The following is a 72,089-nucleotide window of genomic DNA, read 5'->3' on the forward strand; positions in this document are numbered from 1 at the left end:
ACAAAAACACACTACACTCCAAAATTGCACAAACATCCAGGACTAGGTTTAAAAGTTGACACGAAACCAGTCCCTGCAACCTCGGTACATGCATCACTCAGAAACTCCCCTGTTGTCCCAGGCTCCAAACTAGTTTGGATGCCTGAACTAACTGTGTAATTCTCAGGCTTTGTGCAAGGAGGAACAAGAAGATGAATGGTTAATTGACAATGCCTACTCCTTGCACATGACTGGAAGGTTAGAATACCTTAGGGATTCCATGCCTATATGCAATGGTAGAAATGTTACATTCGGCAACAATGCGAATGGAATCATCCGAGGTTACGGTGTACTCACTATGGGGAACTTCTCAATTCAGAAGGTGCTTATGTAGAAAGCCTTAAAGACAATCTCATGAGTGTTGGCCAACTATGTAAGGCAGGCCATCGAGTTGAGTTTGATGATCAATTATGTTATGTTATGACGAGTAATAGGAGCACCTACTTGATCAAGTCATGATCCGAGGGTACCATGTATCCTCTGGATGTTTCTCTCATCATTGGAAAACCACAGTTGTGCTTTCTCTCCAAAGCTGTATCCGAAGTTAGCTGGTTATGGCACCACAAGCTCGCTCATCTCAATTTCAAGTATATCAACACTTTGGTTACTGGAGAGCTGGTCAGAGGATTACCTATTCTCAAGTTCAGCAATGACACACTATGTACTGCTCGTGAATGTGGTAAGCAGTCCAAAGCAAGTCACCCCATGGTGATTGACTCTTCAATATCTGAACCACTTGAGCTTCTACACATTGATCTCTGTGGTCCTTCAACCGTAGCCAGTCTTCATCACAAAAAATACATACTGGTTATAGTTGATGACTTCACTCGCTTCACATGGGTATTCTTCCTTAGACTCAAATCCGAAACACCGTAGATTCTCATCAACTTCATCAAAGAGATAGAACTCCAGATCAAGCTTCTTGTAAGAAGCATCCGTAGTGATAACGAAACTGGATTCTTTAACCATCCAATCAATAGCTTCCTAGTGTCTAAAGGTATCACTCACAATTTTTCAGCTCCTTATACACCTCAACAAAATGGTGTAGTAGAGAGAAGGAATCGTACACTAGTCGAACCAGCCAGATCCATTCTCAACTTCGCACACCTTCCTCTTTACTTCTGGGCTGAAGCCATAACAACTGCATGCTTTGTTCAAAACCGAAGCATCGTGTGCAAACACCTCAATAAAACACCATAGTTTCTTTCACATCTTTGGGTGTAGATGTTTTATGATCAACAACAAAGATCAGCTTAACAAATTCGCACCGAAGTCCGATGAAGGCATTTTTCTTGGCTACTCAACGAACAAGGTTGCTTATCGGGTTCTTATCAAATGCACGAGGCTAATCATTGAAAGCTTTGATGTAAAATTAGATGATTCTTACGTCCGCAACGCCCCTTCATCCAATGAAACCACTGCCATCATGGAAAATGACATTCCTGCCTCTTCAGGTCCTCTAAACCTGGTTGAAGTCAATTATGATGACCTTTTTGATCCTGTTGAAATGGCTAAACTATCTGAAGTTCTTGTGTCACCAACTGCTCAACAACAACATACTGATGTTTCTGGTCCATCTCTATCCGAAGTCGCATCTCTCAATACTTTCACCTCTCCGGTTGACGGGGAAAGCTTTACTCCGGATCGAGCAACAACCATCGAGGTTCCAGTACTTGATGATGCTCAAGCTCCTCTCCTTAGAAGATCACTACCATCAAATGTATCTTTGGATTTGGATGATGAAATCATAGAGAGCATTGACACTCTAACCGATTCAAGGATCATCACTCTCCCATCAGCAGTCCAGGGGGAACCCTCTCAGGTTCCAAAGGAACTCCCATCAGCAATCTAGGGGAACCGCTCCAAGCTGTTCAAGAAAATTTCATTCTTGCTCCAACAAGCTAAGATAACTCTGCAGGATGTTCTCAAATCCAGGGGAACTGCCATCCCCATCCGAAGAAATCTCTGATATTGAAGACATTCCTTCTACCATAGCCGCTGACCATTTGATGCCTCGTCTACACGTATGGACGAAGGACCACCTACTAGGTCAAATTATTTGCAATCCATCCAAATGTATCCAGACTCGATCTGCCAAGGGCTTATCTGATCATTGTCAGTACGCAACATTTATGTCCGCAGTCGAGCCTGGATCGATGAAAGAAGCATTATTGGAACCTGATTGGATTTCTGCAATGCAAGAAGAACTGGAAGAATTCAAGAGAAAAAAGGTTTGGCAACTTGTTCCCATAATGCAAGGCCATACTATTGTTGGAACAAGATGGGTGTTCAAGAACAAGTTAGATGAATTTGGTGCGGTTATCAGAAATAAGGCAAGACTGGTTGCAAAGGGGTACAGTCAACTGGAAGGTGTTGACTACGATGAAACATATGCTCCGCTCGCAAGAATGGAAGCCATTCGAATCTTTTTAGCATATGCTGCCCAAAAAAACATCAAAGTACACCAAATGGATGTTAAGATTGCTTTTCTCAATGGGGAATTGAAAGAAAAGGTTTATCTGCAACAACCTCCGGGTTTTGAAAGTATTGAATTCCCTGAACATTGCTACAAGCTTCAAAAGGCAGTCTACGGTCTGAAGTAAGCTCCAAGAGCTTGGTATGAGACTCTTTCTGAATTTCTAGTCTCTTCAGGCTACACAAGAGGAGTGATTGATCCCACGTTGTTTAGAAAAGGAAACGGTGACTACCTTATGCTTGTACAAATATACGTGGATGATATCATCTTTGGATCGACTGATCAAGGAATGATGGATGATTTTGCTAAGCTCATGAAAAACAAATTTCAAATGAGCATGAATAGAGAGATTAATTTCTTTCTACGTCTTCAAGTCAAACAAATTCAGCAAGGGATATTCATTCATCAAGAGAAGTACACCACTGAACTGTTGAAGAAATACTCTATGGACAACTGCTCCTCGGCTAAGGTCCCTATGGCCTTCGGATATAAGATCTCTGCTGATCCCTCTGGTGAATATGTGGATCATAAGACTTATAAAGGCATCATTGGCTCTCTTATGTACCTCACCGCAAGCCGTCCGGACATTGTCTTTGCTACTGGTGTATGTGCAAGGTATTAGGCTGACCCAAAAGTGTTACATATGACCGCAGCCAAACAAATTCTCCGGTACCTTAAAGGAAGCAAGTCTCTTGGTCTATGGTACCCCGCAGGCAATGATTTCAGTCTGCAAGCTTTTACCGATGCGACTCATGTCGGATGCAAACTTGATCGAAAAAGTACATTTGGTGGATGTCAATTTTTGGGAGGTAGACTCGGTAGCTGGTCCTCATGTAACACCCATAAAATTAGAGCCAAATTAAAACATTTTAATTCATTCAAAAACCATTAAGTTCATACATTTGTTTTCAAAATAGTTTAAACATCAGAGTATTCCCCAGAACCATATCACATAAATCATAAAACATGAGGAGCGGTACGATCACAGCTTCGCCTTGCCACGTTCTCCTGAAGTACCTGAAACAAAACACTGAACTGTAAGCCCGAAAGCGTAGTGAGTTACCCCCAAATACCAACCACATGCAAACATACTCATAACATATCGCAAATAGAACAGCCATTCACATCGGGTCTATAGTGTGATTGGTTCGCCCGCAATGGGCCTTCAATCTACCTGGTCCACTCTCTGAGTCTACAGTATGACTGGTCCGCCCACACCGGGCCTTCATTCGGCCTGGTCAACTCTCCGAGCCTTGACACGTCTGGTCCCTCCTCTTGGGGCCTTCAGCCTATCCGGACTGCTCGCTGGGCCTTCGGAATATCCGGTCCGCCCTGGGTATGTTGGCCTACAGCACAAAGCAGGACCCGCCTCAACCTAACGCCCGTCAAACAATCATATGCGCAATAAACAATTAATCGCATAACATTCCTTAACCAGACAAACAGTCTAACAGATCACATAGCATATCAGTAACATAGCAACCATCCTAAACCAGAATGTATCTAGCATATCAGTAACATAATAACCACCCTAAACGAGGATGTATCTAGCATATCAATAACATAGCAACCATCCTAAACCAGGATGAAATCTAGCATATCAGTAACATAACAACCACCTTAAACCAGGATGTATCTAGAATATCAATAACATAGCAACCATCCTAAACCAAGATGAAATCTAGCATATCAGTAACATAGCAACCATCCTAAAACAGGATGTATCTAGCATATCAATAACATAGCAACATCCTAACCAGGATTCCGACCTAACCGGTCACTAGCATAACATTACACTATATACCGGGTACCGACCTTAACCAGGTCACTAACATAACACCATCCTAAATACCAGGATGCATATCTAGCAAAGCAATAACATAACAAACAATACCCGGATTTGCATCCGATAAAGGGCCGACCTTGGTGTCGTAGACCCTGTTGATATAGTGAGGAGAACTCACCTGCAATTTCCGACTGGAAAGATAAGACCAAGCTGCTCCGACCACCGACACGATCTTTAACACAGAGCACTACCAAACAACCAACTCCATAAATACCCAAAATTACCAAAATACCCTTGGAAGTCAAACTGGTTAACTCTTGGTCAAAGTCAAAGTCCTCAGTCAAAGTCAACCTTCCTGGTTGATTCTACTCGCCGAGTCACCCTGACGGCTCGTCGAATTCCTATGTTCAGAAACTCCCATAATACGACCCATCTCGACGAGTTGCCCCAGGACTCATCGAGTCCAACGATCTCTGAGTCGCATCCTGTCCAACTCACTTAATCCAAGGCTTTAACCAAAATAGGTTGGAGTCTGCGACCAGACTCGCCGAGTCCAAGGCAATCTTCAACAGACTCGCCGAGTTGTTCTTCCAACTCATCGAGTCCATGCACATGATCATACAACTCGTCGAGTACACCCATGTGACTCGCCGAGTCTCTCCAGTTCTCAATCCATTCAGAAGCTTTTCGAGCCATGCAGGGGCTCCAATCCATAGATCCACCCTTCTACAATCTAACCCTCACATAAAGTTTCAAACTTTACGTGAAACCAAGGAGATTTAGGCCCAAAACATACTAGAGCTTGGGTTTTAGAGAAAGGGGCTTCACCAACAACTCAAAGACTGAAGTTTTATGACATTCTAGGCCATCATGAGTCTAAATCTAGAGTAGCAACCCCATATCTAACTCCAAATCCGAGATAGGTCTAAAAACATGTTAAAGAACTCCCAAAACAATCACCAAGGATGAACCATAAAGGAAATAGCTTAAGATAAGGGCTCCTTACCTCAAGCTCCTTCCAACAATTTCCTCTTCCAAGTCCTAATCTCCTCAACAATGAAGCCTCACACGAAATTAGGGTTTTGTGGAACTCTCAGGGGGATTAGAAGGCTGGGGGGAAGGACATAAAGTCCTTTAAATAGGGTGCAACCCTCGAGATTAGGGTTTGCTCTCTTCAGCACCAACTCGTCGAGTCCACCGCTGACTCGGTGAGTTGGCCACTTAAACCCGCGATCAATCCCGCTCTGACTCGACGAGTAGCATACCTACTCGTCGAGTAGCTTCCTTGATTTACACTTAGCACCCTCCAACATCTTGCTTCCGAACTTGGGATGTTACAATTCTCCCCCACTTAAATTAGGCTTCGTCCTCGAAGCCTGCGGCAACACAAACTTCCGGATGGTACACCCACAATGCATTCACTGGCATCAAAACAACCTAGAATCCTTCAAACAATGTTATCGAAACCCTAAAATCCATCTATTCCCTTGCAGGGTCCTGATAATTGCTTCAAGTCGGCCATCGGCTTCCTTCTCTGATAACAACACTCATCGACTAAATGTCACCAGAAGGCATTACCTTACTTTTGACTTACGCATTCATTCGCCACCTGCGAAAACTGGATACCATTCTAAACCACCGGGCCTTGATCCAGTATTAGCTCACTATCTTTCACCTAACTGGCGCTACCTTTTTCAACTTGCACCGATGGAAAATCATCCCGTTTCCTCCCTGGATCAAATCCCTTACCGTGTTGACATGATGAAACCTTTCACAGCTTCCTCGCAACCTTCCCTAACACTCAGCTATAAAGTTCCTACACATCGAAACTGGCTCAAACAGCCTCGGGCTGGAAAACCATGCATACCTATGATGGCCCAACCATCCCTAGGATGGAACACCACTACATTCAGAGCTCATGACTCAACCATACTCGGAACCAAGGACCCTGTCCTTGCGTCACCCTCGAACCCTTCGGTTCGATACAACATAGTGCAACCCACTCACACTTCTTCATCACGATCTCTAGGTCCTTGATCCCTGACTGTAATATCCTTATACAGTCCTCAGCACCGGTCCAGGCTACTCCCGAGTCTTTTAACCTGCTTTCTCACCTTTCTCTGTCCAAAATCTCCACTCTAGAACTACTATCCTCATCCTATTCGAAGGAGATTGAAAACATGCCTGCGCATCATCCAACATTGCCATAACCTCAACGGGCATCAAACCCGTATGTGATTCCATATATCTGATACAATCCCAGTGCTTACTACCAGCAACTGAAGCACTTTCGATCATCCATTTACTCTGCTGCCTTCCTTTCAGAGGACCCACACTCCTTCCGGAGCTACATACCTTTCCTCTCTAGGAAGTCCACACAACAACCCTTACCGCACCTAAAAGTGCCACTGAGCCAAACTCTACTCTACACTATCCATGTAGAGCAACCGCTATTCTTGAACTCCCATATATTCCGAATCCGATCACATAACTAACTAGGCCCACACATGGCCTTCGACCAACTCCATCATCATGATCAATACTTGGGGCCAGACCATATCGATTACCATTGCATGGCAACATATTCCTTCATTCTCCTCATACCGATCCACTAACACATACATAGTCTTCAGCATGACTGGACCGCCTTTCCAGGCCTTCAGTCTATCTGGACCACTCCCAGAACCTACAGCATGTCTGGACCACCCTCCCGGACCTTTCAGCCTGTCTGGACCGTTCCCCGAGCCTTTGGCCCAACTGGTATGCTTCTTGGCCCCTAGTCTATCCGGACCGCTCAAAATTGATGTACGTCGCCCTGAACCATTCTTCCCGGGAATCTCTCCATTGCAGTCTGTTCTAGCCCTCTAGGGGTTCCGAACTCCCATTCCGTTCCCGGAATCCTTTCCGTGGCCTAAACCCAGGCCTCACATCGACCAACTACCTTCCCTGAAACCATGGTCTGTTCCTTGCCCCACTTGTCTATCGCTTGCTCCCATCATGCAACACTCTCGGCTAACAACACCGCTGGATTCGACATTTTAATTAAAACACCCATTCGGATCCATTCTCGGTCCCCAACTGGAGTATTACCCGATCCGAGAAGATGAAACCTCGGAGACACTCGGAACGGATGAGATGACCAAGATTCTTTGAACTCCGTCTGACCCCTAATAATAACTTCCGATCAACCAAGATACACCGGAGTCCTCAGCCTACTCTCGTAGCATGCTCAAAATGTGGAACAGACCTATTGAGTACTAAAGCATAGCAGTCTACTCAATACCCGAACATAGATCTACAAACGTAAACAGAGTCTTCAGCATGACTGGACCGCCCTACCAGGCCTTCAGTCAATCGTCCACCTTCTCAGAAATCCGAGGTCTGTTCCCTGGCCCGCGTGTCTATCATACACGCTAAATAACCCGCACTCCCATGCTGAATGCATTGCTAAGCCCTGACATCTAACAAAACCCTCAACCTATCAATCCAAAACCCTCAGAGTCGAGCACACCCTCGACCGAAAACTCGAACTAAACTCAATTCTCGACTAGGACCCTAACTTGGTTACCTAACTTCTACAATCAAGCATCCAGAAGTCGTGTTCTTATACTTGGGAGTTTTGCCGACCCCCAAACAACACAACCCTCAACTAAGCAACCAATAGGGCCTCTGTTCTCCCTGTCGGGTTGTGAAACTTATCCCCGTTTCAAAACCTTCACACTTTAGAATCTCAGGGTAACACTCCCCCACTTAGATTCAAATAAGCCTTCATAATACATGAATATTGGAGGATTTTCAATCCTCCTCACTTCCCAACGATTTATCCGATGACAACCAACTCTTTCCCACTTGTGTTCATTAGCTAGCTAGACCTAACTCATCACACATTTCTAAGAATCAGATGATCACTTCCAGAATCCCAGTGAAATCGACAGCCACCAATGCATTAATGACTCCACACTCACTTCCTGAAGGCCACCATATAGATTCTCCAACTAATACCTCGGCAACGAGATACTTCTCTTGGCGCTTTTAATTTGTCAACCACTAATGGTTGCTAACAACTGAATCCGGACAATGATGAATAACCCTTTTATGGGACTCCATCTGCAGTCCTCCCACATAAAACCCCTTTTTCCAAAGGTGTTCCAAACAAGCTTCCCACTTTTGGGCTTTAGAAATCATTCTCATTAGGGTTCACACCCTGACTCACTCACTGGCTCAACCGCCCACAGCTGAACGGCAGCAGCTGAAACAACCTCTGCCCTAAACCGGGCCACAAACCAATCCCAAGACATAGTCTACAGTCCCAAAAGTGCAATAGATCGCACAATCAATCCTTTCCATCTGATACAAGAGATCCAAGGAAAACCGGACCTCACAACACTTATGTCACGCCGACCGTCATGAGCTTACCGGCGCTGAAATAATGTTGCCTATTCCTGTAACCAACTGACCCCGAGCTGGAATACACCTGATCCTGGGGTCACAAGCCTGCTCACTCCTTCGAGCTCGGAAACTGAGAGGGTGCAATCCTTGCCCTACCAAACGATGGTCCAATTCATTAATCAACCATTTCACTTCCAGCTGCAAAAGCCCAGCTGAACATAATCATCACTCCTTTCTGAAGTTCCCACGACCCATAACCCGGCCTCGAGCAAACCCCCGAGCCTCAAATCTATAAACTCACAAGCTAGACTCTCCCGCTCAACCCGCGGGAATATAACAAGTACAGGTCATCTTCCTGCTCCCAGATAACTGTATCCTTCTGCTCATCAGATTATGTACTGGTAACATGTCCCGGTCCTGGAAAGCTCGTCCAGCTCCTCTCCCCGTCGTCGTTACAGCTGCCAAAGCTGTCGTGACCACCGTCTCAGCAATGTATGCATGACGCTTGACAAAATACCCAACCATGACGGTCTGGAAAGACCCAATCATCTTCGGAATTTATCCCCGAACAATCTCGATCGTCTCCTCCTGGAGGATCTCCCTGACACGATCCCCTGACAATGCTGGCCTATCCTGGCTGCTAGCTCCTGATCCTAACCTAGATCTGGTCACAAGACGTCTTGTTACCACCATTCTGCAAATACACCAAAAGGTCTCTAATAACCTATATAATGACAGGGAAACAACTCCAAAACCCAAACTTAGGGGTTGTGACTTCCTTGCCACGTGTATGGGTCCTGTGCTTTCAGTAGTACGGGCCCATACTACCTTCCACACCTACCCATATTTGTCTCAAGTATCATCACAACTCCCTAACAATATACATAAATGTAACGAGTGATTAAATCCTCAATCCTAGAGGAATGCTAGACATCTCATATCTGGCCTCCCGGCCTCTCACTACCCGCCCAATCCATGAAACTTCCACCGACCCTGCAACATTAGTTTATACTAGCCACACATAACGTTGGACCCGATAGCCTTTCGAATATCCAATTCTACCCTAAGGTCGAATCAAACATTCTCAGACTATAAGATCTTGATTATGCACAGCCATGATGCATACACTAAACAAATACAGTAAGGATGCAATTTCATATAAGGAAAACCCTAGGCTAATAGGCATCATGAAATCAGGCAATTCTATCATGCAATTCCTGAAGATCCCTAACCTAGTACTAGCATGCTGTTCTATCATATCACATAATCAAATAACTTGTGTGGTATTTTGGGGTCTACTTACTAGCTCTGGCTGATCGTACCCTCTGCATCGTCCTTTACTTATTTTGAAACCTTTTGAAAACCATTTTGTAAATCCCTCCTTGATTTGAGACTGGATTCACATGAATGTTCCTCCAATTCACTCAAACCAAGGCTCAGATACCAACTTGTAACACCCGTAAAATTCGAGCTAAAATAAAACATTTTAATTCATTCAAAAACCATTAAGTTCATACATTGATTTTCAAAATAGTTTAAACATCAGAGTATTCCCCAGAACCATATCACATAAATCATAAAACATGAGGAGCGGTACGATCATGCCTTCGCCTTGCCACGTTCTCCTGAAGTACCTGAAACAAAACACTGAACTGTAAGCCTGGAAGCTTAGTGAGTTACCCCCAAATACCAACCACACGCAAACATACTCTTAACATATCGCAAATAGAACAGCCATGCACATCGGGCCTATAGTGTGATTGGTCCGCCCACACTGGGCCTTCAATCCACCTGGTCCACTCTTTGAGTCTACAGTATGACTGGTCTGCCCACACCGAGCCTTCAGTCGGCCTGGTCCACTCTCCGAGCCTTGGCACGTCTGGTCCCCCCTCTTGGGGCCTTCAGCCTATCCGGACCGCTCGCTGGGCCTTCGAAATATCTGATCCGCACTGGGTATGTTGGCCTATAACACAAAGCAGGACCCGCCTCAACCCAACCCCCGTCAAACAATCATATGCATAATAAACAATTAATCGCATAACAATCCTTAACCAGACAAACAGTCTAACAGATCACATAGCATATCAGTAACATAGCAACCATCCTAAACCAAGATGTATCTAGCATATCAGTAACATAACAACCACCCTAAACCAGGATGTATCTAGCATATCAATAACATAGCAACGATCCTAAACCAGGATGAAATCTAGCATATTAGTAACATAACAACCACCCTAAACCAGGATGTATCTAGCATATCAATAACATAGCAACCATCCTAAACCAGGATGAAATTTAGCATATCAGTAACATAGCAACCATCCTAAACCAGGATGTATCTAGCATATCAATAACATATGTAACGCCTGTGTTTCCGGGCTTGCCATTTTTAGCAATGTAATAGTCTAGGTTAACCTCTGTAACCCATTTTGAAATAATAAGATTGTATTATTTGAGTATTATATGTTTTGTGCTTAATTGCTTAATTATGTGGTTTGATTAATTAAGAATAAAAATAAGCGTCAAAATTTAAGTGTAAAATAAACTTGATATCTTTGGATAATGTTGTAGTAGTTGAAACGAGGTTTCCGAATATATATATAGAACGCCCAAATCTGACTTCGTATGAGAAAGTTATGATTTATCGAAGTTTCGGCTTAGCGGTGTGCAGCCCGAAATACTCGATTTGAGATCGAGCGGTTTTTAGTCGAAACAATCTAAACGAGGATGGAAGGTCTCGTTGTTGGTATCAAAGCGATAAAAATTTAGGCGAGAACGGACATCAAAAGAAGAAGTTATGAATTTATAACGAAGTTTTTCTGTCGCGGCCTATTAAAAATAAATAATAAAAATAAAGTCGAAACAACTTTCGTATGAAGAACGTCGAAAACGGAGTTCGTATGAAGAAGATATGAATTTCCGAAGTTTATTTAATATTTTGTATTTAAATGTAATTGGAAATTCGGAAGCATTATCCGTGGATGAGTCACCGGTCTGATCCGAGGTACGCCCCGCGTACTCGAGTACGCCCCGCGTACTCCGAAGCGTCGACATTCGCAGCAAATGGCTTCGGATGACGAACGCCATGACGCCTTCAGACAAGTACGCGCCGCGTACTGGCATACGCCCCGCGTACTCCGAGGCTCCAGCCTCCTATAAATAGGATCCGAAGGCAGCCGAGTCTCTTGTTCATTTTCTCTCTTCTCTCTCCCGTTTTGCATCGTTTTGCGTGCCAGAAATACCCCGAAGCCCCGATATCATACTCAAGCCCCGAGGCAAGTCCCGAGATCCCGAAGATCCCGAGAAGTGCAGTTCCCGAGCCGAAGCTCTACCCGCGAGAAGTTGATTTTGTGAAGATCTTCCAGATCTGCTGAGGATTACTACTTCTGCAAGTTGTAGTGCTGTCTGATCATCTTCTGATCAAGTGAGTGTATACTACCTTTCATAAACACAATAATAATACAAGTTTGGTTCGAGTGTATTAAATATATTGTTGTTTATAAGTGTGAGTGTGTAGTTACTTTCTTCTAACGCATAATTATGAAGTATTTTATACGAAATACGTGTTATGTGTATAATATTGTTGTTTATGTGTGTGAATGTGTATTCACTCTCTTCTGTCTCATAGATATGATTTATTCTCTATGAGATATGTGTTATGTGTGTGTGTGCCTCATCTGTTATGTGGATTATGTGTTGATTAAAGCATGATATACAGGTTTTCAAAATTATGTATAAAAAAATGTACATTTTATCTACTAATATGTTGGGTAGAACATGGGTAGATAGTTGATGTGTAATAAACAAATGAGAGGCCTCGTTGTTGTTTGATTTAGTCATCTAGCGGAGTTTAGATGACGACCACGGGCTATTCTAGACAGTCTTGTGGAAACATTAGCAGGTTCACCACCTGTAGGTGTTAATGAACTTGGGTGTTCATTTGTTGTACTCCATCCCCCTCATGGTTGCCTTATTTGACTTATATTGCTGAGGTACCCCCGAAGCATGTGTTGTCGCCCCGATGAAATATTCTTAGACTAGGTCCCTTGTGTTAGTTGTTTTAGGGACATAAAGTGAGAATAATGGGAATGGGTAATTGGGTTATTGTTGGTTGGTGAAAATTAAATATGATTATTTATTGTGGGTTGAAAACCCTATATGCTCACCAGGCTCCCCAGCCTGACCCACTCAGTTTTATTTGTATTACAGGAAGTGGCGCGAGGGCATGAGATGGATGAACCATCAGTTGTTTTGTTTGCAAGTCTGTATATGTATATATTTGTTGAATAACTTGTACTCGTTTATGCTTATTGGTCTGTCTGTATCGGAACATGACACCCCGAGTTTTGATTATATAATGAAAAATACATTTCTTTTATGAAATACTTTGATAAGCATTGTTTTATCACGTTTTGTTTTTGGGAACAAATTCCGCAACTCTTTAAAATCAAAAGGATTTACTCTGAAAATATTTTAAAAGCATAAATGAAAAACGGTCTTTTCTGGCCGAGATTTTGGGGATGTCACAGTTGGTATCAGAGCATTAGTTTAAGCGAACTAGGAATTTGTAGGATTTCTAGACTTAAACTTAGAATGCTAAGTGAAGTTTTGAGATGTGTGTCTGTTGTGTTTTAGACACGAGCACTGGTTTATTTTAGGAAAGTTGCCTAAAATGCTTTTATGTGCTAAATGTTATATGTTGCCATATATTATATTATTTGTTCGGATCTATGGTCTGTTTCCGACCGGATCTAGAAACCTTATGTGTGTAGGATTCTAAGCGTGCGTCTACGGTATTAGAACTAGCATGTAAACGTTTCCATGTGATAAGGAAGATTTGAATATCTATCATGATTGAGGATCTAATTTCACCTTATTCGGTGTGTAGATCAAAATGGTGAGAACCAGAAGTGGAGTTGGAAATGCTGATGAAAACAGGAATCAACCACCAGTGATTGAACAAGTACCTGTCGTAGCAGCAGCACCTGAGCCAATAACCATGGCTGGTGTGCAAATGATGATTCAGACGATGTTGGATCGTCAGATGGATGAAACTAGATGGTTGATTCAACAAAATCGTGAAGAACTATCAATTCGTGTGGAGGAGCCTGAATTAAGTGAAGGGCACTCGGAAGGGGGAAACTTCAGTGGGTCTGTTGGTCAAGCCAACCCACCGATAGTTAGGCAAGATAACCATGATGGAAGGAATGATGGAATGGGATGCAAGTACAAGGACTTTCTAACTTGCAAACCATCGACCTTCAATGGAAAGGAGGATCCGATTGGGGTTATGGATTGGATCTCCGAAATGGAGTTAGCCTTCATGACGTGTGGCTGCAGAGGTAAGTTGCAAACTATCTATGCCGTGCGTCAGTTCCGAGGTGGAGCCGTTCGTTGGTGGAACACTCTAGGGAAGACGTTGAGCCCTAATGAGCCACTGCAATTGTCATGGGCAGAGTTCTTGGTGCAGTTCAAGTGCAAGTTCTGTTCGGCTCAAAATTTGTTGGAATTGGAGAACAAGTTTCAGACATTGACGAAAGGTAGCATGTCAGTTGATGAATACACCAATAACTTCACCGATAAGATGGAGTTTGCTTTGCGCATCATTCCAGACGAGTTGACAAAGGTGGACCGGTATGCGAAGGGACTCCCATGGGAGTACGATGTGCCAGTACGTCAGGCACTTACTCTAGAGGCAGCTATCTGGGCTGCCGAGTCTGTTGAGAACATGATAAAGGGAAGAACCACCGTCAAGGTTGAGGTTGGTGAGAAAAGAAAGTTTGAGGGAACATCTGGTTCCGGTAATAAGGGCAAGTTTTCGAAATCTGATTCGAAAAAGTTTGGAGGTAAAAGAGGCGAAGCGAAGTGGTGTGATAAGTGTAAGAAAAAGCACTTTGGGAAATGTAGCGAGGATGTAACCTGCTACAAGTGTGGAAAGGTTGGACATTTTGCCAATGAATGTCCGAACAACAAAAGGATGTGTTTTGGTTGCAATGAAGAGGGGCATATTTTGAAAGACTGTCCGGAGAAAAAGGAGGCAGCTAGGCCCAACATTCCACCAAAGCCGAAGGCGAGATCCTTCCAGATGACACTTGAGGCTGCTAAAGATGAAGCTGATGTCACTTCAAGTACCTTTCTCATAAATGAATTACCTGCTCAAATTTTGTTTGATTCTGGAGCCAACTACTCCTTTATTTCGCATGAGTTTGGTAGAAAGCTAGCTTTGCCTGTTGATAGACTAGATGATGCTTTATTAGTCGAAGTAGCTAGTGGCAAGTTTGTACCTGTTAGCCATCGTATGAAAAACATCTTAATCGAACTTAATGGGAATAAGTTTCATGAGGAATTATTGCCTATCGAGCTAAATGGTTTCGACATCGTGTTGGGAATGGATTGGCTTAGCGCCAATGATGCCGAAATTTTATGCAAGAAGAAGATAGTTAAAGTAAACCCGCCTGGGAAAGATTCGTTTATGGTGTATGGGGACAAACGCAGAGTAAATTCTGGAATCATTTCTCTAATGAAAGCCAGAAAGTGTTTGACCAAGGGATGTACGTCATATTTCGCATTCGTGATCGATGGTAAGAAGGAAAAGAAGGTGATGCAGAGTATTCTAGTGGTGTGTGATTATCCGGAAGTGTTTCCCGAAGATCTTCCTGGATTGCCACCTGATAGACAAGTGGAGTTCAAAATAGACTTGTTACCAGGAACCACGCCAATAGCAAAAGCACCTTATCGATTAGCACCGACAAAGATGAAGGAGCTGATGATGCAACTTCAGGAGTTATTGGACAAAGGTTTCATTATACCTAGTTCATCGCCCTGGGGAGCTCCGGTGTTATTTGTGAAGAAGAAAGATGGGAGTATGAGAATGTGCATCGATTACAGAGAGCTGAACAAGGCAACAATAAAGAATAGATATCCGTTGCCGAGGATTGATGACCTATTTGATCAATTGCAAGGTTTGAGCTATTTCTCGAAGATCGATCTAAGGTCAGGATATCATCAGCTAAAGGTGAGAGAGCAAGATATCGAGAAGACTGCATTCAGAACTAGATATGGACACTACGAGTTCTTGGTTATGTCGTTTGGACTAACTAATGCTCCGGCAGCATTCATGGATTTGATGAATAGGGTTTGTAATCCTTTCCTTGATAAATCCGTGATAGTATTCATAGACGACATTCTGATTTACTCGAAAAGCCAAGAGGAGCATGGCAGACACTTGCGAGAAGTGTTAGAAGTCTTGAAGAAGGAGAAGCTGTATACAAAATTCTCTAAGTGTGATTTTTGGATTCGTGAAGTCCAATTCTTGGGTCACATGGTCAACCAAGAAGGGATAATGGTTGATCCAGCGAAGATCGAAGCTGTGATGAAGTGGGAACAACCGAAAAGTCCCACGGAGATCCGAAGCTTTTTAGGATTAGCCGGATATTACCGCAGGTTTATCCAAGGCTTTTCTTCGATTGCTACTCCATTGACAGCTTTGACCCACAAAGGAGCTACTTATGCTTGGAGTGATAAGCATAAAGAAGCATTCGAGAAGTTAAAGAAGAAGCTATGCGAGGCACCGATACTTTCTCTACCCGATGGAGTTGAAGACTTCGCTGTGTATAGCGATGCGTATGGGGTTGGATTGGGTTGTGCTTTGACCCAAAGAGAAAAGGTGATAGCATATGCGTCTCGACAGCTGAAAGAGCATGAAAAGAATTACCCGACTCATGATTTGGAGTTGGCAGCGGTAGTTTTCGCTCTGAAATTATGGAGGCATTAACTCTATGGCACGAAGTGCAAACTTTTTACTGATCATAAGAGTCTCCAATATCTCTTTAATCAGAAGGAATTGAATATGAGGCAACGACGCTGGCTAGAATTACTTAAAGACTACGACTGTGAGATACTTTACCACCCTGGTAAAGCTAATGTTGTTGCTGATGCTCTCAGTCGGAAAGTCAATCTTGAAAGGAGAAGGCCAAGAGCGTTGAGAATTGAAGTTGTCTCGACCATTGTGGAAAGTGTAAAGAAAGCTCAAAGCGAAGCTTCTGAGAAGAATGACCGGAAGGAGGAACGTTTGGGCAAAACGTTGGTCTTCGGTGTAAACGGTCATGGACTGAAGGTATTCCCAGATCGTATTTGGGTACCTAAGTCAGGAGGAATTAGGGAGCTTCTGATGGAAGAAGCTCACAAAACCATGTACTCAATTCATCCTGGTAGCACTAAAATGTATAGGGACCTGAAACCCTACTACTGGTGGCCGACGATGAAGCTTGATGTTGCAAAGTATGTGGCGGAGTGTGTGACTTGTGCCAGAGTCAAGACACAACATCAGAAACCTTACGGGAGTTTAGAACCATTGCCTGTGCCTATGGGTAACTGGGAAGACATTGCTATGGACTTTCTCACTAAACTGCCAAGAACAAAGAATGGTCAAGACATGATTTGGGTGGTCGTTGATCGATTCACTAAGAGTGCGCATTTCATAGCGGCCAAGGAGAAATGGTCTATGGAAAAGCTTACGAATTCTTACGTAAGGGAAATTGTGAGGCTTCATGGTGTTCCGTTAACGATTGTGTCGGATCGTGATAGTCGTTTCACCTCAAGGTTTTGGAAAAGTCTACAAGAGGAAATGGGTACCAAGTTATGTTTAAGCACAGCTTACCATCCGCAGACTGATGGTCAGAGTGAAAGAACGATACAAACACTTGAAGATATGCTGAGAGCATGTACTTGGAATTCCTAGGTAATTGGGATGAACAATTACCTTTGGTAGAATTTTCCTATAATAATAGTTTTCACTCGAGCATAAAGATGGCACCTTATCAAGATTTGTATGGACAGAAGTATCATACGCCGTCTTGTTGGCTTGAGGCTGGGGAAAAGCAGTTTATGGGACCAGAGATGGTTCATCAAACTGCTGAAAAGTTGAAAATAATTAGGGAAAGAATGTTAGCAGCTCAAGATCGTCAAAAGAGCTATGCTGACAAAAAGCGAAGACCGATGACTTTTGAGATTGGAGATTCGGTTTTGCTTAAAGTCTCGCCGTGGAAGGGACTTATAAGATTTGGTAAAAGGGGAAAGTAGAGTCCAAGGTTTATTGGACCGTTTAAAGTTCTTCAGAGAGTTGGGAACCAAGCTTACAAGCTCGAATTACCCGAAGAACTGAATGGAATTCACAACACTTTTCATGTGTGTTATTTGAGGAAGTTCACGAGAGAAGTTCCCGACATAATTCCAATTTCTGAATTGAGAATTGATGAGAACAAAAGGTTGACTGAAGAACCAGAGGCAATTGTTGACCGAAAGACTAAGAAGTTGCGACGCAAAATGGTTGGGTTAGTGCTTGTCCAATGGAAACACATGAATGGGCCGAATCTCACCTGGGAGACGGTGAGTGACATGTTGAGTCGCTATCCGCATTTGTTTGTTGATGTGTGATTCCGGGGACGGAATGATTCTAAGGTGGAGAGAATTGTAACGCCTGTGTTTCCGGGCTTGCCATTTTTAGCAATGTAATAGTCTAGGTTAACCTCTGTAACCCGTTTTGAAATAATAAGATTGTATTATTTGAGTATTATATGTTTTGTGCTTAATTGCTTAATTATGTGGTTTGATTAATTAAGAAGAAAAATAAGCATCAAAATTTAAGTGTAAAATAAACTTGATATCTTTGGATAATGTTGTAGTAGTTGAAACGAGGTTTCCGAATATATATATAGAACGCCCAAATCTGACTTCGTATGAGAAAGTTATGATTTATCGAAGTTTCGGCTTAGCGGTGTGCAGCCCGAAATACTCGATTTGAGATCGAGCGGTTTGTAGTCGAAACAATCTAAACGAGGATCGAAGGTCTCATTGTTGGTATCAAACCGATAAATAGTTAGGCGAGAACGGACGTCAAACGAAGAAGTTATGAATTCATAACGAAGTTTTTCTGTCGCGGCCTATTAAAAATAAATAATAAAAATAAATTCGAAATTAGCCGAAGGGGTCTAAAAGTAAGTTGTAGAACGTAGTCTCACCTTCGCGTGGATATAAAGAACGTCAAAAACGGAGTTCGTATGAAGAAGATATGAATTTCCGAAGTTTATTTAATATTTTGTATTTAAATTTAATTGGAAATTCGGAAGCATTATCCGAGGACGAGTCACCGGTCTGATCCGAGGTACGCCCCGCGTACTCCGAAGTGTCGACATTCGCAGCAAGTGGCTTTGGATGACGAACGCCATGACGCATTCGGACCAGTACGCCCCGCGTACTCCGAGGCTCCAGCCTCCTATAAATAGGATCCGAAGGCAGCCGAGCCTTTTGTTCATTTTCTCTCTTCTGTCTCCCGTTTTGCATCGTTTTGCGTGCCAGAAATACCCCAAAGCCCCGATATCATACTCAATCCCCGAGGCAAGTCCCGAGATCCCGAAGATCCCAAGAAGTGCGGTTCCCGAGCCGAAGCTCTGCCCGCGAGAAGTCAATTTTTGTGAAGATCTTCCAGATCTGCTGCGGATTACTACTTCTGCAAGTCGTAGTACTGTCCGATCATCTTCTGATCAAGTGAGTGTATACTACCTTTCATAAACACGATAATATTACAAGTTTGGTTCGAGTGTATATTGTATATTGTTGTTTATAAGTGTGAGTGTGTAGTTACTTTCTTCTAACGCATAATTATGAAGTATTTTATACGAAATACGTGTTATGTGTATAATATTGTTGTTTATGTGTGTGAATGTGTATTCACTCTCTTCTATCTCATAGATATGATTTATTCTCTATGAGATATGTGTTATGTGTGTGTGTGCCTCATCTGTTATGTGGATTATGTGTTGATTAAAGCATGATATACAGGTTTTCAAAACTATGTATAAAAAATGTACATTTTATCTACTAATATGTTGGGTAGAACATGGGTAGATAGTTGGTGTCTAATAAACACATGAGAGGCCTCGTTGTTGTTTGATTTAGTCATCTAGTGGAGTTTAGATGACGACCACGGGCTATTCTAGACAGTCTTGTGGAAACATTAGCAGGTTCGCCACCTGTAGGTGTTAATGAACTTGGGTGTTCATTTGCTGTACTCCATCCCCCTCATGGTTGCCTTATTTGACTTATATTGCTGAGGTACCCCCGAAGCATGTGTTGCCGCCCCGATGAAATATTCTTAGACTAGGTCCCTTGTGTTAGTTGTTTTAGGGACATAAAGTGAGAATAACGGGAATGGGTAATTGGATTATTATTGGTTGGTGAAAATTAAATATGATTATTTATTGTGGGTTGAAAACCCTATATGCTCACCAGGCTCCCAAGCCTGACCCACTCAGTTTTATTTGTATTACAGGAAGTGGCGCGAGGGCATGAGATGGATGAACCATCAGTTGTTTTGTTTGCAAGTCTGTATATGTATATATTTGTTGAATGACTTGTAATCGTTTATGCTTATTGGTCTGTATCGGAACATGACACCCCGAGTTTTGATTATATAATGAAAAATACATTTCTTTTATGAAATGCTTTGGTAAACATTGTTTTATCACGTTTTGTTTTTGGGAACAAATTCCGCAACTCTTTAAAATCAAAAGGATTTACTCTGAAAATATTTTAAAAGCATAAATGAAAAACGGTCTTTTCTGGCCGAGATTTTGGGGATGTCACAACATAGTAACATCCTAACCAGGATTCCGACCTAACCAGTCACTAGCATAACATTACCCTATATACCGGGTACCGACCTTAACCAAGTCACTAACATAACACCATCCTAAATACCAGGATGCATATCTAGCAAAGCAATAACATAACAAACAATTACCGGATTTCCATCTGATAAAGGGCCGGCCTTAGTGTCGTAGACCCTATCGATATAGTGAGGAGAATTCACCACATAACACTACCAAACAACCAATTCCATAAATACCCAAAATTACCAAAATACCCTTGGAAGTCAAAGTACTCAGTCAAATTCAACCTTCCTGGTTGATTCTACTCGCCGAGTCACCCTGACGGCTCGTCGAGTTCCTATACTCAGAAACTCCCATAATACGACTCAACTCGCCAAGTCGCCCCAAGACTCGTCGAGTCCAACGATCTATGAGTCCCATCCTATCTGACTCACTGAGTCACCGACCGACTCACTTAATCCATGGCTTTAACCAAAAGAGGTTGGGGTCTGCGACCAGACTTGCCGAGTCCAAGGCAATCTTCAACAGACTCGCCGAGTTGTTCTTCCAACTCGTCGAGTCCATGCACAAGATCATACAACTCATCGAGTACACCCATGTGACTCGCATAGTCTCTCCATTTCTTAATCCATTTAGAAGCTTTTCGAGCCATGTAGGGGCTCCAATCCATAGATCCACCTTTCTACAATCTAACCCTCACATAAAGTTGCAAAATTTACATGAAACCAAGGAGATATATGGAACACTCGTGTTTCTAGCCTAGGCATTTATATTGTAGAGATAGTCTAGGTTAACCTTTGTAACTCATTTTGAAGAAATGAAAAGCAATTATGTGAATATTATGTGAATTTTGTGTTTTATGCTTAATTATTAGGATTTAATTAATTAAGTATAAAAATAAGCGTCAAAATTAAAGTGTGAGATAAGCCCGATATCTTTACAAAAAGTTGTAGTGGTCGAAACAAGGATTTTGGGGATATAAAGAATACCAGAATCCGAGTTATAACGAAGAAGTTATGACCTGTCGAAGTATCGCGATAAACCGGCACGGTGCCGAATGTCGTAAAAAGTGAGTTTTTGATAAACTACTTTTTAGCCTTAGTAATCTAAATGAAAGTCGTAGTATTCGTTAAACCGAGAAGTTCGATAAAAAGAACGCCCAAATCTAACTTCGTATGAGGAAGTTATGATTTTTCGAAGTTTCAGCTTAGCAGTAGACAACTAAAAATCTCGAATTTTAGATCGAGCGATTTTAAGCCAACACAACCTAAACGATAATCAAAGGTCTCGTCATTAGAAGCACAATAGTAAAAAGTCTGATGAAAACGGACGTAGGATGAAGAAGTTATGAATTTTTAACGGATTTCCTGTCCCGGTTTGTTAAAAATAATAATATAAACAAATTAAATTCAAAATTAGCCGACGAAGTGTAAACGAAAGTTGTAGAGCATAACTTTACCTACACATGCATAAAAAGAACATCATAAATGGAGCTCGTATGCAAAACTTATGGATTTTAGAAATTTTTGCGCAAAAACCGATACATCTCGCATACGTGGACTTCGGCTACGTTACCCTCGCTCAAAACGCGCCACGTGTTCAAAAATGATGCTGAGTCATTCGAGCACCTAGCCTTATGTCATTCGAGCACCTAGCCTTATCCTAAGTGGTCCAGTAGCGATGCGACAAATACCTTCTTGCACGAGACCGAGCCCTCGCAAGCTGCCACGAACCAACCCTACTTCGGACCTAGACCTCGGTCCAATCACAGACTGACAGCGAGCCCCTCGCAGGTGTGAGCCATGTGCGAGCCCTCCCTGCGAGCCTTCGGATCTGCGACACGTGGCTTCTTCTTAGCCCTTGGATTAGAAGCGTCGCCCCTATAAATAGAAGGGTGCGAGACCTCCCGGGTAACTTCGGAAAATTGCCACTTTTCACCGTAAATCTCATATTTCTTTCATATTAACATCCCCCAAAGCCCCGGTATCAATTATAATCCCCGAAATACTCCACGAAGTGCCCAAGAAGCCCAGAAAATTTATCTTTTCAGTTTCGAAGCCCGACCTTTGCAGAGCCCGATTTCTTAATAAATTCCCAGTTTTATTAGAAACGATCGTTTTAAGCAACGAATTGCTGCCCGATTATCATCAAATCATGTGAGTGTATAGTCACCTTTATCTGACACCTAGATATAAAGTATTTTATATGAAATACGTACTACGTGTAATTATATTAATTGTTTAACTGAGGTGACTGTTGAATTGATGTTTTATACAAGTTTTAAAATGTATGTGTATTTTTATCTACAAATATGTTGGGTAAAACATGGGTAAATAGTGATGTGTGATAAAATAAAAATGATGAGAGGCCCCTTGATGCTAGCTTCCAATTTCTCAAGCTCCTTCCAACAATTTCTTCTTCCAAGTGCCAATCTCCTCAACAATGAAGCCTCACACTAAATTAGGGTTTTTGGAACTCTCAGAGGGATTAGGAGGTTGGGGGAAGGACATAAAGTCCTTTAAATAGGGTGCAACCCTCGAGATTAGGGTTTTGTCTCTTCAGCACCAACTCGTCGAGTCCACCGCTGACTCGGCGAGTTGGCCACTTAAACCCGCGATCAATCCCACTCTGACTCGATGAGTAGCATACCTACTCTTCGAGTAGCTTCCTTGATTTACACTTAGCACCCTCCAACTTCTTGCTTCCGAAATTGGGATGTTACACCTCAAGAAAACAAAGTTGTGTTTCTTTGTCAACCATAGAAGCTGAATATGTGGCCGCAGCCAGCTGTTGTTCTCAAGTTCTATGGATGAAGACACAACTGCTATACTACGGATACAGAATGTTGTAGATACCAATCTACTGTGATTCTGAAAGTGCCATAGCGATTTCTCATAATCCTATTCAGCACTCCAAGACGAAACATATTGAACTACGGTATCACTTCATCAAAGACCACATTCTGAAAGGTAACATCAAACTCATCGGTTTCCTTACTCATGAAGAGATTGCTGATGTATTTACAAAAGCACTTGAATCTACCAAACTCAATGCGTTTCTACAAATGTTATGGATGATGAATCTGGATCCGCAATTCTTAGTGAATTGATAGGTACCGCAGACCTTCTTGGTCTCCATTGCGGTCCTAACTGAAAGACATTTATAACAGATGGTTTTGGTATATTCTGTGTACCGCAGTCTATGTACCGCAACCACATGTTATATCTATCTTTCATGGATCTTTCTTGCTTGTTATTACTAACTTTTTATACAAGTGCCTTTCTCAGTTTCTCCCACTACAGTCATCCGCAATGACAAAGAAGCCATCCGCAATGATGAGTCCATCCGCAGTCACATAAATTGATTTTCAGACTGTTCTTTCTTTTTCAAAATCAAAAAATAGTGTGCTATTTAATGATCCTTCATTAAATAAAACATTAAATAAAAACATTCCTTTGAAGATATTGTCTCATTCTTTTTCTCTAAACCTCTTGTCAGACCTATTTTAGATATGATGACAAAATAAAGATTTTTCAAATCAAATCCTTTAATATGTCTTTTCCTATTACCCCAAACCATCTCATCCGTTACAACTTCCCCTTTATCCAACGGATTTTTCTCACCCCCTCCACATGTTCTCAAGACGTGATACAACATCTGACATTTCATTAAATGCAGAGTCCTTTTCTGGTTAATCCCAAATTTAATCTTTATCCCTCTTTTGTCAATATGTGGCTAAGATTAAAGATGTTAATTCAAAGATAAACCCAAACATTTTTTACCCAATTTCACTTAGATCAAAAAGATTAAACATTTCCCGCTCCAATAAACCACTATAAAACCCTTTTCTTCTCCATAGAGAAACGTTTACGCTCTCAAAACCTTAATCTTTTTCTGCATTCTTCAAGCTCTCTCAAACTCAACAATGGTGAAATCCAGTGTGTCAAAGAAACAATCAAAAGCCTCTGGATCAGTGAACCCAACTGGTCCAAACTCTCCCACAATTGCCTCAAGCAATTTCAGGGCCATATTCGAAGAACAACCCTCATACAATGCTCCCACCAAACTCATAATCAAGTTCTTGAAAAACCATCCTCTGTTTGGACCGTTTGATGCGTTTACAGACGTTGTTCCAATTTCCACTCTCTACAAATGTGCCTTTTTTGCATATCGCCCAATCGATAACCCCCAAGAAGTTCACCTCAACCTTATTAATGATTCTTTGGTCATTCTGTCCAAAGAAAAATTCCTCAATGCCATTAACCTTCTTGTTCATCCCTTCATTAAGTTTTTCACTCCATCAATGGAGGACATCACTTCAGCACTCTATCAGATGGAGTATCAGAAAAAGATCAACGGGATTGGCGAATTCAAGAAGAACCAATTGCCTGCGGTCTGGCAGATTGTATGCCACTTCATCATCCGCAGTCTATCCAGCAGAACCGGAGGCACTTACAACATGGACCTTACACTACTGGAGCTGGTTTGGAGCATCTTCACAGGCCACGACATAATTTACGGACATATACTTTGGGATGATTTTCTACAATACATTCCCAAAGAGAGCCCCAGGTAGAACCCAACTGAGCTCACTTTTGCTAGGTTCTGGTCTCTCTGCATTTCAGACTTACATGTGGACGCTGGAATAGACATGGGCGGTGATATCAACTTCTTTGTCACCAAGGATCTAAAAAGGTGCAATCCTTCCTCTGATCAAACAATATTTGGTCCAATCCGCAAACTCCCTTCCCATATTCTTTCTACTCTTGGTCTTGAGACTGCTGATGTCTTAGACCACCTTGAGGCTACGGAAGGTGTTGATCCATACGTTTCTACCCCGTCTCCTCCATCCGCAGTCATTACCCCTGAAGGTACCGCAGTCCCTTCCTCTACAACTCTCTCCAATATCTCTCACTCCCAAAGATGAAAACAGAAAGTTTCTACCCTTCATGGCACCCGCAACACAATGAAATCTGGAACTCCTAAAAAGGATGCTTCCAAACCTTCCAAACCCTCAAAGAAAAGAAAAACACCACCCGCAATCACAACTGTTGAACCAAGTCATCATGACTCCAACAGTGATTCTGAAGAGGATAACCAATCCATATCCATCCTCAAGAAACGAAAAACTGATCCTACCAGCCAAATGCACGACCGGACCGATACTTCAGCCTCTCCACAGGCTCCGGTAGTCCTTGGGATGCCTGCACATCCATTCGAAACCACCATCTTCTTCCTTTCAGACTCAGAAAGTGAGTCTGAATCACAAAAAAAGGATACTCCCCAGTTCACTCTCAAAGGGATGATACTGGTTCTTGCCCTAAAGTCTCCAGGGCTTCCCGACTGCATATCTTTTCAGCCAAGGAGTTGAACTCCATCCTTTTGAATGTTACCCAAACACTTCAAACACATTCCCAACTGCAGGGCACTTCTTCCGCCCATGCCAGAACTGAGCCGATGCCAAACTTGACCACAGGTCAAGGAGACTGAGGAAGCTCAGGAAATCCTACTCTGCGTTCATTAGAAACAGGTAGTTTAGGCACGGTGAGCACAAATGTGCAAGGATTCGTGAACCCAAGGAACACCTTGGTGTGTTTACACGGAATTAACGGTGAAAACTCGAGTGATTGTTGGAGCAAGTATCAACCCTCAAATGAGGCTGAAGCCAAGAAATATGCCGCTTTTCGTAGGGCATTCCAAGCTCGCAAGGATCAGCAAATCAAACAACAGCAGCTCAAGGAACAAGAAATACAAGTTGTGGCTAAGTATTGGGCAGATGCAATCAACAATGCCAATACTGTAGCCACCATCCTCAAAGTTCAAGATTGGATAACACAGATGGTTGAAACATTCCACAAAAATCAAGAAGCCACTGCTGATCAACTTGTCTCCAAAGTCCCTCCCACTCCCACTGCTGAAGGTTCACAAGATGAAGGACCAGAAATCGAAGTGAGTTTTGATCCAATCTTTGGTTTCGATGATGCTGAACCTCAAGAGGTAAACAAACCCGCTCCTTCTTATGACGATCTAATGATGTTTGATGAAGACGAAGAATCAAATGGTTCTCATCACTCAACGTCTAAGCCCAAAGAGAAGAAAAAGAAGAAGAAGAATGCGGTGACCAGGAAGGAATTTCTCAGTCTACAGGCCGAAGTTGATCAAATCCTAGCTTCCGTCAAGCCAAATCAACCGCAACCAGAAGACGTTCCTACACCGTAGTCCCTGATGGAAAGAATTGAAAGGCTGGAAACAAGAGAAAGAATGGCTGCGAAGTGTATCTCTCTAAAGGTGGAAATAGGGATCAGGTCCCTTGACAATAATCATCAAGCTGATCACATAGAATTTATGGCTGCTGTGGAACGCCTCATCTCTAAGGTTACCACAATCAAAACAGATCTCCAAGCTGCCATTGCAGATCAAGCCTAACATAATGAGAAGTTGATTGCTGAGACTCACATTGCTTACGAGTCCGCAATCTTCGTTCTTCAAACAACAATCAACCGACTGCAGCGATCTCTGTCTGCAAATTTTCATGTTCGAGAAATCCTTCACCTCACCAAGGAGATCCACATACTACTCTTCAACCCCACCATCCCAAATAATCAACAACTAGCCGAAGCCCTTAAAGCGCAATTTCAAGAGGTATATGACAAGGTTGATGGTCTTCATCAATGGCTTGAGGAGGCTCCGGGTCTGAACTCCTCAAGAGGGGGAAGTGAAGAAGAAGTCCATCATTCAAACCACTCCATATCACAACATTAAACTCCCCCAGTTCTCTATTGAAAAACTTCCTACACCACAACCTTCACCACAACATCACACCCCACCTCACAACTCTCCTCTTCAAGTTGAAAATTCTCCTAAAAAACCATAGAATCCCCCTCACTTCAAAAACCTGGTGGAGTATATGTCTTCTCCACGTTCAAGTGACTCACCTACCACTGCCCAAAGGAAAAGAGATTAGATGGTATCCAAACTCACTGAAGAAGTATGGAGACTTTGCGGATTAGACACTATCATCGACGAGTCCTTGATAAAATCTTGGGTCAATCCCCACCAAAGATTGCTTGATGATGACTACATTCCACATCTCACCTATGCGGAACCCCCTTCAGATGGATACTGGGATATCCCAATCTCTCCCAATGCCAAATACTTCATTGTATTTGAGGAGTTCGACTGCAGCCTTCCTGACGCCAAAAGACTTCCAATGGAATTTGAGAGACTTAGCCAATTCTATGCTAAGCATGCCTCTCCCGTGGAACATATATGGTCTAACGATAGACCATCCGAAGTCAAAAATTAAAATATCCGGAAGTTTATGAAGGCTGATTTCATCCAGTACACTCTGCCCAGAAGGGAATACGACTACATCTGCACCCAGGCTGATTTTCCATGTATAAACGCTGAAGAAGTTTTCCTCATTGCTTAGGTTTTTCAGCACAAGTCTGAGAAGCATCTGAAGATGAAGATTGCACTTGAAAGGGCCAATACTTTTCTAAAGGAAACAGTATGTGACTTCGCCAAGATCGACGCAGACATTCACCCCACCATCTCCAAGATAGTCGATCTGCCACTACTTGACCCCGCACCGATGCCTACCGAAGGCTATGAAGAAAGATCCTTAGGTGCAACTAATTATCTTGAAGTTGGAGTCATTTTCAAGAGGAAAACTGATAATGTCAAATACTTCATTCCTATGACTGCTATGCATCGTCTCACCAGAAAGCAACTTGACATCTGCCGAAACACAGTTGAAAAATCCAAGCACACCACCGCAAAGGTCAAGTTCGAGATAGTTAGAAGAATCATCTGGTTGGAGAACATCAGGAATTTTTGGTGGATCTTGATCAAGTTCCTTAAACTTGATAGCTGATCAAAAATTAAAAGAGGTCACTTAGGGGTAATTGTTGAATCAAAAAGCGACCCTCTTGAACTTCAGCTACCGTAGCCTGAAAGCCACCGCAGTCAAGCAGCTTCATCAACAACCATCAACTGAAGCCTCTAGTACCGCAATCTCTATCCAGTTTACATTACTTTGTATTTTCTGTAAAACACTCTATTGTCTAGTATGCCTTGCATGGCTACTCTTAGAGTTGTAAATCTGTTATCTTTATGAGTCTCTATAAATAGAGCTCATTCTCATGTATTCAAAAAGAGTATCACATCTATTCTAATACACATCTCAGAAGTTCTCTTTCTATCTTACTTATTCAATCTTCTTACTCTCTTAATCAATCACAACCTCTCCTCAGAGCAAGTCCTTTGTGACTTAATAACTAAGTTTGATCTCACTTATTAACTTGGTTTGAATGCATTCCTTGTTATGAATCAACTTATGTGTATACTTGATATAACAATTGTTGTCATTTACATTTCTTTACTTTTCCGCAACTAACTCTCTAACTTCTAACTCTTAATGTTATTGTTGAGCATTAGATCCTTCGAAATTAACTATTCCGCTATATACTTGTTCTAACGTTTGTTCAAGTGTGTCTCAAAGTTTTTCTCCCAACAGATATATTATGTATGCTAGACATAGGCTAGGTATTTTATATTTTAGGACTAGAGTGGCCTGATTTGTGATGCCTTAGCCTAGGAGTTGTTATCTGTGATGCACTCTCGAGTATGTGCTAAGTAAAGAGTATCCAGCAGGAATCCTATGTAGAGAGGGATTTGGGTAGAGGAGTAATATAGGAGAGATACTAAGATGAGCATTTGTGAAGCCTACCTAGAGAGTAGCTAGACACCCGCGCTAGGGGGGGGTAGAGTTGCAGAGTTCGGAGATATATTTTGAGTATGAGTAGAGCTAGTGGAGTTACCACCTAGAGCGGGTTATATGTGTTTATTCGACGCCCGAATGTTGCTTGCTTCGTGCTTTGTGGAACTCCCGATGATGGGAGTCAGCTTCCAAGTGAATGTGACGATATTCAGGAGGTAGATGACTGGCATCATAAGCAGTTTCTCAGTAGCTGATGGCGGAGAAGAGTCAGAACCTAGGAAGAGCCTAGGAAGTGGCCTTAGTCAGATGAGTATGCTAACAGAGTAGAGCATTGGTGATGAGAAGGTTGAGCAGCTACTTAAGGAATCTGGGATGGTCCGTGTAGAGAGTATGGGAAGATGTAGCAGGTAGTATGGGCATGTACTACTGAAAGAAGAGGACCCATACTTGATGCAGGGAGTATTCCAGAGGTTCTAAGTATCAAATCGAGAGGTGATGTCATGGTTCAAGTACCATGATTGGTAGCAGATCGAGAGGCGATGACATGGTTCGAGTACCATGATTGGTAGCAGATCGAGAGACGTTGTCATGGTTTGAGTACCATGATTAGTAGCAGATCGAGAGGTGATGTCATGGTTCGAGTACCATGATTGGTGGCAGATTGAGAAAAGATATCGTGGTTCGAGTACCATGAAATGTGACGGTTAGTGCTGCTAGTTTTACCGGTTATTCCACAGTGATTATCTAGACCAAGGTCGGAGGTGAAAGAGTATGGGTCCAGAGGGCCAGGATGAACGAGTTTTAGTGGAGCATCCCTTGATAGGGAAATTGAGTTAGCTCTGAGGGATTGTTGGTGATATGTTAGTAAATTCGCAAGACTTAAAGTTGAGCAGGGTCGGTGCGTTATGGAAGAATACGGTCTGAGTTGGGCAGTATGCTGATAGTAGAGATGTCTCCTTTGTGACCCAAGTAGCGCTATTTTCGTTTCCTAAGGGAGATGTAGGAGGTGTTGAGATTTCGGTTTCTGAGTTAGGAGTGAGCCTTGTGGGATCGTAATGATGATGATCATCAATCAGAGTATCTGGCAGTAGGTTTGTTGCGAGGGAATGATATAGCCTGAGCAGGTTGTCAGTGGGGACTGAGATGGTTGAGGACCATGATACACCTTATTTGAGCATAGTAGGGAATGTGTTAGCTGCAGCATGGAACGATCAAGAGGAGTATATTAGGGCAGTGACTCTTATTGACTTTGATGGGTATAGAGAGTGGAGATATGGTTTCTGCTCTTATGATAAGGGACTTGACGGAGCGTTGGGCGAGGAGTCAAGGATGAGGAGTATGATAGTTCATTATTTCCAGATTAAGAGTCAGGGTTAATACTGGATAGTTGGGAGGTGCGGTGATGGTATGGTGTGAGATTATAAATGACTAGAGGTGGTTATGATGGTAAGCTCTGAGGGATTTATATGAGATTGGTAGTTGGAGTTGTTTGATCTCTGTCAGGGAGAACATCGAGCGTTGCGCAACACCATGCGAGATTAGGTGTGGACTTACTGGTGGAGACTGTCTGTGGGATAGAGTGTTGGTGCACCAATTGGTGATGGTTCGAACCCTAAGTAGGGGAGGACCGGGTATTTTGTTGAGAGGATCAGGGATCTGTTCGAGATCGGTTAGAGATCTGGATATAGGGACCTGCGGTGTGGATTCATGTGATCAAGGTTATTGGTGTTTGAAGCGAGGTACAGAGCGAGATAATGCATGTGGTATATGTTTGGTACAAGCTGAATGTCTCCATGGAAAGTGGCCATCGGTTGGAGACCTTGTGATGGATAGGAAATTCTTCAAGGTGGTTGGCTCGTAGGGTTAGTTCGGTGGTAGAAGAATTATGATCCATGGTTTGGGCTGTTATGCAGTTGGGGAAATGCAGAAGTGGTTTTGGCAACTCATTCCAGGCCATTGCGAATATGCTTGCTTGAGTTTTGAGCATTGTAGGAGTGAGTTTTGGGATTATTATCCACATGTTCCGATTCATTGTCGACTCCTCCCTGTTTCAATTGATGGTAGGAATATTTCAAAGTTGCGCGTTGTAGAAAGGAAGGATAGTTATGAGATTCTGAGGGAGTGCTTTGGGGTATTGGTGTATGATGCCATAAGTAGGAGATCGGTGGTTGAGGCAGGACATCGTGATGTTATGTGATGGTGTTTAGAGGTATCCGAGTATAATGCCTTGAATTCAAGATTATTTGGGTCTTGAGTTGAGACGGCAAATGGAGTATCAAGTACCTGCATTTCCAGTTGGGGCCCCTTGGGTATTGTCATCTTGAGGGATTCCTAGGAATGTAGATTCCAGCAGGGCAGGATGTGTTCTCATGACAGTTGTTGTCGAGTATGTGATGCATAAATAGGGACAAATATGTATGTACCTATTTATGTCCGCGGAGAACAAGTCAGTGGATGTAGTGTGGTGTTGTCGTGAGAATGGGGTGTAGTGATGCTACGGGGAGCTGTAGTACTCACTAGTCGGACAGAGGATGTTGTGATGCTATGGGGTGCCGTAGTACTCACTATTCAGAAAAAGGGGGGTTGTGATGCTACGGGGAGCTGTAGTGCTCACTAGTCAGAGAGAGGGTGTTGTGATGCTATGGAGAGCCGTAGTACTCACTGGTCAGAGAGAGGGTGTTGTGATGCTATGGGGAGCCGTAGTATTCACTAGTCAGAGAGAGGGTGTTGCGATGCTATGGGGAGCCGTAGTACTCACTAGTCAGAGAGAGGGTGTTGTGATGCTACGGGGAGCCATAGTACTCATTAGTCAGAGAAAGGGTGTTGTGATGCTATGGGGAGCCGTAGTACACACTAGTTAGCGAGAGGCTTTTATCACTCTTGATCAGAGCAGGACACAGAAGGGTTTTAGGCTTGAATCGCCCTAACTCATGAGTTTCTGGGAACCTGGTGGTTGGACCAGGGGTGAGACAGGGGTCTCCTCAATGATTGGGAATCATTATATTCTGAGTAAAGTGTGGACATCGCAATCCGAAGGAATTGGATAAGTGAAGTACGCATGGGTTACGGGACACGAGTCATGAGTTGAATGGGTCATTGGGACGAGTGGTTCCAACTACGGGTCGGACCAAACTCTCGAGTTGAGTTGAGTCCTGGTGGTGTGATGGATAGACGAGATGAGATTATGGAATCAGAGGTGGGTTCCATGTGAGGGGTATTGTTCTTCATCTGATTTCTTAGACCTGTGTAGGTCAGGGCCTTGGTGCGGGAAGTGTAGCGGGATGCACGAGACTATTGGGTAGTAATCATCAGAGTTCAGGGGTGATTCGATCTTTAGTAGAGTTGTAGTGTTTTCTTGGGGGAAAGCGAGCAGCATGACTTGTGAGTCACTAAGAGTGGAGACAGTTATTATAAGATGGGAAATCGGTAAGACCTTCTGGTTATCGAATGGGTGAACTTGAGGTTCATCTATTGGGCTGACAGAGGTCAGAGAATAGTTTCAGGCAACCATGATCATTTTCTGGTGTCCGAGATTAGAGTCCGGGGTTCATTCTCTCTGATGAATCCTGATGATCGTTCTTGCAGTAAGCCCTAGAGAAAGGAGGAGATTATGACCTTTCTAATCCTTTTGAGGTTGCGATCGGGATCGATTAGGGAATCTGGGTTGTTTGAGTGCTCTTAGAGTTTGTTAGTTGGTGGGTGACTAGCATGGTGATGTTTCGAGGGTGTTTTGGCAAGAGGTAGACTGCAAGAGTTTTCAAGTTCCAAAGATTCATATTGAATATCGTAGCGGCAGTTGGGTCTGCCCTTTTCGGGTCAGGAGTTCTTGGTGGGATCAAGTATCTTTGGAAGTGATTATCGTTGGTTTGAGGACCTTCGGTGGTGCTTCTCGGCTAGTAGGGTTTGATCTTTGTGGGGTTACAGAGTGATTTCGAGGGCGAAATCTAATTCAAGTGGGGGAGAATTATAACATCCGGTTTCAGATTATCCATGATTAAGGTTCATGGGCCACGAGTAGGGGGCTAGGAGGTCTTGGGTTGAGGCGAGTTGCTAGAAACGTAGGGTAACTCATTGACTTTCCATAGGTATGAGGATTTTTGGAATTCGAGTCTTTTTGAAGATGCTATGGAAGTTTGGAGAGTTGGCAAGATAATTCCCTAAAGTTGAGAATTTGGCAGCGAAGTACGTTGGGCGAACGTATGCGTACGCTTAGCGTACAGATGCGCGTGTTCCTTAAGCAAGATCCACCTAGTACGTTGGGCGTACTAGGCACAGAAGGAAGCCCTAATTAAATGAAGTGTCCCTATATAAAGAAAGAGACGGTCTCATTTTTGGCCACCTTCCTCAGTTAATAAACCCTCTCAAACCCTAATATCCGTTCTTGAGATTGTGTTTGGCCATGACGAGCTTGTTTGTGTTCTTGTGGGCTTTTGGGAGTTAAGAAGGAGCATGGAAGGGAGTGAAGTTGAAGATCAGGCTATGGATCTGAGCTTTCTTGGGGCTAGTGCACCATTTGAACGTATAAATCTCCAAGCTTTCCCACTCTTTTTTTTGTGCATATTAGGGTTTTTGATCCCAAGCTTGAGGATTTATTAGTTGATGCACTCCAGAGCTTAATGACCTATCCTTTTAAGTGTTTCTAGTGGTGAAGAACCATAAAAATAAGGCCTTGATCGGGTGAATCTACCCATGCATGAGTTATGAGCATTTTTAGGTTAAGAAGTAAGAGTTTTTATGTGTTGTGACCTTATCAGCCATGCAAAGGCTTAACGTTGTTAACTTTATGGAGTAAGAGATGTTAGGGAGTCCAGATCCAAGAGTTGAGTTAAGGTCTTAACGGGTTAAGACCCAGAAAATGGATTATGCAAGACGGAAGGTACGTGCCACGTAATTCCAGTACGCCCCGCGTACTGGGTTGAGGTCCTCGATCATTTTCTTGAGTGTTTGGGTACGCGGAGCGTACCAGGGGGTACGCCCCGCGTAACTCCTTCTGGGGGTTTTTGGGCTAATCATTGTGTTGGGCCGGGAGTTTGGACTTCATATAATAGATTCTTGGACTAGAGAAGTGTATGTATGTGCTTTGCGCCCATGGTTTGGGCTTGCCTTTTTGTTTGGGAATTAGGCCGTGTGAGGGACCATTTATTATTGGGCCTTGGTGGGCCCAATGGGCTTAGGGTATTAATGGGCTGGTGGGTGGTCTATCTTTAGACCCAATTAGTGAGAGGTTGGACTTAGCTCCTAATTGAGATTATTGTGGGTTTGGCACAGAGTTAGAGGCCGGTGCATAGCAGCAGTGTTTATAGGAGCTGTTCTTCATCCGAGGTGAGTCTTCTCACTATACTTTACCTTGAGTGGTAGTTATGTGTGACCGGAAGGTCTTATGTGCTTACATTGAGTATTATGTTATCCTGTTGTATGTGACATGCTATGCATTATGTCTTTGTGATTTATGCTATACGGAGTTTATAGACCGGACCGGAGGGTCCAACGATTCATGAGGCCGGAAGGCTCAAGCAGACCGGACCAGAGGGTCAACAGAGTTATGGGACTGGAGGGTCCCACTGAGAGAAATTGACCAGAGGGTTAAACAGATTTATAGCCTCGAATGGCTAATATGTGTTGCATGTGGTATTTTGGGGAACTCACTAAGCTTTGTGCTTACAGTGTTATGTGTTATGTGTTTCAGGTTTTCAGATTAGCGGGACAGCACCGGCTTGATTGTACACACCAGAGGAAGAGTTATGTTTTTAGGATCCTGGATCATTAAATTTTCAAATATGGAGTTATGTTTTGAAAATTGAAAAAATGAGACTGTTCTTACAAGTGTTATGAAAAGTATTCATTTTAAAAATGAAAAAATTGTTTTAAACTTTCACGTCGTTACAGATTGACCTCTCCAATTCAAGTGAATGTAATCACAGCGAACCCATAAACATATGACAGTGCTAAGAGACTAGCCAAGAAGTTATACGACCATGGAAACAAGAAAGGCGTCAAAGCAGGAGAAGTTGAAGTGAAAAACGAAGGTGATAACATGAAAGGCAAGAACAACAAGAAGTAGTAGCAGTCAACGCTGTTACTGCTCAGGTTACCACGACACCACATGCTCCAGCCTCATCCACACCAGCTACTACCAGGCAATACTCAGGGACCCTACCCAAGTGTAACAAATGCGGTTTTCACAACCATGGAGAATGCAGGGAGATGCATTGCACAAGTTGCAACCAAAAGGGTCATACCGCACGTTACTACAGACCGCAGCCTCAACAGAACCAACAGCCGAATAACAACAACAACAATAACAACACCAATAATGCATGGGCCAGTTACACTTGTTATGGGTGTGGAAGAACTGGTCATTTCAAACATGATTGCCCCAAAGCCAACAACCAAGGGGCATGAGGATCAGGAAGGGTATTGACGTTGGGTCAGGGTGAAGCAATTCAAGACCTGACGGTTGTGACTGGTACGTTCCCACTTAACAACACTTACGCATGCATTTTATTCGATAGCGGAGCCGATCGAAGATTTGTTACTAACAAATTCAAACATTTACTAAATCAACAACCCCAGAATCTCAACGAAGCCTTCACGGTGGAAATGGCTAATGGGAAACCGAAACAACCAAAGATGTTTATGTAGGGTTCACATTAGCACTAAACAACCACTCATTTCAAATAGATTTGATGCCAGTAAATAGTAGGAGTTTGATGTGATAATCAGCATGGATTGGTTAAGCCCCCACCATGTTGATATTATGTGTCGCGAGAAGGTCGTTCACCTTCACCTCCCCAATCATGAAACTCTAATAATATATGGTGATAAACCTGGCACCAATCTTCGTCTCATCTCATGCATCAAGGCACAAAAGTGTCTGCACAAGAAAAACTACGCATTCCTCGCTCATGTTATGGATAAACCCAAAGAAGACATAAACATTAAAGACATCCCAGTGGCATGCGACTTCCCCGATGTATTTCCAGAAGACCTTCCGGGAATACCCACAGAAAGACAAGTTGAATTCTAAATCGACCTCATACAAGGAGCCACATCAACTGCCAAATCACCCTACAGGTTAGCTCCTGCCTGTATGCAAGAGCTATCCAGTCAACTAAGCGAATTGTTGAGCAAAGGATTTATCAGACCAAGCTTCTCACCCTGGGGAGCTCCGATCTTGTTTATCAAGAAAAAGGATAGATCCTTCACAATGTGCATTGATTACATGGAATTGAACAAGCTCACTGTTAAAAACCGATACCCACTCCCTCGGATTGACGATTTATTTGACCAGCTTCAAGGAGCTAGTAACTTCTCCAAAATAGATCTAAGATCCGGTTATCATCAACTTCAAGTCCAAGAAGAGGATATTCAAAAAACTGCTTTCCGAACTCGATACGGTCATTACGAATTTGTTGTAATGCCCGTCGGTCTAACAAATGCCCCTACTCCCGAAGCGAAGAAGAGCATGGTCAACATCTCCGTCAAATCTTGGAAACCCTAAGGGCTGAGTGTTTATATGCAAAACTCTCTAAATGCGAGTTCTGGATTTGCAGTGTAAACTTTCTAGGTCATGTAGTCAGTGAGAAAGGGATTCATGAAGATCCTTCCAAGATCAAGGCCATTGAAGGCTGGGCGATTCCGAAGACACCCACAGAAATCCAACAATTCTTGGGTCTTGCGGGCTACTACCGAAGGTTTATCTAGAATTTTTCCAAGATAGCCAAACCCCTCAACCCCTTGACACAAAACTGCGTATCTTTAAACGGGACGGAGAAGCAAGAAGATGCCATCCAAACCTTGAAGCGAGCCCTCTGTAGTACACCAGTGTTATCCTTACCGGAGGGAACCGAAGGCTTCGTAGTCTACTGTGATGCTTCGAACCAAGGATTAGGATGTGTCCTCATGCAGCGTGGAAAGGTGATAGATTACACATCTAGGCAATTGAAAACGCATGAAGTAAATTACACCACCCATGATCTCGAACTGGGAGCTGTGGTCTTCGCCCTAAAGATTTGGAGGCACTACCTCTATGGTACAAAGTGCACCATATTCACAGATCACAGAAGCCTCCAGCACATTCTAAACCAAAAGGAGCTAAACATGAGGCATCGATGGTGGGTTGAGATGCTAAATGATTACGAATGCAAAATCAAGTACCACCCAGGCAAGGCTAACATGGTAGCCGATGCCCTGAGGAGGAAAGAATACTCAGGTCGCCAGGTGAAGACATTATCAATAACCATCCACTCCCACCTAACCTCACATATCAAGGACACCCAATCAGATGCATCGAAGACGGAGAACGCCATAGATGAAACACTGTGAGGGATGGATAAGAACTTTGTAGCCAGGGAGGACGGAACTTACTACTTCATGAATAGAATCTGGGTCCCTAAACTTGGGGGATTCAGAGAGATAGTCATGAACGAAGCCCATAAAATGTGATATTTCGTCCATCCGGGTTCGAATAAGATGTACCTAGACATTAAGAAACATTATTGGTGGCCAAATATGAAGGCAGAGATCGCCACTTACGTGGGCAAGTGTCTCACTTGCGCCAAGGTGAAAGTGGAGTATCAAAAGCCCTCTGAATTATTACAACAGCCAGTAATACCCGAGTGGAAATAGGAAATGATTACTATGGACTTCATAACCAAACTACCTAAGACAACAGATGGATTGGATGCAATCTGGGTGATTGTCGATAGGTTAACTAAATTCGCTCATTACCTGCCAATAAAAGAATCGTACAAGATGGAAAGATTAACACAAATCTACACAAAAGAGTTAGTGAGACTTCATGGAATGCCATTATCTATCATTTAGGATCGTGATAGTAGGTTCACTTCACGGTTTTGGCAGTCACTCCAGAAGGCTATGGGGACACAACTAGACATAAGCACTTCTTACCACTCTCAAACCGATGGCCAGAGCGAACGAACCATCCAAACACTCAAAGACATGCTCCGAGCTTGTGTGATCGATTTCGGTAATTCATGGGTGTGACATCCACAAATTTCACGGCCAAAAACGACCGATTTGTTTATGCTTTGTTTTAAAATCATAGTAATCTTTTACAGAAAACTGTTGCAAAATTTTTTCCCAGAAAACATGATAAATAATTTATCTAAGCATCTCCGAAGAGATGTATTTTATTCGTTTTAAAACATTTGGGATGTCCTGGTGAATACAAGCACATAAGCATAAACCGAACTTACAGTCATCTACACTAATGATTTACATCTCTTTAATCTCTTAGTGTAATGTGTCTTTGTATCGATACCTGTGATACAAAAATATTGAGTGGGTCAGGTTTGGAAAACCTAGTGAGTACATAGGGATTTCAATCCCACAATGTTATAACACACACACACACACACACACACACATATATATATATATATATATATATATATATATATAAAATTTAGAATTCACACAATATAAAATTTTCTCTGTATATATATAACCAACTCTTACCCCACCCCGTCAATCCTCTCTACGAGACTATCAATACCCCTGGACCTCAAAATCTAACTCTTACTCCTGGATCTAATCCATATTCTCGAGTCCATGATTGTGCCCATTCCATACTCCCGGATAAGGGACAATTGGTTTATGTCTAAATCCATACTCCCAAACTAATGACAGATTTTATGTCCTGTCCACACTCCCAGAGTAAGGACAACTGACTATGTATTAATCCATACTCATAGATTAATGTCAACTAACTAAGTCCAAATCCATACTCCCATATTAATGACAATTAACTAAGTCCAATCTATATTCTCGGACTAGGGACGGATAACTATGTCTAATCCATGCTTCCGGAACAATGACATATTTTAAAGTTCTATTCTCCGTATATATCTCGCTCGTACTCATAAAGAGATACAACCCCATAACCATTATAACAAACCTTAGGTTTACTCTTTAACCTAAGTTATCATAAACAATCAGGTTTGTTCTTTAACACATAATTTAGACATCATCAAATAACTCATACAAAACATATATTTAATACATTCAAACAATACTTGTATTAAAATCATGTTCATGAAAGGGACTATGCACTCACTTGATAAGACGATTATTGGACATCACTACGGCTCTTAAAGTAGTATTCTTCGATGAAACCGGGATATCTTCACGAACTGGATTTCTCGCGGGTAGAGCTTCAGCTTGAAAACTCATTTCTTCTCGGGATCTTCAGAGCATCGGGACTTGCTTCTGGTGTCGGGATGATACCGAGGCTTTGGGGGTATAACTTGCATGTAAAACGAGGTAATATGGGTGAGAGGAAAGAAATTGAGCAACAAAACTCGGCTGGCCTTGCTTTCTATTTATAAGAGGCTGAAATTCTATGCTAACGTTGTAAGCCACAAGTGCTCACGTCATGAGCTCGATCTGTCATTGCGTTCGTCATCAGACCACTTGCTCTGGAAGACGTCCATCACCTGCTCACGTCGTGAACATTGTGTTCACATCGTGAACTCTGACATAGGTGGAAGTTCGTGCCCCGAACTTCAGAAAATCATATGTTTCACATACGAGCTCCGTCTTCGACGGTTCTTTATATGTACGCGTAGGTGAGATTATGCTCTACAACTCTCGTTTAGACTCTGTTGGCTAATTTTGACTTTAACTTTTATTATCTTATTTTTGGTAGGCTGGGACAGGAAAACTCCGTTAGAAATTCATAACTTCTTCATCTGATGTCTGTTTTCATTTGTATTTTCACCATTGGACTACTATCAATGAGATCTTCGATTCTCGTTTAGATTGTTTTGGCTAGAAACCACTCGATCTCATATTCGAACTTTGGGCTGCATACCGCTAAGTCTAAACTTCGAAAAATCATAACTTCCTCATACGAAGTAAGATTAAGACGTTATTTTTATACACGCTCTCGGTTTAATGTATTCTATGACTTTTGTTTATATCATTAAGGCTAAATATCGCTTTATCGTAAATTCACAATTTGCGTCACGCAGTTTCGTACCAGTTCTGTCACGAAACTTCACCAGGTCATAACATCTTCGTTATAACTCGAATTTCGACATTCTTTATATATCCGGAAACCTTGTCATGAGCAATACAACCTAGTTAAGATTATTCATTCTAAATAATCATTTATCAAAAAGTCACTTTTGATGCTTATCGTCTCTAAATTGACTAGCCCAGATCTACGGGCGTTACAATGGGATACCCACTTGCCCTTAATTGAATTCTCGTACAACAAAAGTTATCACACTAGTATAAGGGTTGCTCCTTTTCAGGCCTTATATGGTCGCAAATGCAGATCGCCTCTCTGCTGGGTTGAGGCGGGTGACACCCAGCTGGCAAAAGGGAAATCACGGGACAACACCCTTACAGGACCAGAAATCATTCGAGAAACTACAGAGAAGATAATCCAAATCAAAGCCTGATTCCAAGCGTCGTGTGACCAACAAAAGAGTTACGCTGACAAACGAAAAAAACCTGTGGAATTCCAAGTTGGAGATCGGGTACTATTAAAGGTCTCTCCCTAGAGAGGGATGATCCGTTTTGGGAAACAAGGAAAATTAAAGACGCGATACATCGGGTCGTTTGAGATTCTTACACAAATTGGTTCGATGGCCAATAAGCTACAGCTACCTTCGGAGCTCAGCAACGTACACCCTGTGTTCCACGTTTCAAACTTGAAAAAGTGCTTAAGAAATGAAACCCTTGTCATTCCTCTAGAAGAGATCGAAATAAATGAGAATCTCCTGTTCGTTGAAGAACGGTTGAGATAATGGATAGGGAAGTGAAGCGTACAAAACCGAGTTGCATTCCGATTGTGAAGGTTCGATGGAACTCTAATCTTAGAACGGAATTCACTTGGGAACACGAAGACCAGATGAAGTAGAAGTACCCTCACTTATTCTCTCGTTGATGATCCTACCTTTCAAAAGAATTCCAGGATGAAATTCCCTCTAACGGGGGGATGATGTCACAACTAGCATTTTTAGCTAGTAAATTTTGTCCTCATGTAAGCATCAACTATTATAAGACTTGTAATTTAAGTGGATATCATACTCTATGTTCAATCAAAATCATCCATTTGAATCAAAACTCCCAAGTGAAGTTCAGAACCTAATACAATACATCTCATATACTTAACTATCAGTCTGAAACCCTAAAAATCTCGGTTCAAACTCAGAATGGACTAGGATCCTCTTATTGGGCCTAATGGGCCAGTAAACCTTCTATTTGATGATTTTGGACCAATGAAACCCATTTGGGCTCTAGTTGGCCCATATACGTCAAACCAAAGCAATTGGGCCATGTTACGCCTAAAATAACTCACTTATTCTTATGGACCTTTATGGGTCGTGAACCTCCCTATTGAACCATGATGGGCTGTGAACCCATCCTCTCATGGTATTTGAGCCGTGAACCATCATAAGGGCCCAATAGGACTGAAAACCTTCAACTTGGGCCTCATAATATCGAAATTAAGCAAGTATAGCCCAAACTCTTTCTCCTTTCTTTTTCCTTTCCCCCTTTCTCGGCCCACACATATAAAAAAGAAAACAAATTAGCAAAGGATAATTAAGAGTGCCACCTCATGTTTACATGGTGGATTTCTATGCCATTATCCAACAAACTTTCATACTAATCTCACGTCTCAATGCAACCATCACATCTTATCCTCTCTCCTCTATTTCTCTCTTCTTATTCATAGTCTAGGGCCATTCTCCCTCATCAAGATCGTTCAAGCTCCATTTCACTTCTAAACCTTCAAGAAATTCCCCCATTTTCTTCCATAAACCCGTGAGTGGGTGTATGTGCTCAAGAAAATCCCTTCAACTCACATACTAGGTAAGATACTTCACTTTTAAGTTGGATAAATCCATCTTATGTTTTGATCTTCATCAAAACATCAAAAATCTTGTTTTTATACTCCTAGACTCATCATATTTTTGAGGATCCTCTCAAGAAGACTTTTAGGGTCGAGATCCTTCTCAATCTTCATCAACGACCAAAAACAACAACCCAAAGTGGGTTCATACCCCCCTATTTTTCATTGTTACTATGTTTTGGGGGAGAATACAAGTTGTTTTGTGTAGATCTATGTGTTTATGCATGTATGTGTGTGTTTTCATGTTATATGTTGTGTTTATGTTATGAAAACATGCTAAAAATGTTTGAAAACTTACTAATCGTGTAAAGGGGCTATTTTTGACAAAATAAACAAAAAGTGAGGTTCTTACGTTAACTCACGGTTTAGAGAGGACCAAAAGAGTCATTTTTAAATCAAAATGGATCTTTATGATATTCATGGTCTTAAAGGGGTCAAAGTGCAAATTTTCAGAAATGGGCTTCAATATGGGCCTTCACAGTTTTAATGGGCCAAATATGCTAATTTTTACAAAAATGGGTCTTATTTATGTAACTCATTGTTATTACGGGTCAAAAAGGATTATTTTTTCTAAACATGGTTAGTTGCAGTATTTGAGACCCTATAAGGACTAAAAATGTAAACATTTTCATAAATGGGCCTTATTTGGGCTTCTCATGGCTTTGGACCAAATTTTGTAAGTTTTTGGACTTATGTGGGCTTAAATGTCATTTCAACAAAGTTGTGCCAAAAATGTAAATTTTTGATAAGAAGGGTTAAAGATGTTAAATTATTAAAATTTGGGCCAAAAAGATGAAATTATCTATAATGGGCCGAAATGCACATTTTGATAAAAATCAAGCGAAAAATGATATTTTTGACAAAAGTGAGTTAAAAATGTTATTTTTACAAAAACTAGCCTTAAATGCAAGTTTTGTTCTAAAAAGGGGCCTAAATGTTATTTTTACCAAAAATGGGTGTTAATTGTAAATTTTTGGCTTAATGGGCCAAGAATGTTAGTTTTACAAAAAAAAAAAAGTGGGCCTTTAGGTCATTATGGTAAATAATTGAGCTAAAACTAGCAATATAATAAGAAACGGGCTAATTATGGCATTCTCATGTTTATTGGGCCTTAGTGACCCATTTTTTATGTTTGATAGGTCCTGAATACCTTTTACATGTTTTATTGGGCCTTGTTGACCCATTTACATGCTCAACGGACCTTGGATACTCCTTGCGTGCTTTTTAGCCTATAAATATCATACATGTGAAATGGGCCTCAGTTGCCCTTTTACATATATTTTGGGCCCAGATTGTATAATCTCATTCTTTATGAACCTAGAAATGATTTACATGCTTAGTGGGCCTTAGTCGTTCACTTACATGTTCATTGGGCCTGAAATGTACTTTAGATGTTTCTCTTCGCGTAAATTCTATTAAGGATCTAGTGAGACATGTCGATTGACACCTATTGAGTGTACGATCATAACCTATAGTTATAACCAGAGTCTCTTGGAGGGAGAACGGGGGTTTGTGTATACATCTATACGGGGATGACACCCCACACCGGAGCTGTTCACTACAGTTATACTAAACCAGTATAGGGTGACAAAAACCTTACCTTATTTCTGTCGGCGTCCATAAACGCCAAGACAGGTGGAATTGTCATTATCAAGTATGGTTATAACGACTCGCTTAGAGGAATTAACATTATAAATTTACGGGAGACCATTTTCTTTTCTCATCGGATTACTCGGTAACATACTCGCGCCATTTAAACCTCAGGGGTTGATATACCAGCATTCTCTTTTACAGACAACACCGGGTTGTCTAGGGACATTTTCTTTACATTCTCTTCATTATCTTTTTGCATTCTAGTAAACAATAACACACATGCATTCATACAAGATCGAACACAAACATACTAAAGTGTTTTCAAAAAAATATAGGATTTTCTAGTGGTTATAATACAATTCATTTCCTCAAACATTCTTATGAACTCACCAACATTTTTATGTTGACCTTTTTAAATTAACTTGTATTATCAGGAAACCGTTGAACAGGTTGGGCAGAACGAATTCCTGGATATTTTGTCATGTTTTGTGTCATCATATTTTAACTATTTTGGGCATGTAAAAATGAAATACGATACTTGATGTAAACTATGAATGTTGTTATATTACATGTGTGATGATGATGATGTTAAGTTTCAATTATACACTCTGTGATGATACTACAAAGGCGAAAGTCACACTAAGCCCTCGAACGTTTCCGCCGTCTGGTTCGGGGGTGTGACAATGGAAATATTATAGCAAGAGATGCAAGGTCTTATGAATCGAGTCCCATATGCTTAGTATATAGGATTGATTACATATGTTATAATATTCACTTGCTCTGATTATTCCAAATGCTTTGGGAATTGAAGGGAAAAAAGACTAGAACTTTGTGTGAATAAAGTTGTTGAGCAACTGTCAAGAACATTCTGAGGTTGTACCAAAAGAATTTGTTGCTTGTGGATAGTTGGAAGTATAAAAAAGTTTGAAAGGACCATAGTCACATGTTTTAGATTGAGATTATTCTCGATCAGAATTGATGGTCATATGGATATATGGAAATGTTTCCATAGTGGGCATTGATTATTAAATCTACATGTGAGTTGGACACTTTGAGTCAAGGAAGGTGCTTAAGAAGTGTATCTTGAATTTGAGACTTCATTTCAATGGAATTGATTTGAGTAACAAAGTTCCATTGGAACGTTTTGTAATATCGTCGGCTAAGTCTTTGTGACTTTGAAGCCTCGACATCACAAAACGTCATTACATGTAAGGTTGAACTCTAACACATTTTACTAGTGACAAGAATTTGGAATTATGAAATGAACATCATTGGAATAGTGTCCAGTTGATCTGTTCACAAAAGGAAGGACCATTGAGAAACATAGTATGCATGTTCATAACATGGCATGACTGATGTTTAATTCAAGGGGTTATTTGATTACTCAAAACATTATACGGTGAATAAGGTCTTAATTAATATGGTGATTAAATAATAAGGGTGTTATTTATATTCAATAGTTTTGAGACCATAGTTAATTAGGTTATTATTGTGTTTTTCTTTGCATGTTTTACTTCTAGAATAATTTGATTATTCAAAATTCCACAGTCACTTGTACTTTTAGAAGTAGCGAATTAAGACTATCATGAATTGAATTGTAGATTGTCTATGGAGGTTAGACATTGTAATAAGAATGCTATAATGTTCATGGGTACTTAATGTTGGATTAGTGTCTAAGCCCGTAACTATATTTGGTAAGCACTTTACCCGGTTGTGCATGGTCCTTTTGGGTTGCCTTCACCAGAGCAACATGATAGGATGATTTATGAATAAAGAGGTTATTATGATTTATTAATATATTATATGATTAATATATTAAAAGAGAAATCATATAGTTTAATTAATATTAGACAAGAATTAATTTTGTGGCTAAAAGAGATTAATTAAATAAAGGGGACTAGAACTGTCAATTGTGTGATAGTTGGTATTGCGCTGTGGATCCTTATGGATCATGGGGTGGATGAAAATAAGGTGCATGGGCTCCTTGAAATCATCCAAGCCCTAATCTAGAAGGATCATTGGACTGCTTAAGGCCTAAGTAATCCAATTAGGGTTTTAGGCTGTAACCCTAGCAACTCATGTATTTAAAGGACCCAGGGGCTACTAAAATCGGCTACTAGAAACCCTAAGGAGTTCCTAGAGCCGATTTTGTGCCCTTAACCTCTCTTCATATCATCTTCTTGCTTCTTGGTGTTTTTAAGCCATTAGAGGAGTGACAATTGTGACTCTAAGCTCCAAGGATAGCAAGATTCAAGCTTCCAAGAAAGAGGTAATCCTTTAGATCTACTTTGTCTTGTCAATTTCGAATTGTATAACATAGATCTTGGGTTTGCAAGTATTGGGTGAAAAGCATGTTCATTAGAGAAACCTATATCCAAGCATTAGGGTTTGCATGTGCACATAGGAATGTTCTTATGGCTCAAACCCATCAGTGGTATTAGAGCCAGGTTGGCTTCACTTGAATTTGATGCTTTGTGTTTTGATTCTTACTTAAAATCGACTTTTCTTGCTCTCTGCCTGATGAACTCGGGGAGACCCATTGTGGACTCGACGAGTCCATATGGAGACTCGCCGAGTCGGAGCGTCAGACAGAGGGAATTTCGGGGTTTCTTGCTGTTTTGCTTAAGGATAATTACCTAAATTGTTTTAGTCTAATAAAATATGAACTCCACCAAACTCATCATTATCACCTGTACCCTGAACAATTGAATCATTCATGTTATTATTGTTAGTTGCTGATTTCTTTTTCTTGATCTCCTCCAATCGTCTCAGGAGGTTCGCTTCTTCATCGTCTTCATCAACCCTTTCCGATGTCTTCTTCAGCATGCAATCTTTGGCAAAATGATTTTTGCCACCACAATAATGCCAATCAAAACCTGAGTCACCTCCAATCTTTGTTTCCTTCTTCGATTCTTCAGTCTTAGAAACTATCTTCTATTCCTCCTTCACCTTTTCGGAACTGTAACTTCCCTGCCAGTTTCGGTTCTTATTGGCGGGGAACTTTCTTTTGATAAACTTTCATGGATTGGACACCATCAAAATGTATTCTTCACCAGTTAGATCATAGTCATCAAGATCCAACTCTTCTTCTTCTTCAACTACACTTTTTCCCTTGGAGATTAGAGCTAACGAACCCAAGCTGGAAACCATAATCGTTTCTTTTGACACAACACTCTCATTAGACTTCAGAATTCTCACCAGCTTCGCCAGAGAATAGGATTTGAATTGTTCTTGCGCCTTCACAGTAGACACAACTGCCATCCATTCGGTTCTAAGACCATTGATGAAGGTAACCTTTTGCTCAATAACCTTCCTTTCGATCCCATGCTTTATCATCTTACTAAGAAGATGATTAAATTGATCAAAAGCCTGAATAAGTTTCTGTCACACCCCGAAACCGAAGGCGGAAACGTTCCGGGGTGGAGGACATCATGAATATCAAAACCAATGTGCATAGTAAGCATAGTAAACACAAAGCATTACATTACATAGAATTATTACATTTATTTGAAAACAAAGTATTACAAGTGTCATACATATATATATATATATATATATATATATATATATATATATATATATATATATATATCAAATAAACAAAAGCACAAACGTGTCTTCTACGTACTCCGTCTTCGCCAAAAAGGATCGCTGGTACCTGTCTAATGTGGACCTGAGAATACAAGCAGTTTGAAAATCAGCATAAAGCTGGTGAGTTCATAAGAGGTTTGTTTTCTGAAAATGTACAAGTTTCCTTTGGTTTTCCGAAAAGTTTGTTATCCAAGAAAATCCCATATTTTCTTATAAGTATAGTTTAGTTATCTGATTATTATACGATCTGGTTATGTACAGTTTGTTATCCCAGGAAAAATCCTTATGTTCCTAAAAGTAAAGTTTAGTTCAATACCACACTGTATAGTTTAATACATAAAACTATATATTGAAAAACCACTGGGAATTATCATCCAGTATAACAGTAGATATTTTTAATAAATAAAAATATTGATTGAAAACCATGGGAATACTATTCCGTACTAGATATAAATTCAAAAACCATGGGACTAAGTTCCCGCACTAGATATAGATTTCAAAACCATGAGATTAATATCCCGCACTAGATATAGATTTCAAAACCATGGGATTAACATCCCGCACTAGATATAACATAGTTTTAATACACAAAAACTATAGATTAAAAGTCATGGGAATACATCCCGCACTAGATATAGATTGAAAACCATGGGATTAACATCCTGCACTAGATATAGATACTACAGTTTGAAAATAGATATAAAATCAAATTCGTGAATAAACTTATATTAATACGTATTGTGAGTCGGGTAACCATGCTGTAACACCGTAAATTTCAAAACAATTTTTCGCATTTTATAAAAACATAATTCATTCATTACTCATAAAAACATCATTGTTTAAAACTCAATTCATAACATATATCAATCCCAAGATCTCATAACATAAAAATCCCGTGTGTGTACTGATCAGGCCGGCACCTTCCCGCGATCCTCACTAGTACCTGGAACACATAACACATAACACTGTAAGCACGAAGCTTAGTGAGTTTCCCCAAAATACGATATATAACACATATTAGCCACTCGAGGCTATAAATCTGTGGGTCCGTACACCCAAACTCTATGAACCCTGAGGTTCTATCTCTGTGCACCTTCCGGTTCTAACTCTTTAACATGCACAACATAAATCACATAGAATAACGCAGTGCAACACATCATATATATATATATATATATATATATATATATATATATATATATATATATATATATATATATATATATATATATAGCATACAACATTGTATCACATAACTCTGATTACCTACTCAAGGTAAAGTATAGTGAGAAGACTCACCTCAGACTCTTGTAAATCCCTAACTCGGTAGAAGTATTTCCTAGCCTCCGCCTATTCACACAAAGTAAATATCCTCATAAATATAACACTTGAGGCTAGACTCGACCCTCTATTGTCACCCTCAGAAGGGTAAAAGACTATTTTACCCCCCTCTTGACTCAAAGACTCCATTGTTGACCAAACCCTAAAAGTCAACAAAAGTCAACGGTCAAACTTTGACCGAACTCGCCGAGTGTACTCCGGTGACTCGGCGAGTACACACATGAATCCTAACTCTTTGTCCCGCTTGGCACGTCGAGTCCCTCCCTAAACTCGACGAGTCACATTAGGGATGAATCGCGGGGCCACCCCGACTCAACTTGCCGAGTTTCAAGAACAACTCGGCGAGTACAGCCTTGAACTTTAGTCCTCAAATCCCCTTCTAACTCACTGAGTCATCCCCCAACTCGCCAGTCCACTCACTAAATGATTAATGGGCAACCTTCATACTACTCGCTGAGTCGGTTCTTGGGACTCAGTGAGTTCATGCCATGCACACTCTCAAATCAACTTCTGAGGTTAGATCCGTCCCGTACAATCATAGATCTGGCCTCCCCAAGCATGACAATCATGTAAAGCTAACATCTTGGTGCTCATGCAAAGGCTTAAAGGCCTTATTTGAAGATATGACCACTAAAATGACATCCAAAGCTCATAAACCCCAATAACACTCATAAAGCTCAAGGGAAAAGGGTCTCTGGACCTCTTTTGGTCCAGATCTACAGCACCAACACGAGAAGGGACCAATTACTCAATAATCCTCTAAAAGGGCTAAAAAGCCCTAAATCTAGGAATTACACCATAAACCGAAGAAGGGTCGAATGAATACCTCAAAATGAAGTCTCTAAGCCCTAGAATCACTGGATTAGCACCCTCTTCAGCCTCCTCTTGTCTTGGTCCTCTTCTATTTGCACAAATACTAACAAATGATCAAGAAATGGCTCCTTTCCTCTCATTATTACTCTAGCTCACTTAGGGTTTCTCTCTAGGGTCTGGTAGCCACAAATGACGGCCATAAGGCCCCTTAAATAGGCCCCAAACCCGAGGAATTAGGGTTTCATTAAACAGCGTGGACTCGCCGAGTCCAGCCATCCACCCGGATAATGATTCGCGTCTCTACTCGGAGAGTCTACGCACCAAATTGCCGAGTTATTCCACAAAACTTGGAATAAAATGAATAAATATAATACCTGAATTTCCGGACGTTACAATTCTCCCCCACTTGAATCAGACTTCGCCCTCGAAGTCTCATCCCTGGAATAGCTCCGGATGCTGCTCACGCTTCTCCCGCTCTGGCTCCCAAGTCAACTCGGATCCTATCTGATGTTGCCACTAAACCTGCACCAGAGGCACCTCCTTGTTCCTCAGAACCTTGATCTTCCGATCCACAATCGCAACTGGTCTCTCTGCGTAGTTTAGGCTTGCATCCACCGGAATATCCTCTAGCGGCACTACCGCCGACTCGTCGGCTATACACTTCCTCAACTGAGACATGTGGAAGGTATTATGAATCCGCTCCAACTCCGCAGGTAGCTCCAAGCGATACGCTACCCTGCCCACCCTCGCGATCACTCTGAACAGCCCAATATACCGGGGCCCTAACTTGCCCCTCTTCCTGAATCGAATCACTCCTTTCCAAGGAGATACCTGCAGGAGAACATAATCACCGACCTGGAACTCAAGCTCAGATCGTCTCCTATCCGCATAACTCTTCTGGTGACTCTGAGCGGTCAACAATCTCTGCCTGACCTGCTGTATCTGCTTTGTCGTCTGAAGCACAATCTCCGTGCTCCCATCACTCGTTGCCCTACCTCTCCCCAACAAATGGGAGTCCGACACCTCCTCCCATACAACAGCTCAAAAGGTGGCATACCAATGCTCGAATGATGGTTGTTGTTGTAGGAGAACTCCGCTAAGGGCAAATACGTGTCCCAACTTCCGCCAAAATCCAACACACATGCTCGGAGCATGTCCTCGAGCGTCTGAATCGTCCGCTCGCTCTGACCGTCAGTTTGTGGGTGGTATGCGGTACTAAAATGAAGCCTCGTACCCAACTCCTCATGGAGTTTCTTCCAAAATCTGGAAGTGAAACGCACATCTCGATCTGACACAATCGAGATCGGCACCCCATGCCGCGATACCACCTCTCTCACATATACCTCTGCTAACTTCTCTGCAGAAAAACTCTCACTAATGGCGAGAAAGTGAGCGCTCTTTGTCAAACGGTCTATTATCACCCAAATAAAATTGACACCCTCTCCGTTCTTGGCAATTTGGTGATAAAATCCATGGATATCTGCTCCCATTTCCACTCTGGGACTTCCAGTGGTTGCAACTTATCATGCGGTCTTTGATGTTCGTGTAATGACCGAAAAATTCCAACCAATTTAAATTTTTCAAAAACAACCTGATTCCATTAAAGTTATTACAAAAAGGTTTTCAACACAATTTATTTAAAGTATTCCTAGAATCACATCACTACAAAACATGAGGAGTGGTACGATCACGCCTTTGCCTTGCCACGGTCTCCTAAAGATCCTGAAAAACATTAAACCATAACTGTAAGCCCAAAAGCTTAGTGAGATATCCCCAAAATACCAACCACATATACCATACACGCATAACATGCCATAACATATCCGATCACAAAACAGCCATGCACTTCGGGTCTACGGTGTGACTGGTCCGCCGCACCGGCCAACAGTCCACCTGGTCTACCCTCCGAGTCTAGCCATATACATCGAGTCTACAGTGTGATTGGTCGGCCCGCACCGGGCCTTCAATCCACCCGGTCCACTCTCTGAGTCTACAGTATGACTGGTCCGCCCGCGACGGGCCTTCAGTCGGCCTGGTCCGCTCTCCGAGCCTCGGCACGTCTGGTCTGCCCTCTTGGGGCCTACAGCCTATCCGGACCGCTCGCTGGGCCTTCGGGACAACTGGTCCGCCCTGGGTATCTTGGCCTACAGGACAAAGCAGGACCCGCCTCAACCCAACTCCAGTCCAAACAACCATGTACACATAAACATACAATCATATAACAATTCACAGTCAACAAACCGATCAACATATCAACATCCTAACCAGGATACCGACCTAACCGGTCACTAGCATAGCATCACCCTACATCTCAGGATACCGATCTCAACCAGGTCTCTAACATATACCATCCTAGCTACCAGGATGCAACATATCAAAGAAATAACATACAACAAATACCCGGATCTCAATCCGATAAAGGGCCGGCCTTGGTGCCTTAGACCCTGTTGATATAGTGAGGATAACTCACCTCGAAACTGCCGGCTGAAAAAATAAGATCCCGCTGCTCCAAACTCCGACACGAACTCCTCCACTGAACAACACCAAAGCACTGAACTCAATAATTACCAATAATTACCAAAATACCCCTGGAAGACAACTGGTCAACCCTTGGTCAAAGTCAAAGTCAACCCTTGACTGACTCTGCTCGCCGAGTCAACCCGATGACTCGCCGAGTCCCCATGCTCAGAAATTCCCCAATCCGCTACTCAACTCGCCGAGTCCAACTACTTTGAGTCCACTCACACACAACTCACTGAGTCATCCCTTGACTCACCGATTCTCGGCTCAACCAGAAAAGATTGGGACTCTTCGACAAGACTCGCCGAGTCCAAGAACAGACTCGTCGAGTCTAAGGGTATCTTCAACCTACTCGCCGAGTTGATCTTCCAACTCGTCGAGTTCCAGGCCATCTTCATCCAACTCGCCGAGTTGTTCTTCCAACTGGCCGAGTTCCAGCCTATCTTCAAACAACTCGCTGAGTACCACCGGGTCTGAATCCATACCGAGGCTTACCAAGCCATGCAGATGATCCAACCCATAGATCTACCCTTCCTAAGGCCATCCATCACGTAAAGTGGCAAACTTTACGTGAATCCAAGGAGATCTAGGCATTTTCACTCTAGGGTTTGGGTTTGGGACAAGATAGCTCCTTCAATCACTCATAAACAGGGACTTTTATGCATTCCAACCCTTCTCCATTCCAGATCTGAGGTAGCAACCTCAGATCTAACCTCTAAACTCCAATACACCAAAGGATATGATCTCTAACACCTCCAAAATGATGAATCTAGATAATAGTAGCTCAAACAATGAAATAATACCTCAAAAGGAAGCTCTCAGAGAAGATTAATCTGGATCCTTGCAAAGGCCTTTGATCGAAGTCTCTTCTCCTTCAAGATTTCTTCAACAACCACTTCTCCAAGCTCCAATTGCACTATAATCCCTCACAATCACGTCTTAGGGCTATTTGGACGTCAACAGAGGGTAAAGAGGCTGGGGAGAGGGTATAATGTTCTTGATATAGGGCTCTTCCTCCGGATTTAGGGTTTTCTCCACTCAGCGCCTACTCGCCGAGTCCATCCGCTGACTCGCCGAGTCGGCCACTTAACACGCGGCCAAAGTTGCGACCCTACTCGCCGAGTCCACCCATGGACTCGCCGATTTCCCCTTCCCAATTTTCTCTTTTAGCCCCTCAACTTTACTCTTGATATTCCGGGATGTTACAATTCTCCCCCACTTAAATTAGGCTTCGTTCTCGAAGCCTGCGGCAACTCAACTCTAGAAATGTTCCCGCAACGCGCCACCTGTCATTAACCAGACTAGGTTCCTCAAGGCACAACCATTGAAACTCGAACTCACTTTCTCCTTTCTTACGGTGTCCTGACCACCATCTCAAGCCGGCCACCGGCTTCACCCTCTAATAACCCCACTTAACAACTGAGTACTACTCATGATGCAACACTGCTCCAAATCACAACCATCACTCGACCCATATGAACTAGAAATAACCATGCACCACCGGATTCCCGATCCGAGTCCGACTCTATTCATCCCATGTCGACAAAATGACACATTCTTCAGCCTCAGAGCAACTTCCATGAGTTCTCCTCTTGCAATCACATACACATCTGAATTAGTTCTAGCACCCTCGGGTTGGGAAAACCCATCACACTGACGACACCTCCAAACATCCCCCAGGATGAATTACCACTACATACACCCTTCCTTGATCAAAATCAAACTGGGAATCCAAGACTCCATCCCTGCATACCTTCCGAGCCTCTTGGATTTACACCCTCGGAATTCCTTCCGTGACCTCAGCAGACATCCAATCCGGATGTGATTCCATTCCACTGCCACAATCATGCGGTTCAAAGACCATAATTGGATCACTCTAATCATAACACTGCTCTGCCGCTTTCACTTCCGTGAATTTGCACTCCCTCTCGGAGTTACACTCCTCTCTCTTTCCTTACCAAGGAAAACCACTTGGCTGCCTCGACACTACCACAAGTGCCACGGCGCTCGCCCAATGCTACATAACTCCTTCATAGCGTAACCGCTATCCATCCAACACACATGCTCTGACTCTACTCACAAGGACTCTCGAGTCCATGCACCATCTCCACTAATCAAGATCAATACCCGGGGCCAGACCTTCTAATGCTAACACATCGCAACATACTCGATCCATTTCCTCGAACCGATCTATCAATACCTGCAGAGTGTTCAGCATGACTAGACCGCCTTAACAGGCCTTCAGCCAATCTGGACCACTCTCAGAACCTTCAGCCAATCTGGACCGCCCTCCAGTGCCTCCAGTCTGGCTGGACCGTTCTCTGAGCCTTCGGCCTGACTGGTACGCTGACCGGCCTTTAGTCTATCCGAACCGCTCAACCAGCATTCCTCATTCTGAGTTATCTCTCCGGGAAATCCTCCCATGCATATTGTTCTAGCCCTCTAGGGGTTCCGAACTCTATCTCCATCATACAAACTCGGTCCCGCCTGATGCCAGGCCCTCCACGATCAAATACCCTTGGTCTGTATCTCACCCCGCACGCCTGACATTTACTCATACCAGCCTACGCTCTTGGCTGACAGAACACTGCTGAATCCCAAACAGCTAAACAACCTCACATGCTCATCGATCCTCCGGAGAATTTTCCAATTCTCCCCCACTTATAGCACTGACTATTAATCACCGGTCGCTATCACCGACCTCCCAAAACAACCCTGCACAACACAAACACTTACCCGCGAACTGCGCCCTGCAAGCATAAACAACCTTCACAAAAATCCCATTTCCACACTGATCATCCCGCTCGAAAGAAACTCAATCTGCAGCTAACCACATCTTAGAAGGCAGATGCTACCCGAAATTCAGACCAACGCCAGATTCCCACTAAAAACCCCATGAATGATAACCAACGAAATTCCCAACACTAACCCATAACAATACCATAATTCTCAAAGAACAACGAATACCACACCGAAAACCACACAATGAGACTAGCAGATAAACAATACCCACAATAATCATAAGATAGTCAAGACATCAAGAAAGAAACATACCCGCGACTGCCTCCGGCACTGCTCTGACCTCCTCTGCTGTAAGCTGAAAAGCACGACCTTGAGCCCTTGGGGGCTCCGCTCCACCCTGACCTCCACCCGTGATCCTCAAAGTGGCCGGTGCTAGAGCCTGCACCGGTCCTGCAGCAAGCTGTGGACAGTTGACCCTCAAATTTCCAACCTGATGACAATGATAACAAATCCTCAAATCCCGAACCGGCGCTGACTGCCGACAATCCCTCGAATAGTGCCCCTCCTTTCTGTACTTGCGGCATGCACCACCCGACCTACAAACTCCAGTGTGGCTCCTCCCATACTTCCTACAAGTGTGGCTACTCAGGTCTCCCAATCTAGAATTAACGGTCTTGGATTGTTTCGGCGTCGGCTACGACTGCACCGGAGCCTGCCTCAGCTCACGCAACTGCAACTCAATCTCTAACTCGCGCCGCCTGGCGGCCTCCTGCAACTCCAACAAAGTCTCGCACCTCTGCGTAGACACAAACTGTTTGATATCCCTCTTGAGCATGCTCAGATATCGAGACATCTGAGCTTGCTCCGAAGCGAACTCAAGGCAGAACATCGCCCTCTCAGTGAACATCCTGGTGATCTCAGTCACCGACTCCGAATCCTGCTTCAACTCCAGGAACTCCTGAGCCAATCTCTCCCTCTCAACTCGCGGAACATAACGAGTGCTGAACATATCTCTAAACTGATCCCATGAAACCGCAGCCCTCTGCGCATCCGAATATGACCCCGTGGTCAATCTCCACCAATCCTTCGCCCCGAGCCTCAACAGGTTCAGAGCACACCTCACCCTCTGATCAGCAGGGCACAAACACGTGAAGAAACACCCCTCCACGTCCGATAACCATCTCATAGAAACAATCGGGTCCTGAACTCCATCAAAGGTAGGAGGCTTCGTATTATCAAAGTCCTGACACTGAAAACCCTGGCCAGCTCCTCCCCTTGCCGCTGTTACAGCCACTGTAGCCGCGGTGGCAGCCGTCTCTGTGATAGCTGCATAGCCCTCATCAAAATACTCGACCATGGTGGTCTTGATCGACCCAAACAGTTTTGGCAACTCGGACCGAAACAACGCAGCAACCTCATCATGCAGGATCTCACGAATCCTAGCGTCCAACTCGCACGTGCTCATCTGACCAATAACCTCGGGCGGTACTGACCTGCCCGGAATTCCCTCTCCTGCTCCCGATCCTGACCCGGATCCACTCCCAGCATGCCTCGGAATCTCCATACTGAAATAACACCACAAAATCTCAGACACTTCCTACTAACCCGGGAACGAACTCTCAACCCCCCTGGAGGTCATGGTTTCCCTGATACGCGTATGGGTCCTGTGCTTTCAGTAGTACGGGCCCATACTACCTTCCACACCTACCCATATTTGTATGCAGTACTACCACAACGCCCTAGAGAAAACATACAAACAAGCGCTCAACCCTCACCACTAAAGGAACACTGGAAATCTCCCACAAGGAAACCCTAGGCTACAGGCATCACAAATCAGGCAGCATTATCATGAAATCCTGAAGATCCCTAGCCTAGCACTAGCATGCTGTTCTAACAAAGCTCAAAAACAAATATCATGTATGGTATTTTGGGGTTACTTACTGGCTCCGGCTGATCGTACCTCCGCGTCCTCCTTTACTCATTTTGAAAACCATTTTAAATTCTCTTTTGAAAACTCTCCTCGATTTGAGACTGAGTCACACGAGTGTTCCTCCAATTCACTCAAACCAAGGCTCTGATACCAACTTGTAACGGCCGAAAAATTCCAACCAATTTAAAATTTTCAAAAACAACCCGATTCAATTAAAGTTATTACACAAAGGTTTTCAACAGAATTTATTTAAAGTATTCCCAGAATCACATCACGACAAAACACGAGGAGCGGTACGATCACGCCTTTGCCTTGCCACGGTCTCCTGAAGATCCTGAAAAACATTAAACCACAACTGTAAGCCCGAAAGCTTAGTGAGATATCCCCAAAATACCAACCACATATACCATACACGCATAACATGCCAAAATATATCCGATCACAGAACAGCCATGCACTTCGGCTCTTCAATGTGACTGGTCCGCCGCACCGGCCAACAGTCCACCTGGTCCACCCTCCGAGTCTAGCCATATACATCAAGTCTAGACTGTGATTGGTCCGCCCGCACCGGGCCTTCAATCTACCCGGTCCAATCTCTAAGTCTACAGTATGAATGGTCCGCCCGCGTCGGGCCTTCAGTCGGCCTGGTGCACTCTCCGAGCCTCTGCACGTCTGGTCCGCCCTCTTGGGGCCTACAGCCTATCTGGACCGCTCGCTTGGCCTTCGGGATAGCTGGTCCGCCCTGGATATCTTGGCCTACAACACAAAGCAGGACCCGCCTCAACCCAACTCCAGTCCAAACAACCATGTGCACATAAACATACAATCATATAACAATTCACAGTCAACAAACCGATCAATAGATCACATAACATATCATCATCCTAACCAGGATACCGACCTAACCGGTCACTAGCATAGCATCACCCTACATCTCAGGATACCGATCTCAACCAGGTCTCTAACATATACCATCCTAGCTACCAGGATGCAACATATCAAAGCAATAACATACAACAAATACCCGGATCTCAATCTGATAAAGGGTCGGCCTTGGTGCCTTAGACCCTGTTGATATAGTGAGGATAACTCACCTCGAAACTGTCGGCTGAAAAGATAAGATCCCGCTGCTCCAAACTCGGACACGAACTCCTCCACCGAACAACACCAAAGCACTGAACTCAATAATTACCAATAATTACCAAAATACCCCTGGAAGACAACTGGTCAACCCTTGGTCAAAGCCAAATTCAATCCCTGACTGACTCTACTCGCCGAGTACCCATGCTCATAATTTCCCCAATCCGCGACTCAACTCGCCGAGTCACCCCGAGACTCGCCGAGTCCAACTACTTTGAGTCCACTCACACACAACTCACCGAGTCATCCCTTGACTCACCGATTCTCAGCTCAACCAGAAAAGTTTGGGACTCTTCGACAAGACTCGTCGAGTCCAAGAACAGACTCGTCGAGTCTAAGGCTATCTTCAACCTACTCGCCGAGTTGTTCTTCCAACTCGTCGAGTTCCAGGCCATCTTTAGCCAACTCGCCGAGTTGTTCTTCGAACTCGCTGAGTTCCAGCCTATCTTCAAACAACTCGCCGAGTACCATAGGTTAGGCACCTCTCAACAAACCACGCTACATCTCTCTTCATACAGGGCCACCAATACTCCCTTTTAAGAGCCAGAAACATCTTAGTGGCCCTAGGATGTATCGAGAATATCGATCTATGCGCCTCCTCCATCAAGATGGTATGCGTTCCTCCAACAAACGGTACCCAAATCTGACCCTGGAAGGTCATAAGCCCTCTGGTATCGGTCACGAACTCTGACACTTGTCCGATAACTCGCTCTCTCTTATGGTTCTCCGATCTTACTGCCTCAGCCTGAGCCCCTCTGATGGTGTCCAACACCGGGGGCGCTCTCTGCCCTACGACTCAGGGCGTCGGCTACCACATTAGCCTTGCCCCGGGTGGTACAGGATCTCGCAGTCATGATCCTTTACTACATCCAACCATCTCCTCTGATGCATGTTCAGTTTTGGCAGATCCATCAAATACTTCAAACTCTTGTGGTCTGTGTATATCGTAGACTGAACCCCACACAGATAATGGCGCCAAATCTTGAGGGCGAACACCACAACCCCCAATTCTAGATCGTGGGTGGGACACCTTGCCTCATGGGGCTTCAGCTGCCTTGATGCGTACACGATCACATGCCCCCTCTGTATCAACACCGCGCCCAACCTAGATATCGATGCGTCACAATACACTACGAAGTCCTCCATTCCCAATGGAAGAGCCAACACCGGGGCTTCACACAATCACTTGCAAAGAGTCTCAAATGAGGCCTGCTGCTCTGGGCCCCAGCTGAACACCACACCCTTCTGGGTCAACCTGGTGAGAGGAACAACAATCTTGGAGAAATCCCTGATGAACCTTCGATAATAGCCGGCCAACCCTAGAAGACTCCTGATCTCGAAAGGAGATTTCGGCACCTCCCAACTCAACACCGCCTTGATCTTGGTCGGATCGACCAATATCCCCATTTGGTTAACGAGGTGACCAAGGAATTGCACCTCTCGTAACCAAAAAACGCACTTGGAGATGTAACGACCCGTTCCTAAGAGTACCTAACTGTGAGTCCCCGGGATTTAAAAGAAATGGTATTTTGGTCATCTTGTGGGAAAAGTGGAAAATGAGGGACAAGTATGAAATTTGGGGACTCAACGAGTACGCCCAACGTAAGCTGGGATTACGCCCAACGTAAAGGCGTATATGGACGCGGGTGCAAGGCTGAGTACGCCCAGCGTAGTAGAGGTACGCCCAGTGTACTCTTAGAGTTCTAAAACCCTAAAATTAGGGTCAGCCACTATATAAGGAACATGTTGGTTCATACCCTAACCTCCATAAGCTCTCCCTTAACCTTAGAAACCCTAAGATTGCCGTCCAACCTCCTTGATTGGGTGTGTTTGGTCTTGGAAAGCTTGGATTAGCAAAGGAGAGCATAAAGGAAGAAAGGAGAAGTTGTCAAAGAGGGAGAGGAACGGCTGGAGCTTATAGATCTGGGAAGACATCATCCTTTGGAACCTATTTGAGGTACAAAGCTTCTTGCTTGACATTCATATTGTGTAGATCTATGTGTTGTGAAGCTTTGACTCCCTTCTTGTTCCAAAAGTCCTCATCTTGATGCATGTTTTAAGTTGGTCGAGATTATCTGTCCTTTCAAACCTTTGGAGAGGTCTTGAGTGAGAAAAATGAGGTCCCAAGGGTTGTGGTTGCTCCATGTGTGAGATATGTGGGTCTTAATGGATTAAGACCTTGGATTAAAAGCTTTATGGACGTCCCAAGTGATAAAGTTTGAGACTTTATGAATCTTAGGCATATTTGGCCTAAGGATCTAAAGTTTGCGTTTAAGAGCTTAAACCATTAAGACATTTTGTGATGTTGTTGAGCTGTGAGGTTACGCCCCGCGTAACCTATGAGTACGCCCAGCGTAGCGGGCTAGTATCCCGATCCCATGTTGCGAGCATTGTTGTATGCCTAGCGTACCAAGAAGGGTACGCCCAGCATACCCCATCTATGGCATTTTCAATTTGGGCCTTATAGTTTGGGCTGTTATTGGGCTGCTGGATTTTGGGTCGTGACTGGACATTATGGATAGAGTATTGTGGGCCCATTGGTTGTTATCGATCATGAGTTAGGCCCATTTGGTGGGGTGGGCCCAATTTAGTAAATTGGGCCAATAATGGGCTTTGCTTTGGACTTTTGGACTTTGGGCCATTGGTGGGCTTGGGAGCTTACCTAGTGTTGGGCCGGATTGAGTTAAGGGTAAAATGGTCAATTTACCCTTGGAAGGGTATTGTGCTTAGCCTAATGATTATTTGTGTTATGTTGGCTAGTTCGGGATTTTCGGTGAGTTGGTGATTCGAGAATCTGATTCTTCAGCTCAGAGTTCCGGCAGTGCGAGGTGTGTTATCCTCACTATATCAACAGGGTCTAAGGCACAAAGGCCGTCCCTTTATCGGATTGAGATCCGGGTATTGTTGTTATGTTATTGATTTGATATGTTTGCATCCTGGTATCTAGGATGGTGTATGATAGAGACCTGGTTGAGGTCGGTATCCTGATATGTAGGGTGATGCTATGCTAGTGACCTGTTAGGTCGGTATCCTGGTTAGGGTGATTATATGCTATGTGATCTGTTTGATCGGCTTGTTGACTGTGAATTGTTATATGATTGTATGATTATGTGCACATGGTTGTTTGGACTGGAGTTGGGTTGAGGCGGGTCCTGCTTTGTGCTGTAGGCCAAGATACCCAGGGCGGACCGGTTGTCCCGAAGGCCCAGCGAGCGGTCCGGATAGGCTGTAGGCCCCAAGAGGGTGGACCAGACGTGCCGAGGCTCGGAGAGTGGACCAGGCCGACTGAAGGCCCGGTGCGGGCGGACCAGTCATATTGTAAACTCGGAGAGTGGACTAGGCTGACTGAAGGCCCGGTGCGGGCGGACCAGTCATACTGTAGACTCGGAGAGTGGACCAGGTGGACTGAAGGCCTGGTGCGGGCGGACCAATCACACTGTAGACTCGATGTATTTGGCTAGACTCGGAGGGTGGACCAGGTGGACTGTTGGCCGGTGTGGCGGACCAGTCACACAGTAGACCCGAAGTGCATGGGTGTTTTGTGATCGGATATGATATGGCATGTTATGCGTGTATGGTATATGTGGTTGGTATTTTGGGGATATCTCACTAATCTTTCGGGCTTATAGTTGTGGTTTAATGTTTTTTTCAGGTTCTTCAGGAGACCGTGGCAAGGCGAAGGCATGATTGTACCGCTCCTCATGTTTATGTTGTGATGTGATTCTGGGAACACTTTAATTTAATTGTATTCAAAACCTTTTTGTAATAATTTAATGAAATCGGGTTGTTTTTGAAAATTTAAATTGGTTGGAATTTTTCTGTCGTTACAAGTTGGTATCAGAGCCTTGGTTTGAGTGAATTGGAGGAATACTTGTGTGACTCCAGTCTCAAATCGAGGAGGGTTTTCAAAAGAGAATTTAAAATGGTTTTCAAAATGAGTACAGGAGGACGCGGAGCTACGATCAGCCGGAGCCAGTAAGTAACCCCAAAATACCATACATGATATTTGTTTTTGAGCTTTGATAGAACAGCATGCTATTGCTAGGCTAGGGATCTTCAGGATTTCATGATAATGTTGCCTGATTTATGATGCCTGTTAGCCTAGGGTTTCCTTGTGAGAGATTTCCAGTGTTCCTCTAGTCGTGAGGGTTGAGCGCTTGTTTTGTATGTTTTCACTAGGGTGTTGTGTTAGTACTTCATACAAATATGGGTAGGTGTGGAAGGTAGTATGGGCCCGTACTACTGAAAGCACAGGACCCATACGTGTATCAGGGAAACCATGACCTCTAGGGTTGGATTGAGAGTTGCTTCCTGGGATAGTGGGAAGAATCTGAGATTTTGTGGTGTTTTTTTTAGTATGGAGATTCCAAGGCATGCTGGGAGTGGATCCGGGTCAGGATCGGGAGTAGGAGAGGGAGTTTCGGGCGGGTCAGTACCGCCCGAGGTTATTGGTCAAATGAGCACATGCGAGTTGGACGCTAGGATTCGTGAGATCCTGCATGATGAGGTTGCTGCGTTGTTTCGGTCCGAGTTACCGAAACTGTTTGGGTCGATCAAGACCACCATGGTCAAGTATTTTGATGAGCGCTATGCAGCTATCACAGAGACGGCTGCCGCCGCGGCTACAGCGGCTGTAACAGCGGCAAGGGGAGGAGCTGGCCAGGGTTTTCAGTGTCAGGACTTTGATAATACGAAGCCTCCTACCTTTGATGGAGTTCAGGACGCGATTGTTGCTTTGAGATGGTTATCGGACGTGGAGGGGTGTTTCTTCACGTGTTTGTGCCCTGCTGATCAGAGGGTGAGGTGTGCTCTGAACCTGTTGAGGCTCGGGGCGAAGGATTGGTGGAGATTGACCACGGGGTCATATTCGGATGCGCAGAGGGCTGCGGTTTCATGGGATCAGTTCAGGGAGATGTTCAGCACTCGTTATGTTCCACGGGTTGAGAGAGAGAGATTGGCTCAGGAGTTTCTTGAGCTGAAGCAGGGTTCGGAGTCGGTGACTGAGATCACCAAGATGTTCACTGAGAGGGCGATGTTTTGCCCTGAGTTCGCTTCGGTGCAGGCTCAGATGTCCCGTTATCTGAGTATGCACAAGAGAAATATCAGACAGTTTGTGTCTACGTAGAGGTGCGAGACTTTGTTGGAGTTGCAGGAGGCCGCCAGGCAGCGTGAGTTAGAGATTGAGTTGCAGTTGCGTGAGCTGAGGCAGACTCCGGTGCAGTCGCAGCCGGCGCCGAAACGGTCCAAGACCGTTGATTATAGGGTGGGAGATCAGAGCAGCCACGCTTGTGGGAAGTGTGGGAGGGGTCACACCGGAGTTTGTAGGTCCGGTGGTGCATGCCGCAAGTGCGGAAAGGAGGGGCACTATGCGTGGGATTGTCGGCAGTCAGCGCCGGTTCGGGATTTGAGGATTTGTTATCATTGTCATCAGGTTAGGCACTTGAGGGTCAACTATCCACAGCTTGCTGCAGGACTGGTGCAGGCACCAGCACCGGCCACTTTGAGGATCACGGGTGGAGGTCAGGGTGGAGCGGAGCCCCCAAGGGCTCAGGGTCGTGCTTTTCAGCTTGCAGCAGAGGAGGTCAGAGTGGTGTCGGATGCAGCTGCGGGTATGTTTCTTTCTTCATGTCTTGTTTATCTTGTGATTATTGTGGAGTAGTGTTTATCTGCTAGTCTCATTGTGTGGTTTTCGGTGTGGTATTCGTTTTTCTTTGAGGGTTATGGTTTGGTTATGGGTTTGTGTTGGGAATTTCGTTGGTTATCATTCATGGGGGTTATTAGTGGAAACCTTGCGTCTGGTTTGAAGGTTGGGTAGCATCTACTTTCTGAGGAGTGGTTAGCTGCATATTGAGTTTCTTTCGAGCTCGGGATGATCAGTGTTGATATGTGATTTTGTGAAGGTTGTTTGTGTTGGATTAATGTCTAAGTCCATAACTATAATTGGTAAGACTTGACCCGACCCGGCATGGTCCATTTGGGTTGCATACCATCATGCACTTGGATTGACTATAATGAGAGAAATAAGACACTTATGGTTATTAATATGTTATAAGTTCTAGTATATTAATAATAAGAATAATGAGATTATTTAATTAGTATTGATCAAGAATTAATCTAGGATTAATTGAGTGATCAAAAGAAGACTAATTAAATATATGGGTTGATTGTGTAAATCATCCATACTTGTATAGTGGGCTAATGCTCCATGGATTATCTAGTTGGGCCAAAACCCATATGATGCTCCATGGTGTATTTGAACCCATGGATCCAAGGAAATGGAAAGTCATGACAATTAGGATTTACCCTAATTGTATAACTATATAAGCATCTTATTATTGAGAAAAAATCGGCCACTAGAGTCACTAGTATTATTCTAGAGAGGGCTAGCCGATTTCATGAAGTGTAGAATTCTCTCAAGCTATTCTAAGTGTTTTGATGATTGTGATTCCATTTGAGGTGTCACACTTGGGGCACTAGACACTCAAGCTTCATGAAGACTTTCTACACCAAAGAGGTATGTATTCTATCTTGCTATAGTTATTGTTTTGTATGCTAGATTAGGATAATACCTTGGAAGTTCTTATTTGCATGTATAATAGAGAAAACATAGATCCAAGGTATTTAGGGTTGCATGTACACTTAGGAGTATTAGAATGTTCAAAACCCAACAGTGGTATCAGAGCATAGGCTTGCTTTCTCTTATACTTGTAATTAAAAGTTGAAAAAAGTCGAAAACTTGCTGTCTGACGAATGGACTCGGCGAGTCCATGGGGGGGGGGGGGCTCGGCGAGTTCATGTGTATCTTCAACCTACTCGGCGAGTAGGTTCATGCAACTTGGCGAGTAGGGTCGACAGAGTGCAGATTTTCGACTTTAGTTGCTGGAAATGGATTGGAAACATTACCCTAAATTGTTTTGGTACTTGAAAATTTATTTAGCTGGTGTAATGTTTTTGCTAATTCATTTACAACAACTAGTTATCAAAATTACAAAGTTTAATGTGATTTTGATTCTTGAAAGTGTTCATATTCATGTTCTTGTTCTTATGAAGTTTAGATGATCATAGGAATTATTTGTAACCTATGTGGTAGTTTAATTCTTGATCATAATGTGTTTTAATGGAGTCCATAACTTGTCCTCAAGTTATGGAAAAACCAAAAGTCTCTTGGATTAAAAAAAACCATTAAAAGAACACAAGAGTTAGAAAAATGAAAAGTCCTCATTTTATTACTCTATTAAACTCATAAGTTACAAGAAATGAAAAGTTTTGAAAGTTTTCAAAACTTGCCCTCAAGTTTTGGAATTTGAAAAGTTTTCAAGTATGAATACTTTAATTCCAAGTTAGCCTTTAGAATTTTAAAAGTTAAAATTCAACCCTTATACTTTATAATATTATAAGTTAATAATATATATATGTATAAGAGTAAAGTCAGTCTTACCGCTAGTACGCCTCATTCACGAAGCCGGTCTATAAGGTGGGTATAAGGTTGTTGCCTATAAAATGGCAACTTAATGGGTGTCCACTCTCACCCACCGCTTGCTTGACTGGTGGAGGGTCGTTAGCCGAACGGGTTTGACAGGACTATAATTCTCCTTTCATTAAAAGTATTAATGATAAATACTAAGTAACTAAACTCTTAATAATTCCCAATCTTAGTTACTTAGGAAAATGTGAATAACGTGCTAATCCATTAAATTACACTTTGCACTTTGTTTAAGTCGGTTAGTGGAGCGTGTGTGGTTAACCGGCACACTAACTTGGACTTAGCAAGGTAGGTAAAGGGTGACTTAATATTTATCATAGTATCGATGGAGCGTGTGTGGTTAACCGACACATCGATTGAGGGGTAATTTATTAAGGGTACCAAGTGATTTGCATGGTTACTTCACACCTTGTTTTGTGATCCTCGGCATCCCAGTCACAAAACCTGAAGGGCACACTCGAGATTGAAACATGCCATTGAACAGTTAAATGAATCTCAAAGATCTAGGAGTTTCTAATCCAATTAAAACCTAATAATATATTTCGTTTATCTTGGTGGAAATTGGTGAATCGTCATTCGCCTACCTTCAAATATTTTATAGCTTGGATTACGGCATACCTCTTCTAAGTTATAAAATAGTTTGTTGGGTCCTAGCCTTAATATTTCATATTGGGTGTCATATTGAGGACTTAAGATCAACTATCTTGAATATCTCCCAAAAGATGTCTGGTTTAGACATTTATGATCTTCCCAAATCTCTTGAAACAAGCTTTCCTAAATGAAGATGATGTCCTATGGAAATCATACTTCTTTCTCCTCCTCTAATTATTCTCCCTAACCCACAAGCTCTTGAAAAATTTTAAGGTCACTCAAGCCCTATTGGCAAGGCAAGGTCTAGGTGTGATAACATCTTGGAGATGTAGTCACATATTGACAAGCCGGGAGATTTGGGTGTCAAAGTCTTGAGAAAGTCGGTGGTTCAATCACTTTCTAAGTCACATAGTGAGTTCCTTTGGGACACCTATGAAACAGACTATGACAAGACCCTTAATGATCTTGTCTATTTGTTAAGATCAACTTCCTTGAAACTTGATGGACATTGACAATAGTGACACAGGAAATCCCGGAAAGCTTTCTCTTCCCAATGGAAAGGGATCGGCCATAGTCAACTCGGTTGACCAAATGGTAAAGAGAAAAGCTAAGTCTGTGATAGTCCCGTGTACCATTATTAAAGGGTCCATATGTTTATATTGCCAAAGGAAGGGGCATTGGTTGCGAAGCTGCCATATTTACCTAAGGATGTTAAAGTCAATAAGTTTGACTCTACTTCAGGTAAAGTCCACTATCTAACTCTGTTAAGTTTCTATTCTGAGATTCTTGATACATGATGTGACTGGGTCACATGGTGATGTTTAAGAATCAAAGAAAAGTAAAGGAACTTAAAGAAAGAATATGCTGAATCTGATCGTGTAGATGGATTTCTATCACGTAGCTTGAAGATCGGATTCTTGAGCTATTTCTTAGGAGTTATGAGATATTGCTTAGGAATCAATAACAACAAGTTTTCATATGGATTGTAAGGATAAGTTTTTCCGCAAAGTTTTAAAATAAAAGAAATTTTTTTTGATTTTATCTATTTTAAAATATCCTTACAATGGCATTTGAGGAAAAAATTGTTGCTTATATGATTCCATTAATAGCAAGAGTGGAAATATGAAATTGATTCTTTCATTTGTGGTAATGTCTAAATTTACCAAATAAGGAAAGATTCTCATCACCCAAGTTTCAATTGGACCGGAACTTGGAATCATGCAAGTTGTATAGCATGATGAATGAAAACTTTCAAGTTTTAGAAAAATTAAGACTAATTACTTGTTCACATGGATGTGTGAGTCAAGTAAAGGACTAAAGGATCGAGTACACGTTCTTGTGCACTGATTAAGTCCACCATAAAAGTTTGATAAGACTATTCGTCATAGTTTACTAAAGCTCAGTAAATATGATTATACTTACATGCTTAAGTGTAACTCTGAGACATTGGAAAAAAGGTTCCAATGTATGACAGAGCGAATAAGAAGAATCAACTTAGGCAGAAGGATAAAAGTTTCTCAAATCTGAAAAGATGGGAGAGTACTTTAGTATCAGTTTTGTGATCATCTTAATGATTAAGAAACCATAGCACAATTAGTTCTCTAAGGAAGTCTTAGTGCATTCTTATGACAAAGAAGAGGGATCTTGAATTGTTGAAGTGGTTAAATCAAGAAGATGAGTCATACTTCGTTCCTATACAAGTCTTAGAGTCATACTCCACGATTGTAACTTGAGTGACATGTCTTAAAGAAGGTTTAAAACACTTGTCAAATGTAAGAGTAAAAGTTTTCTACTCTTGTACATTTGAAATTGGTAAGTTGTGATGTTTTGGATAAAACAAAGACCAACTAAGGCCAATTGTGTGAAGTGTTTGTCTTGATTAGAATCCACACTATCTCTTGGATATTTGACAAGGGAGTCTTATAGGACAGAGGACAGTGGGAGTCTTAAAAGTCTTGAAAGTCTCAAGAACTAATCAAGAATAAAACCTAAAGGTCTTCACTAGCACACAACTTGAGGTTCATAACCTATCGTGTTGACATATTTTGTGCCCATTCCAGTTAAAGTTGGCTTTGCATATGAGTTCTTAGAGTTCTCAATGTGTTGCACAACAACTTGGAAGCAATGGCAGGCCCTTGAGCTGCCAGGTGGCAAGAAATTAAGATTGAGTTCAGTCCATATGAGTTTGGGTTTGTCATTATCCGTGTCTTGTGACTATGATTGTAACCATTCACATGGATAAGAACACATACACCAGTAAATCTAAGTGTTATAAGGTTTCTCTCCGATTCATGAAAATGATGGTGAGGAAACACTTTCACTAAGTAGATTTTATCTAGATAGCAATTGTGATATTTGCATTCTCAAAGTCGTTAGTGGAGCGCGTGTGGTTAACCGGCACACTAACCTAGACTTATGAGAAGTGGCAAAAAGGTCTAACCATTATGATTACGGCATACCTCTTCATAATTGTTTAGATACACAAGTGTCCTATCTAAGGGAAGGTGTATGATTTTGATAAAGTTTTATCAAAACAATCTAGTATCAGAAATCTGAACTTTGGTAAGAAAGTCAATAAAGTATTGATTTCTAGAAGTCGAGCTTTCTGAGTACATGTCAAAGCTAGTGGGAGCATAAGTGTTATGCTAATAATCATCATGTTAGTAGGAGCATGATAATTATGATAAGTATTGCAAGTTAGCAATGTTAATTATAGAAAACAAAAGGTTTCAATTGGGAAAAGGTTGTTTTGCTATAATTAAGGGAGAGGAAATTATGCTTCATCTCAAATCTATATGCTTAGATCGTGAGGTTTTAATCATTTAGTCAAGCATATATATGAATTTTATGTTGGAATGGCTCAACATAAGGAAATTCTGTATATGGGTCCATTATTTGCGTTCTAAAATTCGATTATGATTACGGCATCCCTTTTCATAATCTGAATTATGAGAACTTGGCAAATTGAAATGGAAATGTTATAGCAAAAGACTGGTTTAGTCTTTATGTGAGACATCATGAATCGATTCCCATATGCTTCGTATATAGGATCGATTACATGTGCTATATTCATCCTTTCTAAAATTTTCCGAATGCCTAGGGCATTAAGAAGGGAAAAAGGTTTAGAACTGGATATGACTAAAAGGATTAAACAATTGTCGAGGACAATCTAAGGTTTACCAAAGATTGGTTGCTCAAGGACGGTTGGAAGTATTGTGATAATTCTGGAAGGACCATATTGACATAGTCTGTAAGGAGGCAACTCTTGTTCAGAAGTGATAGTCAAAATGGAATCTGGAAATGTTTCAAAGTTAGAATTTTCAATCTGTTTAAGATTAGGAAACTTAATGCAAGAAGGATGTTTCCAAGGAGCTGATCTCCTTTGGAATACTCTATAATGGTTGTTGTCAAGTCTTTATGACTTTGTACGTAATTATTACAAGAGGATCAATGCATATAAGTTTAGAATCTAACAGATTTCAGTAAATGGCATGAATTTGGAATTCTTGTATTTGCAGTAAGGATTTGGGAGTGTGAAAAGAGAATCATTGAAGTTATGTTCAATTGATCTAGTTCACAAAGTAAAGATCATAGACAAACATAGTATGCATACTTGGTGTGTGGCATGACTAGTGTTTTGAAAAAAAAAACATAGTGTACATGCTTGGAGCATGGGACAACTATTGTTTTTAAATTCAAGAATAAAGTTGATAGCTGAAACAGTATACAATGAATAATGTGTAATCATATGGTGATAAATAAAAGGTGTTTTATTTATGTTCATAAGGTTTGATACCATATTGGATTCAATTATTATTGTGTTTCACTTTGCATGTTTTGACTTCCCGAATAAACTGGGTTATTCTTCCGGAATGACTAAGTTATTCAAACCATCCACAGTCGGTCATATGTTGGAAGTAGATATGAATCAAGACTGTCATGGGTTGGCTTGTAGAGGTCTAAGATGTTGGACAAAGGGCTACAACACTCATGAGTGCTCATAAGTTCTGAGTATTGGATTCAACCCGCGCTCATTAGAATCACTTCATGGATTTTATCACGAGTGATCATGAGACGATAATATCTTATATTCTTCAAACCTAGAGATATGAGTTGTTACTATGAGTTGATAGTACATTGATTGCACGAAAACGCATTGGTAACTCGATGTGCTAAAACGTGTCTTTGTGTATGATTCAACAAGTAGTAGAACAAGCCATATGAGTCGAAGTTTATCCATTCCTTTTACCTTCGGGATAAAAGCGATATCTGTGGGCCCCTCGATGATTTGATGATGACAAATGGAAGTGCTCGGCCGGGCCAGGACTGATTTGATTTGTTCAATTAGTCAGTCGTCATAAATCGAAAATCGGGAAACAACAAATGGACAGAGAGAATGATTATAATCCATGTCTCAGTCCATATGATATCTAGAATGGAGGAATATATGATCCCTTATCTAATGGACAAGTCACTGACAAAGGTCAGAGTTCATCTACAAGGTCAGAGTTCGACAGAAGCTTTTGAGAGCTACGATTGCTAGTTGGTTCCTGAAGTCATACGCAATAATAGTTTTAGACTTATCCAAGTGGGAGACTGTTGGATTAATGTCTAAGTCCATAACTATAATTGGTAAGACTTGACCCGACCCGGCATGGTCCATTTGGGTTGCATACCATCATGCACTTGGATTGACTATAATGAGAGAAATAAGACACTTATGGTTATTAATATGTTATAAGTTCTAGTATATTAATAATAAGAATAATGAGATTATTTAATTAGTATTGATCAAGAATTAATCTAGGATTAATTGAGTGATCAAAAGAAGACTAATTAAATATATGGGTTGATTGTGTAAATCATCCATACTTGTATAGTGGGCTAATGCTCCATGGATTATCTAGTTGGGCCAAAACCCATATGATGCTCCATGGATGCTCCATGGTGTATTTGAACCCATGGATCCAAGGAAATGGAAAGTCATGACAATTAGGATTTACCCTAATTGTATAACTATATAAGCATCTTATTATTGAGAAAAAATTGGCCACTAGAGTCACTAGTATTATTCTAGAGAGGGCTAGCCGATTTCATGAAGTGTAGAATTCTCTCAAGCTATTCTAAGTGTTTTGATGATTGTGATTCCATTTGAGGTGTCACACTTGGGGCACTAGGCACTCAAGCTTCATGAAGACTTTCTACACCAAAGAGGTATGTATTCTATCTTGCTATAGTTATTGTTTTGTATGCTAGATTAGGATAATACCTTGGAAGTTCTTATTTGCATGTATAATAGAGAAAACATAGATCCAAGGTATTTAGGGTTGCATGTACACTTAGGAGTGTTAGAATGCTCAAAACCCAACAGTTTGTGCTTGCGGGATGTAATTCGCGTGTAAGTGTTTGTGTTGTGTAAGGTTGTTGAGGGAGGTCGGTGATGACGACCGGTGATTGATAGTCAGTGCTATAAGTGGGGGAGAATTGGAAAATTCTCCAGAAGATCGATGAGCATGTGAGGTTGTTTAGCTGTTTGGGATTCAACAATATTCTGTCAGCCAAGAGCGTAGGTTGGTATGAGTAAGTGGCAGGCATGCGGGGCGGGATACAGACCAAGGGTACTTGATTGTGGAGGGCCTGGGATCAGGCCGAGAATGAGTTTGTATGATGGAGATAGAGTTCGGAACCCCTAGAGGGCTAGAACAGTATGCATGGGAGGAATTTCCCGGAGAGATAACTCGGAATGATGAATGCTAGTTGAGCGGTCCGGATAGACTGAAGGACGGTAGGCGTACCAGTCAGACCGAAGGCTCGAAGAACGGTCCAGCCAGACTGAAGGCCCTGGAGGGCGGTCCAGATTGGCTGAAGGTTCTGAGAGTGGTCCAGATTGGCTGAAGGCCTGGTAAGGCGGTCCAGTCATGCTAAAGACTCTACAGGTATTGTTAGACCGGTTTGAGGAAATGGATTGAGTATGTTGCGATGTGTTAACATTAGAAGGTCTGGCCCCGGGGATTGATCTTGATTAGTGGAGATGGTGCATGGACTCGAGAGTCCTTGCGAGCAGATTCAGAGCATGTGTGTTGCATGGATAGCGGTTATGCTATAAAGGAGTGGTGTAGCGTTGGGCGAGCACTGTGGCACATGTCATAGTGATCAAGGAATTGTGTATGTAGTGGTTATTCATCCTGGGGGATGTTTGGAGGTGTCGTCAGTGTGACGGGTTTTCCTAACCCGAGGGTGTTAGAGCTAGTGCAGCATGTACATGCGATTGCAAGAGGAGAACTCATGGGAGTTGCTCTGAGGCTGAAGAATGTGTTATTCTGTCAGCATGGGATGGATAGAGTTGGACTCGGCTCGGGAACCCGGTGGTTTAGG

Source organism: Lactuca serriola, chromosome 5 (genome assembly GCF_051521515.1).
Source record: "Lactuca serriola cultivar US96UC23 chromosome 5, Lser_US96UC23_V15, whole genome shotgun sequence".
Taxonomy (NCBI): domain Eukaryota; kingdom Viridiplantae; phylum Streptophyta; class Magnoliopsida; order Asterales; family Asteraceae; genus Lactuca; species Lactuca serriola.